This window comes from Maylandia zebra, unplaced genomic scaffold, assembly GCF_041146795.1.
Source record: "Maylandia zebra isolate NMK-2024a unplaced genomic scaffold, Mzebra_GT3a scaffold11, whole genome shotgun sequence".
Lineage (NCBI taxonomy): Eukaryota > Metazoa > Chordata > Actinopteri > Cichliformes > Cichlidae > Maylandia > Maylandia zebra.
Window position 1 is genome coordinate 445029 of NW_027490041.1, and position 72089 is coordinate 517117.

Here is a 72089-nt window from a genome sequence, read left to right on the forward strand (position 1 = left end):
ACAGCAGAAGAACACCATGTGTGCTACGTTTCCCAGGACACACTACAAACTGCACAAATACAGAGCAGCACGTGGAAGGACCTGGAGCTGCATTTACAGAGCTGCAGACAGCGTGATGTCCTGTATGGACAGGTGGAAGGAAGCAAGTCCTCAGCTGGAACACTCGTGTTTGTCCACAGACAGGAAACACAGCAGGAAACTTCCTCACAGAAGTGCAGCTCATGGATAACACACTTCCTGTCAGTCAGAATGAGGCTGCAGCCAAACACAGAAAGGTGTTTTTGTCCAGATGAGCCCAGAGAAGAAACACGAGTGTTCACAGACATCAGAAGCTCAGAGAGGTGAAACATGAGGTTGGAGTCCTCGTCAGCATCCAGAAGAGCTGCTGTGAAACCCTGAGTACTCATGACAGACTCTGATGGCACAAACACATCATGATTCAAACAGAAAGACAAACATGGAGCTCCTGATCCTCCTGCATGAGAACAAGCTGACATGAGCGCTGTGTCTGAGAGTGTCTCCCTGTCACAGTGACAATAACACAGCTGCTGCTCACAGTCATTAAACTGACCTGAGGTCAGCTGTGCTCCTTACATATGAACCATGTGACCTCACATCAGTGCTGTGGATGACTGTAGTCATAGAAGAGTAGAGCTGTAGCAGGTGGTGTGAGGAGGAGGTGGTGTATTCTAGTTAACGCAGTACTGAAACACTCCAGCAGAGGGCGCTGTTAAGTCCTTATTGTAACACAGTTACTGTGTGCAGTTAGACTTCATACATAATCTGCACTTATTTCCATCAGACATGCTGTCAGGAAATGATTGGTTTCTATTGATTCTACTTCCTGTTGACTCGTTTGATGACAGTGAAACAATCACAGCTGATTGTGTGATGATGTAAACTGTCACTGTTACATTCAGTGTGTGTGACATCATGTTAGTGCAGGCTGATAACAGCCTGGTTCTGTTAGAAACACATGAACGTGTCCATAGATCAGTGTGTGTTTAACATGAGAGCTTCAGCCCTGCTGATGTGTTAAATAAAGACATGCAGGAAAACTGATGAGACTCTGAAATAACTCTTTATATTTATAATGTAACTCTGCATCAAAAGAACAACAAAGGATCCCAGACAGGTTTCTGTGAACAAAGACCATTCTGATGTTTCTGTGTTTCTAACACTTTGACATTATTAGTAAACAGACTGCAGTGAGCAGCATTTATAAAGAGCTTCTATATAAAGATATGACAGCTGTTTGACAAGTTTATCACTCTGTGTTTGGACCTGATCAGTCCAGCTGTTTACTTGAAACATGTTCATTTACCTGTTCTGTTATATTCATGTTCTTGTCTCTGTTGAAAACACATTTTAATGTCCCTCAGATTTTTCTCCCAGATGAATAAATCTAAAAATGACACAAACTGACTGCAGCTACTTTTTGTCCTTTCTGTCAAAAACCTTCATGTGACTCATGAGAGACACGTTTCAGCTGTTTGTGACAGATCAGAGGCCAACAAGTCATTTATAACACTTTCCATCATTGTTTAAAGTTCTCAGTGTTTCTGTGTTGCTGCGTATAGGATCTCCCAGCATCATCACTGTGCTGTCCAATCATTGTGTGCGAGGTTACCCTTATAGTGCGATGTGTGTTTGCACAAAGAGAAGCATGTGTGTCAAATATAAATAAGCACAGAACAGAAACAGCTGCTGGTTTCTTCTGTTTAGAGTCAAGTTAGTGTTTTGTGTCTTTGTTTGAGGCCTGATGTCGAGCAGAGGTGTGTGTAACTGCACTGGTCTGTTATATGTGTGAAGTGTGTGCTTCTCTTCAGCATCATCTTTGTCACTGCTGATTCCTTTGTGTCATCATGTGTTGAGAAGAGAGAACAGTTATAACGGAGGAGCAAAAGGAAGCCCTGAAATCTGCATCAACAAGGAAGTGTTGGCTCACCAGTGATCCCAGCAGAGCCACTGGTTTGGCTCCAGTTGTTCTAGATTCAATGATGTTGTTGCTACAGATACATGTCAGCATCTTTATTGAATTTAATATGAAGCAGAAATGGTGTCATTAGGAGAAGAAGAGGAGAACAAGTCCGGCGAGGAGGCAGCAGCTCTTAAAGATGAAACAGCAGCTCAGCCCTGAGCTCAGAGAGCTGCACATGAAAAAGCTCCTCAAGCAGATCCTGTCAGAGGTTTGTCATCAACAGGAGGAACTGTTCACATCATAGGATGAAGATGCTGTCAGCTGGATGAAGAAGGTTATTTAATGCAAACGTTCACACTGAAGTCAAATTGTTGTCGTGTTGAACAGATTCATGTACTGATCGTCTCCAGAATGTTAGAAGAGCTTCAATGAATCATTAGAAACAACTTACAGCTGCACAGCTGTGTCAAACACATCTGTGTGTCATTGTGGGATTGTTGTGTTTCTACATGTGACACACGTCTAAAACATGCACACAATCTGAACACAAACAGGGACTCATGTGTTCCCACAGCCAGATGCTGAGAGCCATTTCCTTGTAGTCCTGTGTCTACATACATGAACCATTAGATGTTATTGGAATGATTGTCAGCTCTGATAGTTTCATGTGTGTTTAGCTGGACGCTGTTTGATCCTCGACATGTTTAAAGGTGTCCAGTCCTGAGACACTGGGGCTGGAAACAGCTGTGATGTCATTGGACTGTCACACAGACAGAAGTGCATGAAGTGAGCAGCCGAGGAGCCGCTGATGTTTTGGATTCAACAGCATTTGAAAGGTCGACACAGACACATTTGCACACAGAAAGCTGAATCTGTCATATGCCACAGTGAACTCACTGTTCAGTGTTTTTCAGGAAGCTTCTTAACTGCCTCTGCTGCCAAACAAGCAGCTGATGTCCTCGAGAAGAAGCTGAAGAAGTCTTCAACAACAAATACAGGAAGTGGACTTTCAAATACTAGATTCACTTTAGACTCACAGAGAAATGACTCAACCAGCTGTGTTTGACTCTATGAAAGGTCAGTGTGTGTCTGCACACAGACTGTTGTGTTGGACTGTTATTCAGTTGTCTGCTGAATGTTTTCAAATGTCTGCATCTCAGCTGTGATGAGGCTGGGGGTCATGGGAGGCCACCGTAGCAGCCTCTTCAACATCATGACATCATCATAAATGCTGCTGGACCGTCTGATGGGCTGACGGTGAAAAAGCCGTCGGGAAGGAAACAGAAGACGTTTCAGAGGCTGCAGCAGATTTCTTTGATTCGGGGCCTTTTTCAGCTTTATTGGACAGAGCAGTGAAGATAAGTGACAGCAAAGCAGAGAGAAAGGGGGCGTGGCCCGGGTCAAAGCCAGGCCAGCTGCTCTCCACCTCGTGGTCACCTGCTCATCCTAGTGAGCTCCACCAGCAGCCCTTTCACACACTTTACACTGTCAAACACTGTGTGTGGACCTCAGCTAACAACAGGCTGCATTTAAGTCTGGACTACATGCTTTTATATTGTTTTTATTCCATCAGCAGCTCAACATCATGAGCAGCTTTGACATAAAGACATCAAACTCAAGCTGACTTTAAACTACTTTTAATACAGGGGCTCAAAAACAACAACATCTTTATTATATATCAGGACACAAAGTCATTTCATCTCAAAGGGAAACAGCTTTATTTGGAATAACCAGCACTATCAACTGGTTTGGGATCTCCACCAGTTTCATGTCTTTGCAGCTTCTCCAACAAAGTTCCTGTAAAATCAGCATGTTTGTCTTTATTGGTTTGATAGTGATTGATTATTCAGTCCCAATCTGCTGTCATCTAAAGAACAAAATGATGTTTCTATGAGTCACAAAGCTCCAGATGTTGTCGGCTTCACAAAGAAAACAAAGAACTTAAACACAAAGTGTTTGGAGCCAAAATGTTCCCAAGCTGCTCTTTTTGAAATGGCAGAGGTACAGTGGTGTCTAACAGCACACTGTGGAAGGCAAACATGTTATTGTTGGATGAAACTTCATGAATCCTTTGTAGATTTGAGCTGTTGGAGCCTTTCTTTTCTCTTCAGGTGTACAGATGCTGAGGAGGCAGGTGAAGCAGGTGGAGCTGTTGTGATGCTGGCAGAGGGTGTGTCTTAGTAACTCTGTGAGGCAGAACTGGATCCAACATTGTGGATGTGTTGATGTTGGAGCCATTAAGAGTCTCTGGCCACACTGTAGGATTTCCCTTTGATCCACTGTGGGGGCATTTTGGAGTCTGTCAGTGAAACTCTTCATGTTTGTGTTTGACTCCAGTTTATAGAAACAGAGAAATGTGTCATGCTTTTGTTCGGCCTCCACAAATACACACATTTGTTCATTGGTTGGACTTTTTGGAAGGAGACACATTGAAAACCATGTTAATAAGATCTTGTTGTTTCCTGTGGATCCGACACAGAGAGTGGACTTCAGACAGAAAGCGTGGAAGAGATTTTAGAGGCCGTGTGTGGCAACAGGAAGTTTCTGTGTGTTTGCTGATCTTACATGTGGAAAACAACACGTGATGTTTGTGAAGTCCTACAATGATCATTGTTCTCACAGCATTTTGAGTGGGAACAGTTCAAACTGGGAGTAGTGGGAGTTATTTACTGATTGAAACAAGCTGAATGTTTCTGTGACGATGAAGATCAGCAGCTCAGCTGATCAATGAACTGACATCTATCAGTTGTTTCATGAGATGAAGTCATCAGCAGACATTTGTTCTGACTGTGTGATGAATGTCAGAACGTCAGGGCTCTGCTTTAGTCACTGCTTGATGATCATTGGCTCATTGTTGAATCCAGGGCCCAGTCTGACCTCTGACCTTTGCTGCAGGTCTTCTGTGTTATCTCCACTTTCATGTCTGATCTTCTGCTGTATCGTCCAAAATAAACATCTGGATCATTTCCAACACTTCAGCAGATCTTTAGTTTGGGCAGTGCAGCACAGAATAACACATATTGTACTATACTGCCCACTTCCTGATCTTATTGGATCTGTGTGTGAGGTTGGTGAAGGAAACACATGTTTACTGAGTGAGTCGCTGCCATTAGGAACTAGTTTTTATATCACAGCCTGGAAATCACACAGGACCATTTCTGCAAGTGAAAAGTCGTCATTGGAGGAAAATCATTGTGTAGTTTGTGCGACTGAAGACTTGTCCCAACTACATGTGCTGCTGACCCTTGACCTTTTCTTTAGGTGCACAGAGGAGTCTGTGGGAACATCCAGAACTGAGGCATCTTGTGTACAAACGTGTTCAGACCAGATGTCAAATGATGTCAGATGTCATCCGTGAATGGATGCAACTGTGGATCGTTCCAATAAAATGAGGCAGTTTTGTAAGTACAAGCCCACTACAACCCATCATCAACATTTTAAATTACATTATACATCTTCACTGATATAAAGCACCACTATTTTAACCTGATTCACTTTTTCCACCCTAACAGTTCATTCCTCAAATCAAACAAGATATTTGACCCTAAAAAAATGCATCAACAAATAATTTTGTAATAAAATATTTATTCTTCAACTTTTACAAGTGAAATCAAACAAGTGTGTTTAAGAGTGAAACCAGAGTGGAAGCTGCTCATATAGAGTCCAACCCAGGCTAAAGTAAGCTGAGTAGAGCAGCACCATCAAAGTGTCGGCTCTCTGAACACGGTGCAAGATCGCCATCTGCAGGACAAAACTAGTTTTTCTCGCCCTCCTCGTCAACATCAAGATGATGTCATCGTACAGCAACTGATTCCCTGTCCGTCTGGAACAAAGCATTTACATTAAAAAGACATTTACAGAAAATACAAACACCAACAACACATCTCATCATCACATGATATTTTATTATTTATTATATTATATATTTTTATTGTACCATCAACATCAACAAATACCAGCATATTTTCTTTGAGATTGAGTAGAGTGGACCTTTCCCTTGGTTCACTTCCTGCTCGCAGCATCAGCTGACCTCTGACTTCCTGGTTAAGGTCTCTCAGCGTTGACTGGAATATCAAATCGGACTCACACCATGTTCTTGTAATGTGGTCATGTCTGTCAGCTGTTTGAAGAGCATCTCTGGCCTAAACACAATAGGAAGAACAACAACACGACAAAAAGAAAACAACACATTTCCATATTAGATGAAGGGCACCGTAACTGGAAATGGTAACATTCATCTGATGCTGCTTTGGATTTATCTTCTGTTTTAGATCAACTTTGATCACTTCGAGCCATCTTAAGTCCGTTTGTTCTTCTCACTCACTAACGTCTCATATGATTTCAGATCCCTGCTGTTCCCCAGCTGCCCTGTAGGTGGCCTCAGTGTGTCTCACACCATTTACAGATGATTACAGGTCGTTTACAGTTCAAACAGGTCCAACATAAGAAATATGCAGAAAATATCCTGCTATAACAGCTTGGGTCAAAGTGCAGATGTTCCAGATGTTCTGAGTCTGTCTGTGTTTCATGTTAACATGTAGATGTTGGACCAAAGTGAAGCTTTTTGATGTGACAGCAGGAATGTGAAGTGTAACTCTGAGCTGTAGGAAATGAAACTAAACGGACTTTTTCTCCTTTATTTATAGGAAAGTGTAGGAGAGCAACAGATGAACAAGCGTTACTGTAACAGGAAACATCAGAGGACCTTTATGTTCATCATCATCACTGTTTCCTTGTTCTGTCACAAACACACAACACTTCCTGCTCTCTCTCTGATGGATCTGATTGGCTGTTTCATTCACAGGAGATCAGGGCGTCACACAAACAGCTTTAACTGCACAACGACACACTTTAAATCATCTGCAGACAAACCTGTGTGTTTGATTTATGAAGAAATAATAAAGACGTGTGTACAGCTGTCCATGAAGCAGCTTCTCACACAAACTCTGACACTTCAGCCACTTTAATTCCTGCAAAGCTGCGTAATAAAGAGCTGTGACTGCTATGAGCTGCTGATGATGACTGCATGAAGCTCTCAGCTGAAGCTTCTTTCATTTATTTTAATGTTAATGTCACCTTTTTAAGTCTGTGTGAGGATTTTAATGACACACATTAAAGGAGCTTCTTTGATTAGAACCAAATTCATGTTGATTTTCAGCCTGAAATGATAAAAACTTTAATAATTCTGTTTATAATCATCAACCTGGAGACTAATGAAAAGTATAATAGTGAAAAAAAAAGCCTTTATTATTTGAGTAATGCCTGAATCTGCTCAGAGACAACACAGAGGTGTTGATGACAGTTTGACATTAACTGAATTAAAAACAAAGTGCTCTTATTGTGAAAATCTGCCTCCTACTTCTTTAAATCATTTTTATGTATTTTTTAACCTCACAGTGAAACATTGAGGCATTAATCTGACACAGTTTGATCAGCAGCTGTGTTTTCACTGACGTTTCACTTTGATTTGTTCAGACTGAGCAGAGAGGATCGGTTCTCTGTGTGCGCACTGCTGAGAAACACAAGCTCATTTCTGCTGCTTCATGAAAAGTGTTATGGAGGAACAAGAAGTTCAGCCTCTAAACTCTCAGCGTGAGGACTGAGTGAAGAGTTTCAGAGCAGAGAGTTTTGGCTCACAGCTTTTAGCGTCTACACAAAGAGACGATTACGCACTTGATCTGAGAACATCTCCACCTCCTACAAACAAACTCTCCTACGAGCAGCTGTCACAACCACAACAGGCAGAAGACTGGATTTCTTCAGGTCAGATTTCATGCAGTTTGCATAAATTGTGTGTCACAGACTTTGTAGTTCACATTTGTGTGACTCGTTTAAATCTTCTCCTCCTGAAAGTGAAACTCTTACAAACACATCAGGCCACAACCTGCTGCAGGTTAATGATTGATCTGAAGGCAGCTGACCTTTGAGCAGGAACTTGTGAGTCTTTTATTGTGTTTAGCACTGCCAAGTGCTGGCCTCTGCTTCCACCATCACATTTACACTGGTAGGTTCAGCACTGCTGCCTGCTTCAGACTGAATCCAGCAGCACAAAGACACAAGTTAATAAAATCAGCATCTATTCCTTTATCACTGCTTTGTTACAGAGGAGAACAACGCTCCAGTAACGCGTAATCCCATTATTTTTTTGAAGTAACGAGTAAAGTAAGGGATTACTATTGCAAAAACAGTAATTAGATTACCGTTACTTTCCCGTAGGAACGCTGCGTTACTGCGTTACTAAAACCGTGATTTTTTTGCGAGAATGTCTCACGACAGTGACGTAAGCGAGTGCGCCGTTAGTGACAACAGCTGTGTGCAGATCAACAATGGATCACATATCGAGTGCAGAGAGAGTATGAGCGTGCAGCGTTTAAAGCGTGGAAGTACTGACCTTACTTTGAGTTTGATTCCATAAAAGTGACAAAAACATTAGTGTCCGCTGTGCGTGGGAAGAAAACTTCTTTTTACAGCGAAAAAACCCCTAAACTTCCAACAAGCACCGAGTAGCTACGACGTAATGGGAAACTCACAGAGAAACTCGCGGATTCTTCCACTGACCGCGGCACACCTGCACCAGGGTAAACCTCCGCCTGCCCCACTCCTGCTTTACAGGTGAAAATAGAGCAACAGGACCGCTGAGTCTTTGACTTTATTTATTTTCTGCTGTGTTTTACTTGCATCTATTTGAAAGACTGAGTGTAAACACACAAAATATTTTATTTTATGAGCTGGAATGTGCAGGAAATAGGTTTAAATGTTAAACTAATTTCTTCCAGTCAGAGAATGTTGCAGATAATTAAATGTTTGCTTCATGCATAAAGTTAAAAGATTAAATCTAATAAAACAAGTTTTAAAAAGAGACTTTTCCATTTGATTACATTTTGTATGATGGATTATGCAGAAAAAGTAGAATTGGGCTGAAAGATCTATCGCTTTATCACCTCTTCAGGTTGGAAATCGTGTTTTTAAAAAGTAACTAAGTAATTAATTACTTTTGAAAATAAGTAATCAGTAAAGTAACGGGATTACTTTTTTTGGGAAGTAATTAGTTACTGATTACTGTTTTCAAGTAACTTGCCCAACACTGGACAGAGTGTTGGCTTCATCACCGACACACGTCACCACATCAGGAAACAGCTGGTTCAGTGAGTATTTAAGGTTCACTGCAGACAAACTGGAGAAAAACGAATCACATGAAACATTTGTTACTGGTTTCTGACCTCGTCGTAGAGACTCACATACCTGTGTTCTGCTATCAGTGTGATCACATGTGCTGGTACAGTTTGCCAGGTTGACCCATGTAACCTCCACTATCCTGTAGACGTGGAATATGTTTCACATATGGATCGCTTCATTACCCGACTATGACTGTGTGCTTCACAGGTGCTTACTGAAGTGCTGCTTTACACAAAACCAGACAGTAAAAATAAGAACTGCAGGTCCAGACCACAGGTTTATGTGTTGATAATGATGATGTGCAGTCACTCATTGTCACAGGATACTTCCTGCAATGATGCTACAGGTCACGCAGTTCTGCAGAAGTGGAGGAAACAGATGCTTTTCCTAACAGAGACACTTTAATGACTTAAAGAATCTAACTGACACACAAACCTCAGTTTGTCTGACATTCATGAGAGTAAATGCTCCTGAATGTTCTGTTAGTTCACTGGATGATTGCTCCTGTTTACCTGACTTCAAATGTAAAGATCCCTGAGACAAACTCTCAGTTTCAGGCCACACGAGTTCAGCGGCGACACGATCGCACAACCAGCCGCGACATTAAAGGCTGACGCGCTCACTACCTTTGGTTGCAGCGCTCCACTCTCAGCTCACACGACATACACAAAAATAATGACGCTGGATGCTTCTGTGTCCTCAGAAACACCAGATCGCTGTTCACGAGAAAAGGATGGAAACGGAGTGAGACATCACTCCCGGCGGACACACAAACACTGTGCTAAGGTTTGTTTCAAAACTGAGCTCCTGGGTTGTGTAGCTGCTGAGCGAGCAGGTGGCACACAAAGACGCGCTGTCAGGAATCATTACATCGAGACTGACAGGACGTCACTGGTACATAAACACTGATCTGTGGTTTACTGACAATGTTCTCAACAACAGACGCACAACCCTGGTTTGGTCTGGTTATTTGTGTTGTACGGCTTCGTTGGTCTGACGAGCTTTTAGGGATGTCAGCAGAAGGATTTCACGTGCTGAGGTCATATTTATGAATCAACCTGAACAGCTAATACTTTACCTCTTTATTTTATAACACATATGAACACGTTATAGTAGATTTGTGCAATGTGTGTTTCACGTCTTTATGGGCGTATAGATCTGTAAACAGGCTGATGGGTGTGTGTCTGTTTATTGTAGCGGTGCAGAAATGTTAAAAATGATGACAATAACAACACTTCTCACATCAGGCTACAACACAAACCTCCTGATAGCTGCAAACAGCAAAACCCCCAACGACAGGCACACAAAGAGCGAGCAGGGACCCACCCTGACAGCATGTGAGCCTCCTACTACGACTCACTGTGGAGCAACACAACACCAGGAGACGGAGGATATGAGAGAGGATACAACTGCTGTGGGGGAGCAGCCACACACTCCACAGGAGACGACGGGGTGAGAGATGGTTCGGTGCTCCTAACATCATGTGGACGCTCGTCTGCACATAAACAAACCTCACCTAACCCCACCTCCTTTCTCTTTTTGCAGGGTGGGGTGCTCCATCCTTACACACTTTGCACCACGTGGCTCTCCATCTATTCGTTTACCTTCTTGGGTCTCTTCCTCCTCTCTCCCAGCCCGTTGAGCCGATCGCTGGGGTCCAGCCTGTAGTGGGAGTGGCTGTCCTCGCTCATCCTGTCCCCGTCCACTCCGGGTTATTCCTTTCTTCTTTCTGTCCTCTGAATCGAGCTGACCTCTCTCCTCTCTGGTCCTCGCTCTCTGAGCCGGCGGAGCATGAGAGAGAGGAGTGGTTGGGGAGAGGGAGGGGAGACGAGCGAGGGAGGGAGGGAGCACAATGGTGTTGCCATGGCAGCAGCTGCCACCAGTGTTTATGTGGAAACCAGAATAGTTGCCACACGTTGCCACACTCGCACACTCGGCAGCCACACGTTTGTGTGCGACCTGCCCGTGGCTTCCTCGTTACAGACACACCGAGAGGAAACGCTCAGACACAAGGCCGAACATGAACGAACACTCGTGTGTGGGAGGAACAGGGCACAGACTCCACGCCGTCGTTAAAGATGGCGTGTGTGCTAAACGGAGCTGTGCGCTGATCGATCAGTCAAGTGAAAAAAAGAAAGGAAGCTGTCTGGATGGAGTTTGCTGCTCCCACTAATCAAAGAGATGCATCACAGCTGGAGCTGATTGATGCACGAGCCACCGTTTGCACAATCCCACCGACTCCACGCTTGTGTTTCCTTTCTGCACCATGTTGTTAACACTGACCCCACACTGTGTTCATGATGTTACGAACTTGTATGTCCATGTGTTTGTTTGTGCAGGTGTTGTGTTTTTTTTCTATGTTAATTTAGCTGTGCCAGGGCCCTGTTCCGATTGGTGCGTGGATATACTGCCCCGGCGTGATTGGATCCAGCTGGAGGACCCGCCCATTAAAAGGAGGCTGGAGTGCTACAGCGGGAGAGGCCCTCGCGTTTCTCCTCATCACCCAGCAGTAGTCCTGTGGTAGCCGCTGGCTGCAGTATACGCTTGAAAGTTGTGGAAGTGGAGTGGGTAGGGGTGAGCTGCCGTTATTTTGATCACCCGTTTTCTCCTGTTTTGAGTTAGTTAAGGAGGTCAGACTCTGTCTTTATTTTTGGCTTTATTTTGGTGAGGTCAGGGGTGCGGGATTTGTGTAGGTTTGTTTTGTTTATTGTTTTGGCCTTGGCTCACCCTGAAGTGTTGACACTCCCGTTTTGGTTCTCTTTATTCACCTTGTAAATAAATCACTTCACATCTACGGATTTGTTGTTCGTGACTGCTTGGGTCTTGGGGGGGGAAGCGAGTGCCTCGCTCATGTTATGGCCTGGCCCTAGACGGGTCGTAACATGAATTGGGGGCTCGTCCTCTGCCTTTTCCTGTGGGTTTTTGCGTGTGTTTGGTCTGTTGGCGGTTTTCTTGGGTGTGGGGGTGGTAGGTGTGTGGAATTATGGAGTTTTCTTTGGATGATTTTGTTACTTCGCCTTCGTGGGATAGAATTGTGAAGTGCAGGAAAGCGGATTTGCTTATCATTGCTAGTTGTTATGACGTTCAAGTGTCCTATGGTGCCCGCAAAGCGGTGGTTAGGGACGCTTTGTGTGCAGAGTTGGTGGAGCGAGGCGTTCTTCCTGCCCCGAAGGCAGCTGTAGAGCAGCCTGATGGCGGGGGTGTGAAGGTGGCTCCGGAGGCTGAGCCGGGGCCGGATCCCAAAGGGCCTGTTAACGTGCTACCAGCCGAGGCGGACTCTGATGCAGCCGAGGCGGACTCTGATGCAGCCGAGGCGGACTCTGATGCTGCTGGGGCGAAGCCTGAAGCAGCTGGGTCTGGTACGGCCGGGGAACCCCTGGCGGGGCGGTCTACGGAAGATCTCCGTTTGACCCTCCGTATTAGGGAGGTGGAAGCCCGTGCTAAAGAGCTTGAGGTACAAGCAATGCACCTCCGTGTCAGAGCTTTGGAGCTGGAGCGAAAGCCCTCCACATCTGCCTCTAGTCATCCTAGTACGTCCACCGCGGTCCCGACAGGTTTTGACATCACCAAACACGTTAAACTGGTTCCCCCGTTTCGTGAGGCCGAAGTGGATTCCTATTTTAACGCTTTTGAGCGTATAGCGGCCGCGTTAAGTTGGCCGAAGGAATTTTGGCCGCTGCTGTTACAATGCAAATTGGTTGGCAAAGCCCAGGAGGTGTGTACCAGTTTATCGATTGAAGATAGCCTGGATTATGACGTCATGAAGAAGACTGTGTTGCAGGCATATGAGCTCGTCCCAGAAGCCTACCGTCAAAAATTTAGGAAGTGTGAAAAAACCGCCAATCAGACATTTGTGGAGTTTGCCCGTGAGAAAAGTCGCCTGTTTGAACGATGGTTGCAGGCCAGTAAAGCACAGGATTTTGAGGGGCTGAAAGAGCTTCTTTTGTTAGAGGAATTCAAAAAATGTTTGCCGGACCAAGTAGTTATTTATCTGAATGAGCAAAAGGTGACCTCACTTGCTAAAGCGGCAGTGATGGCTGATGAGTTCACTCTCACCCACAAAACTATATTTTCAGCCGCTGTCTCACAGAATATTAGGGTGGGACAGGAAAGGAAGATAAAGTCACCAAAGATAGGACTGAAAGATAGACAGGAGGATGGTGTTAATCGCGACTGTTTTTATTGTCGCGGACCCGGACATCTAATCGCTGCCTGTCCTGCGCTCCGGAGGAAAGAGCAGCGCAAAGGCTCTAAAAATCCAGCGGGCGTAGGTCTCATCAAAGTTGTCCCTTTGCCTAAATCGCATTCCACTCTCACCCGTGATTTGCACCATGTGGATGCAGAAATAGAGCCACGTTTTAAACCATTCATCACGAAAGGCTTTGTTTCTGTGACGGGAGAAGAGGGGGACAAAGTGCCTGTTACTATTCTTCGGGACACAGGTGCGCATCAGTCGTTTATGTTGGATAGTGTACTACCATTGTCAGATAAGACTGCTTGTGATTCGGATGTGTTGGTTTGGGGAATTAAGATGAGCGTTCTTCGGGCGCCGTTACACAAAGTCCATTTACATTCGCCCGTGAAAACGGGGCATGTCAAAGTTGCGGTGAGTTCCCAGTTGCCGATTAAAGGGGTTTCGTTTATTTTAGGAAATGACTTGGCTGGTGGGACAGTTTTTCCACCGCCTGAAGTGGTGGAAACGCCTATTTCTTCTGTCACCGAGGTTGCCGCCCCTTTGTTAAATGTGTTTCCTGTTTGTGCAATCACTCGTGCGCAATCGCGCAAATTTGATGATGTTGTGGATGTTGCTGACACGTTTATGGCGACGCTAGACGAAAGAAAATCTCCCAGCCGTGAGAGTGGCAGAATAGCAAGCGGAAATGATGTGACAAAACTGATGCCAGAGCTGGATGAGAAATTGAATAGGGATGCATTGATAACTGCTCAGCAGAATGACTCATCACTGGCTCCCTGTTTTCTATCTGCAGCTAAGAGTGCAGGAAGTGAATCACCCACTTCTTATTTTTTGCAAGATGGAGTTCTTATGAGGAGGTGGTCCTCTGACCGGTGTGGTTTGTCTGGTGCTACGCAGGTGGTGGTGCCGAAGCCACATCGAGGGCAGGTGCTTAGCTTAGCGCATGATGCCAGCATGGCTGGACATCTTGGGGTGAACAAAACATATCATCGGGTGTTGCGCAACTTCTTTTGGCCAGGGTTAAAAGCTGATGTGGTGGCATATTGCCGTACCTGTACCACATGTCAGATGGCGGGGAAACCTAACAGACCCATTCCACCTGCTCCGTTACATCCTATTCCAGTAATAGGTGAGCCGTTTGAAAAAGTAATATTGGATTGTGTGGGTCCCCTGCCAAAAACCAAATCCGGACACCAATACATACTTACAATAATGTGTTCAGCAACAAGGTTTCCGGAGGCAATTCCGCTACGCACGCTGAAAGCAAAACCGGTGATAAAGGCACTACTTAAATTTTTCTCTACTTTCGGGCTTCCGAAGGTTATTCAAACAGACCAAGGAACGAATTTTACTTCAAAAGTGTTTGCACAGGTTGTGGAGGAGTTGCACATAAAACATGTAAAATCCAGTCCATACCACCCAGAAAGTCAAGGTGCTCTGGAGAGATTCCATCAAACCCTCAAAGCTATGCTGCGCAAGTTCTGCGCGGGGTCGGATAGAGAATGGGATGAGGGTCTGCCGTTATTGTTGTTTGCAGTCAGAGAAGTCACTCAGGAATCCTTGGGATTCAGTCCGATGGATCTGGTGTTTGGACACGTGGTCCGCGGTCCCCTCCGCCTTCTGAAGGAGAAGTGGTTGTCAGAAACTTCTGAAACTCAGCATAATGTTCTGGATTATGTTAGCGGACTTCGGGAAAAGCTTCACCTTGCATGTCAGTTAGCTCGAGAGAATCTGTCCCATACGCAAGCTAAAATGAAAACTCGTTATGATAAAAAGGCTGTTCGTAGAAGTTTTCAGCCGGGAGAGAAAGTGTTGGTGTTGTTGCCTGTGGTAGGGTCCAGCTTATCAGCTCAGTTCGCTGGCCCATATGTGGTGGAACAAAAACTCAGTGACAACAACTATGTGATCCAGACCCCAGACCGCCGGAGAAAGTCTAGGGTTTGTCATATTAATCTGTTAAAATCGTTTCACTCGAGGAGTCCTTCGGGTGCGCCGTCTCCAGTGTGCGCCGCTAGTACTGTTTCTCCCTATGAACCCTCTGATGACGGGCTACTCCAGAAAAGTGAAGCGCTGGGTAGCGGCCGGTTGAAAAATTCGGAGATCTTAAATGATTTAGACACATATTTAGTCCACCTGTCTGAACCCGCTCGAGCTGACATCACTGATCTGATAGAAAAGAACTTATCACTTTTTTCTGATCACCCTCGTCAAACTGCGGTCCTGTGCCACGATATTGATGTGGAAGGACATAAACCGATTAAGCAACATGCTTACCGAGTGAACCCAGTGAAAAGGGCGATAATGCAGAAGGAAGTTGACTATCTCTTAGAACACGGTTTAGCCTTTCCGAGCGCCAGCGCATGGAGTTCGCCGTGTGTGCTAGTACCAAAATCCGACAACACTCCTCGGTTTTGTAATGATTACAGGAAAGTTAACGCTGTTACCAAACCTGATTCATTTCCTCTTCCTAGAATGGAGGATTGTATTGATAGAGTGGGATCGGCATCGTTTGTAACCAAACTTGATTTGTTAAAAGGCTACTGGCAAGTACCTTTAACTCCCCGAGCCTCTGAAATATCTGCTTTTGTCACGCCAGATCATTTTCTCCAGTATACGGTTATGCCGTTTGGGTTGCGTAATGCACCCGCTACTTTCCAGCGCCTTATGGCCAAAGTACTGGCGGGCGTGAATAACTGCGATGCCTACCTGGACGATGTTGTCATTTACTCATCCACCTGGTCTGACCACTTACAAACACTCTCTCTTGTTTTCAGCCGTTTTCAGGAGGCCTCGCTTACGTTGAACCTAGCCAAATGTGAATTTGGCAGAGCCACCATCACATATCTGGGAAAACAGGTGGGTCAGGGACAGATACTGCCGGTGACCGCGAAAATACAGGCGATCGTTGAGTTTCCAGTCCCACAAACGAGAAGGGCGCTGCGCCGATTTCTAGGAATGTGTGGTTATTACAGGGGTTTTTGTAAGAACTTTGCCACTGTTGTCGTTCCTCTCACCGATTTGATCAGTCCGGTGAAGCCTTTTGTGTGGACGCCTGTTTGTCAGACTGCTTTCGAGTCTGCGAAAGCGTTACTGTGCAGTTCCCCTGTTCTTACGGCCCCGAATTTCATGTCCCCTTTCAAGCTCGAGGTTGACGCTAGTGCGGCTGGTGTAGGAGCTGTCCTTATGCAGGAAGACCATTGCGGCGTGGATCGCCCAATTTGTTACTTTTCAAAAAAATTCAACAAACATCAGATGAACTACAGTACCATTGAAAAGGAAGCCCTTGCCTTGTTGTTAGCCCTGCAGCATTTCGAGGTGTATATCGGATCCAGCTCTATCCCTGTTCAAGTGTTCACTGACCATAACCCATTGGTATTTCTCTCCCAGATGCAAAACTCAAATCAGAGACTTATGCGTTGGTCCCTTCTTTTGCAAGACTTCAACCTGCAGATCAAGCATAAGAAAGGGACGGAAAATGTCATCGCGGACGCCCTGTCGAGAGCAATTTTGTAGTTTAGGAATTAAACAATAGGAGGATTGTTTAAATCTTATGGAAGGGGGTGTTACGAACTTGTATGTCCATGTGTTTGTTTGTGCAGGTGTTGTGTTTTTTTTCTATGTTAATTTAGCTGTGCCAGGGCCCTGTTCCGATTGGTGCGTGGATATACTGCCCCGGCGTGATTGGATCCAGCTGGAGGACCCGCCCATTAAAAGGAGGCTGGAGTGCTACAGCGGGAGAGGCCCTCGCGTTTCTCCTCATCACCCAGCAGTAGTCCTGTGGTAGCCGCTGGCTGCAGTATACGCTTGAAAGTTGTGGAAGTGGAGTGGGTAGGGGTGAGCTGCCGTTATTTTGATCACCCGTTTTCTCCTGTTTTGAGTTAGTTAAGGAGGTCAGACTCTGTCTTTATTTTTGGCTTTATTTTGGTGAGGTCAGGGGTGCGGGATTTGTGTAGGTTTGTTTTGTTTATTGTTTTGGCCTTGGCTCACCCTGAAGTGTTGACACTCCCGTTTTGGTTCTCTTTATTCACCTTGTAAATAAATCACTTCACATCTACGGATTTGTTGTTCGTGACTGCTTGGGTCTTGGGGGGGGAAGCGAGTGCCTCGCTCATGTTATGGCCTGGCCCTAGACGGGTCGTAACAATGAGCTAAAGAAATCACGATGATTTCACGGACCCACACACACACACACACACACACACACACACACACACACACACACACACACACACACACACACACACACACACACACACACACACACACACACACACACGTCCTGCATGCTAAGAAGTGAGTGAAGGATGCAGAGGTGTTGAGACGGACACTGAGGATGTGGGAGCACAGACACCGTTCAGCCTGTGTTTGTGTATCAGAATGAATCAGGCAGAAAAACATTCAAAGCAAACTGGTTGTCCTAAAGTGAATCAGGCTGCAGTCAAACTTCAGCTGATCTCTCATCAAAGCTCCCAGATCGATTCGTGCTCCAGTTTCACCATTTCAGCAACACTGTGGGAGAACGGGGTCAGCTTCCAGCAGGGGCCACGATTATGCACAGAAGGAAGACGGGACACGGCCGGTCCTTCAACCATCGTATGGATGTAAGAGCCTAACACAGGTAACACAGGTCACAGCAGCAGAGCTGGTAGCAGCTTTGTGCGCTTGTAGAAAACTCAGCGGTACTGCAGAGGTTGTGTACTTTACCAGGGAAACGTATGTATTTTGTGTGTGGTTGAAGATTTCCAGGTTGTGTGTTCTCCTGTTTTATTCAGTTTATCAGAAGTCAGCAACTAAAATGTAAAAGCAGCTAAAAAGAAAAGACAATGATAGCATTGTGTGCACAGTGTGTTACAGAGCTGTTGGTGGCAGTCCAATCCAATCCAATCTTATTTATAAAGCACTTTAAAATAGCCAGCACAGGAACAAAGTGCTGCACGGAAAATAAGTTAAAACAATAGAACAACAGAAAACAGCAAAATAAATAAATAAAACACATAAAACATCAAATGAAAACAAAACAAGATAAAACAGCATCGAATCAGCTAAAAACAACTGAAATAAAAACCAACATCTCACGTGGTGTCAAAGCTCAGGGTAAAGAGGCGGGTTTTCAAGACTTAAAAACAGGTAAAGAAGTGGCCTGTCTGATCTCCAAAGGAAGCTCGCTCCACAGTTTGCAGCTGCTACAGCAAAAGCAGGATCTCCTCTAAGTTTACGCCCAGTCCTGGGTACATGCAGGAGCAGCTGATCAGCTGGCCTGTATGAGGCTGTCGCAGCTCAGAGAGATGAGATGGGGCGAGGCCATGGAGAGCTTTAAAAGTAAATAAAAGAATTTTAAAATGAATCCTAAAAGAAATGGGCAGCCAGTGACGTGAAGCTAAAACAGGGGAAATGTGCTCAAACTTTCGAGTGCCAGTTAAAAGACGAGCTGCAGCATTTTGACTAATATATGATGCGCTGACCCCAACATGAAGGTCATCACAGTAATGCAGCCGAGTGCTGACAAAGGCCTGGATCAAAGTGCTGCCGTGAAAGAATTGGCTTTGTTTTTGCAGCTGCCTGAGCTGAAAGAAGCTAGATTTGACCACTGCCTTGATTTGACCACTGCAGGTAGAATGAAATGCCAGCATGTTGTTCACACTTCTTACCCGAGCTGTTCTCCAGCGCATCCGTGAGTGTGGCTGTGAACAGAGGAAGCACTCGAGCAGAAAGTGCTCGTGTGAATGAGTTCAGAGTAGAGCAGCTCGTTGTGGGAACAACTCGTGGCGTTCATTTAGAGAACGAATATGTTCATGGTTACTGTATCTCCTCAGCCGAGCCGCCCTTCGTGCCCCTCCCACAGCCACATGCTCCGTCAGTCTGCCTGGCAGACAGGGAGGGGGGAGTCTGGCCTAGTGCCAGGCTCTCTCAATATTTTATGAGAGGGAGGGGAGGGAGGAGGTGCAGCGGGTTGGTTGGGGGTTAAGAGACTAGCTACACTGAACTACGACGGGGAAACAATTATCCTCCCTGCTGAATTTATAAGTTTGCTCACTTACAGAGAAATGAACAGTCTCTGATTTTTACCTGAGTTTAGAAACATCGAACAAAAAACATATCAGTTATGAACAGATCTGCATGTCCCTGAATGAAGTGTGTGATCCTCTACAACCCTGGATCCCACAGACTGGCTGTGGGACTCTCAGCATATAGATGCAAAGGGCGTCAGCATGAAGCTCGGTGACTGTGGGTGCAGCAGTTCTGACCATGATGTGATCAGTCAGCCTCATGGGCGGAGGATGATCACAGGAAAGGTGCTGGATGGGCCCAAACTCACACAGGAGGAGCTGGTTAATGGTGAGAAGGCAGGTGGATGACAGTCACCACATACTGGTAACACTGGTAAAGGATTGAACTACTGCAGCACCCACGCGGTTTAGCATGTACAAGCCCGTCTGAGGTTTGACCGTCTGGATGATTGGCTGAAGGCTGAGAAATGCTGAGTGTGACACACCAACATCCCCACAGTCAAACACACAGTGGTGGCCGTGGATGGGTGCAAACAAAGCAGGGGCTGAAGAAGAAGTGGGCTAGCCAGCCTCCAGAGCCTCCTTTACTAAATCTGTGGAAGCAGCTGTAAAGAGCAGTGGGCCAAAATCCCTCCGGACATGTCGGCACTTTTTGATCAGTTCAGATTCTGGGAGATGCTCTGATATAAAACATGTATAGACCAGAAACGAACAGAAACATCCGTTATTGTCCTGATTGGGGAAATCCCGGTGCTCCAGCAGCAGAGTGACGGGCAGGAGCAAAGCCTCACACAAATAAGAAACACGAGACTTACAGTAACAATAAGAGCTGAACAACATGTAACAGCAGCAGAGTGACGGGCAGGAGCAAAGTCTCACACAAATAAGAACTACGAGACTTACAGTAACAATAAGAGCTGTACAACATGTAACAGCAGCAGAGTGACGGGCAGGAGCAAAGCCTCACACAAATAAGAAACACGAGACTTACAGTAACAATAAGAGCTGAACAACATGTAACAGCAGCAGAGTGACGGGCAGGAGCAAAGCCTCACACAAATAAGAAACACGAGACTTACAGTAACAATAAGAGCTGAACAACATGGAACAGCAGCAGAGTGACGGGCAGGAGCAAAGCCTCACACAAATAAGAACTACGAGACTTACAGTAACAATAAGAGCTGAACAACATGGAACAGCAGCAGCGATGGAAACAACCTCGTGTTTGTTGGAGCAGGGATGGTTAGAAAGAGACGACGCTGCTTTGTGCACGGACCATATTTATGAGTACGAGTAGTGAGTTTAATGATATTTCAATTATATGACAAATATCCAGTGTTGGGGAGTAACGGAGTACACGTACGAGTAACTGTATTCTGTTACAGTTACTGTTTAAACAGGTGGTATTCAGAATACAGTTACTTTGTTGAAATAAATGGATTACACTGCATGTTGGGGAGTAACAGAGTACACGTACGAGTAACTGTATTCTGTTACAGTTACTGTTTAAACAGGTGGTATTCAGAATACAGTTACTTTGTTGAAATAAATGGATTACACTGCATGTTGGGGAGTAACAGAGTACACGTACGAGTAACTGTATTCTGTTACAGTTACCGTTTAAACAGGTGGTATTCAGAATACAGTTACTTTGTTGAAATAAATGGATTACACGGCGGTACTTTCCTGTTTCATATTGTGGCGGGTCAGGACTGTTTGGGTTTGTTTGACATGTTCTGTTGTTCCAGGCGGCAGCGTTGTGGTTGCCATGGTTACAGGGTGACACGCTGCGTGTTTCCTGGGTGAGAGAGGCCTTGTTGTTGTTGTTGTGCTAAGCTAACAGGCAGAATGTAGCATCATGGGCAGTGTAGTCCGTGCTGCAGGGAGAATGGACTGCTGTACCCGTGATGTGTCTGTGAGCGAGGGAGGGAGAGAAAGGAAAAGCACGAGCTGTCACCGAGCAGAAACGGGAGCTGGAAGCATGTAAATATAATAATAACCACTGCAAGAAGAGAGCCTGACGAGCCCAGCTGTAAGTAAGCTGTTAAGACTCGACCGTACACCGTGTTCCTGTTTTCCTCCGAAAACAATAAGTTCCGTTGTCTGTGAAGGTTCTCAGTCATCCAGGTCATCGTAGTCTGAGGAGCTTGCAAAGAAAAGCGTCTGGACTTCTTTAAGTTGCTTGAAGACGTTTCACCTCTCATCCAGAAGCTTCTTCAGTTCTAAGAACAGAAGGTTTGACTCTGTTCTGCTCCTTTGACAATAAGTTCTGTTGGAGCAGCCTTTCAACGCCTCTCTGTCTCTGCTAGCAAAGTTGACCCAGACAACAAAGTAAAGCTCGTTTTCAGCTACGAACCCGACACGAACCCGACGTGTTAGCCAGAGGTCCCTTTACTACGGTTCGGAGCCGCGGACCTTCAGTAATAAATCACAGCAACAGTACATTCATGTAGTTGTAAACAGCATGATAATATATTAAGTAATCCAAAGTATTCAGAATACATTACTCTCATTGAGTAACGTTACAGAATACATTTTGGGGCATGTAATCTGTAGTCTGTAGTGGAATACATTTGAAAACAATGCAAATATCCAGCACACTGACAGCTGTGACCTTATACACATGCCCAGTGAAAGGTTGATTGAACACTGTACATCGTATATAGCTGGTCTGGGGTCAGATTCTGCCAACCAGGCAGCACTGCCTCATGACACGGGGCTGGATCAGCCATCTATTGATCCATCCCAGAGAAGATGAAGGAGACACGTGATGATGACACCACTGTGCAGTTCACATTGGAGGGCTTTATTCCATCCACTGAGTCATCAGAGCTGTGGGCCTTCTGTGAGCTCTGCTGTGTGGCTGACAAAGCTGACATTAAGTGTCCAACTTTCAGGATTTTTGCTAAGCTGTCACTCACTGTAGCTATCATCTCACACACTTGGCTACTTTTCTCTGTAAAGGTGTTTGATGACAGAGTCTTAACCCCTGCATATGAAGATAATGTGTTTGATATATCTGTTAATACCTGACACGACTTCTTTCCTTTCAAGTCTGTTTCACATCCAATTGTAGAGACAAGTGTGTCAGAGGATCGTGTGAAAGGATGTTCTGTCTTTCTTCAACATACATATCTGTGTCACGTATTTACATAAAGAGAAATCGTATCGATGTCGAGGCTGGCGAGGAGGGCCCGCCCTCACCGATCCACCGTTTATATGCAGCCTGTGTCTTTCATGTGTCTCCACCTGGATCCCTGCTGAGCCACTTCCTCCCCAGCCCTCAGAAACACTGTTGCTATAGTAATTGTATCTAAGTGAATAACCATAGCAACCACAGAGATGTTTTGGATGGCACAATGGTAGCTGCTGGTTTTAAGTGCTGGAGATCAAAGGGGCCTAACGTTGTTAGGGAAGAGGAGGGGTTTAATCAGTGTCGGGGAAAACGGAGACCAGCGGGGTCGGCAGGAGCAAGCAGGAGGCAAAGGGAGGAGCGAGGAGAACGACGGTTTTCCCTCATGGCACCAACACCCGTCCCATTTCCCTGCGGTCCAATAATTAGCTGTTTGGGGTATACTGCGACAGGAAGACGGCTCCTGCTGTCGAGCTTGCAGTGATGGTTAGTAGCTGCTCCACCCATGCTGTGTGAAACTTAATACACGGCCTCATTAAAGATGGAAATTAGCCTTTGGCTATAATCTGGCATGTTTACATTCATGTAATTTTTCTTTTTACATTTATGTTCATTAACATGCACGGTCCTAAATAAATAAATGAAATAAAATCGCTTCCTAAGGAGATTTGGTTTCAAGGTCAAATTTATTTCTATAGCACATTTCAAACAGCCGATGCTGCACAAAGTGCTTAACAATATAAAAATGGTATTAAAAGCAACAATGTAACACAATAATAACAGTAAAAAACAATAATAGGACAGTAAAAGAATTAAAACAATAACTAAACTAATTCAAATAAGACCAGAATGCTTGGGTCATAGTGTGTTAAAAGCCAGGGCATAGAAATGAGTCTTTAGTAAAGATTTAAATTTGTTTGTGCAGATCTAATATTTAAGGGGAGACTATTCCAGAGTCTGGGACCTGCCACAGAGACGGATCTATCACCACGGGATGTGAGGTCAGTCCGTGGGATGGACAGCATTAGTTTTGAGCTGGACCTCATGGTTTGTCCTGAGCATAGGCAGAGAGGGGCTCAGACAGGTAAGGAGGGGCTCGGGCGTTAATGACTTAAAAACAAAAAGTAGAAGTTTAAATTGGATCCTGTAGGAGACAGGAAGCCAGTGTAGAGAAGCTAAAACTGGGGTTATATGCTCTCTCCGTTTGGTACCAGTTAGCAGGCGAGCAGCTGCATTTTGAACCATCTGAAGACGATGGATGGAGGCCTGATCTAGACCATAACACAATGAATTGCAGTAGTCTCATCTGCAAGTAAGGAAAAGGTGAATAACACGCTCAAAGACGTTAGGAGGTATGGCTTTACCTTGGCCAGCTGTCTTAACTGAAAGAAGAAGACAAAAATATTCAGGAATTAGAAAAAAACATCAAATCACTAGAAGAAGCCTACGCGTCCCACCAAGATCAGGAAACATTGAACAAAATATGCAAAACAAAACTAGAATTAAATGAAACTATTAATAAAAAAACACAATTCCTTATACAAAGACTTCGCTTGCAGAATTTTGAACACAGTAACAAATCAGGTCGATTTCTAGCTAACCAGCTAAAAATAAATAAAGAAAAAATAACTATATGTGCTGCTAAAGATTTATCGGGGAACACAATATATGATCCTGGAAGAATAAACAACATTTTTAGGGATTTCTATGAAACTTTATACTCACCACAAATAAACCCATCTAAAAATGAAATTGATCTGTTTCTTGACAACGTAACTCTTCCAAAATTACTAGACAGTCAAGCAATGGAACTGGATTCACCACTGACGCAAAGTGAACTCCAGGAAGCCCTGATAAGTATGCACAATAATAAGGCTCCAGGTCCAGACGGCTTCCCTGCAGAATTCTACAAAGAATTCTGGACAATTTTGGCACCAGTATTCCACAGCATGTTGCAGGAAATCGAGGAAAAGGGCAGACTACCACCAAATATGAATTCTGCCAACATTAGTCTCCTGCTAAAACCAGGCAAAGACCCTTTATTTCCCTCAAGCTATCGTCCAATTTCTCTTTTAAATGTAGACCTTAAAATAATCTGCAAAGCTCTCTCAAAGAGATTAGAGAAAATGACCCCCCTCTTAATTCATCCTGACCAAACTGGTTTCATAAAAGGTCGGCACTCCTCAACAAACACTCGTAGATTACTTAATTTAATAGACTACTCATACGATAAAAACATCGAAACCATAATATTATCTCTAGATGCAGAAAAAGCATTTGACAGAGTTAATTGGAAATTTTTATTCGCAACTTTACACAAATTTGGTTTTGGAAACTCTTTCATAAACTGGATAAGAATATTATACAATTCCCCAACGGCTCGTATCAGAACAAATGACCAGACATCCCCCAGCTTCTGTCTCCTGAGGGGCACCAGGCAGGGATGCCCACTCTCCCCTTCACTTTTTGCAATTTTTATCGAACCTCTAGCAGCAGCATTTAGACAGGCTACAACAATTAAGGGCATAAAATGTAAGAACATAGAACATAAAATCAGTCTCTATGCGGATGATGTGTTGCTTTTTCTGCAAAACACACAAACCAACCTCTCTGAGGTAATTACTTTAATAAACTGGTTTTCAAGAGTTTCAGATTATTCAATTAATTGGCCAAAATCTACAGTTCTCCCCATTAACTGCTCCTTCCATAACTCTTCCTCTGCCCCACTGCAATCCGGAAATATTAAATATTTAGGTATTAATGTCTCTCCTAAGCTTTCAGACTTAACTAAACTAAACCACATCCCACTTCTAAAGAAAGTAGAAGGCGATCTGACTAGATGGAAATCTTTACCCATATCACTCATGGGAAGGGTCGCCACTATAAAAATGATGATCTTGCCAAAAATAAATTACTTATTTTTGATGATCCCTAACAAACCATCACAAGATTGGTTCAGATCTCTGGATTCATATATTTCCAAATTCCTTTGGAAAGATAAACCCCCGCGTATTAGCTTAAAAACGCTACAAAGAACCAAGGATAGAGGAGGATTAGATCTGCCTAATTTTCACCAATACTTCTTAGCCAACAGGCTTCAGTTCATCTCAGAATGGTTAAAACATACCTTCTTAGTTGAGCCCTGGCTAGATGTTGAACAGGCACTATGCAAGGATCTAGAGATTTCAGACCTACCATTTATTAGCTGAAACATCAAAAGACATGAATGCTTTAAAAGTATCAACATCAGCTTTTCTCTAACAGCATGGTGGGAGTTTCTAAAAATAACGGAGTCTTCATTAATCCCATGCAAACGTACACCTATCTGGAATAACCCTGACATATTACAAAACAATAATATGATTAATTTCCCAGAATGGAGTTGTAAAGGAATTAAATACTTAGAACATATATTAGAGGGAACAGAATTTATTCCATTTGACAGACTAGTTGAACAATATGGGATCAACAAGACAAGGTTTTTAGAATATCAACAAATTAAATCCATAGTAAAAAAGAAATTTAACCTCAGTCAAGTTGAATTACAAACACCACTAAGTGCGGCACATTTTCTTACTCTTAAATCCCCCAAATTATTATCTAAAATATACAGAACACTTTCTAAATTAGATGAATCAATATCCCTTCCTACTGCAAAGTGGGAAGCAGATTTATCAGTCAACCTAGACCAAAACTTCTGGTCTCAGATTTGCTTAAAAACTTTTAAATTAATTAAAAATCCCAGTCTTCAATTAATTCAATACAAAATATTACATAGAGTGCACTATACAGGTCATCGGATGTTCAAGATGGGCTTTACATCTTCCAACAACTGCTCACACTGTCAAGGCAATACACCAGACAATTACATCCACGCTCTTTGGTTCTGTCCACCAGTGCAAAAGTTTTGGCGCGAGATATGTGAAGACTTATCAAAGTGTCTGAAATGTAACATTCCAACTTCCCCCTTAGTGTGTTTGTTGGGCAGCTTAGCTAATGTCACTTCAGAAAAGAATATCGCCCATATGATCTTCACTGCCCTATGCATAGCCAAGAAAACAGTCCTCATGAACTGGAAAAATAAAAATAATCTTAATTCTAACCAATATAGAAATTATCTATTAGATTACATTAGTCTTGACACAGCCTCTGCCACCACATTAGATCAATTGCTCTGGGCCCCTTTTATCAGCTCCATCACCTAGTGGGGGTGGGGGGTCATAGTTTGGTCCCGCCTTCACTGTTGTGATTGGTGAGGGGGTAGGGACAGGCTTAGGGCGTCGGGGGGTTCCCGGGAGGCATCTTCCTTGGGGGGCTCAACCCGGGGTAGCGGTCACGTCCGGTTGGGGGCTCTGTTGGCTCTCAGGTGACTGTTTCCTCGCGGCTGCGTGCAGCGGGGCTAGGGGAGGGTCTGTGCTGACGGACGTGGGTTACTGACCTGGCAACCTGGCTGCCCCTGGGTGGGTCCGGGATGGGCGTGAGGTTCTGGGGGCGCTCCGTCTCTGGGCTGGGGCCCGGGCCGGGCCTCGGGGGCTTGGGTCCTGGTTGGTGTGCTGCCGGGGTTGTGGGCGGGTGGGTGCATGGGGGCCCGGCCCTGGAGCAGGGTGCCGCCGGTGCGTCGAGCCGCCTGGGGGGCTCTTCAACTGGTGGGGGGGATGGTCACATCTTGCAGGAGCTTTCTTCTCTTCAGGAACTCTCTGCAGGAGGGGGAGATGCAGGAGAGGTGGAGGAAGATCTCAGCCTGGGCGTTTACCGTCTTATGTAGTCTGGAAGATGTGTGGATGGTGGGGTGGGTGCAGTTTTCTCTGTGGTGGGGTTGGGTGGACTGTCCAGGGCTCTGTGGAGCCGGAGGGCGCTACTACACTGGGCCCCGGTCTGATGGGCCTGGGCCCCCCTTCCCTGGCGGGTCGCGGAGGGTGCGAGTGCCTACTGGGGTCAGCGGGGGAGCTGGCCCCAGGAAGGGGTTACCTGCCCCTCCCTTCCTTCCCTCCCCATCTCCAGCTGCCTCCCTCTTCCCGCTCCTCCACAACCACCCACACATGCAGGGCCTTGGAGTGGGGGTATGTCACCAGGGTGCAGAGGAGGCTACCCCCCCCCCCCCCCCTGTCCCCTTCTGGCTGCCTCTGCCTCAATTTTATCCCACAACTTAGACATTCACATTATTCACACTCTCATTACACATACATATAGGATCTTGGGGGTGGGCACAATCACGGAGTCCAAATTACCATCAGGGTGTATACCTCACCCCTGACGTCGTTGCCCACCTCTCAATTTTAAATACACTTAGTCATTGAGGGCTAGCAGGAGGGACTATGCGCTTACCTGCTGCTCCTTGGCAGGTAGCTCCATGCCCTCCTGGGTTTTAATTACACCTTAGAACACATATGCATCAACACTACAATGAGCGGGTGGAGGGAGGTTTGGAGTCTTCTCCCACTCCCATTCTCTGCGGCCTGCTGGAGCGGGAGGGCTAGTAGGAGGAGTTGGCCGTCCGACTGCGGTCTGGGGCCTCCCTGCTGCTGCAGAGTCGGGGTGGTCTGCCTCTCCCCACCGCAGGGAAAAGGGTAACACCACCTGGGTCTGGGTGCAATTCCCCCCTCCAGGGGCAAGGGTACCTAGACCCGGTTTGTAGAGTACGCTTGGGGAGTGTGATCGTGTGTACAGCGTCTCTTTATGTCTGTCTCCACGTTGGTTGAGTGTGGAGTAAGTGCATATGAGAGCATGAGGGTGGGAATGGATGTTTGTGTCTGTGGGTGCCTGTATGTCTGTGTCTATATGTCAGGTTGGGTATCAGACGCCACCTCTCTGGGGACACCTCAGGCCCTCCAAGGTTTGGAGGCCTATCTCCACCCACCACCACTTCCCCTGCCGGTGGCGGACTCCCTCAGGTGTCGGTGTGTTGGTGGTTCTTTGTGTCTGGGGGTGGGCGTCCGGGTACACACCGGCTCACTCCTTGGCGGCCGCTTGTCGGGGCCTGGGGCCTGGGGCTCGCTCGGGCCCCTTTGGAGGTGGGGTGCCCCCGGCCTCTCGGCCTGGGGCTCGGTCACTCAGGCACAGCTGGGGGCCGGCGGAGCTCACGGGCGTGTCACTGCAACTCCCCCTGACTTCTGCTCCGCGGCTGCTGGGCGAGCCCTCATCTGGGACTCTCCTCAGCTCTTACTGGAACAGTGGCGCGGCTGCCCCCCTGTTGGTCTTCCATGGTCTCTTGTGTTCTGGGGGCCTCTGGATGTCTGGAGTTTTGATCTCCTCCATACCCGCTTCACACCCTGGAGGACGGGGCTGTGGCCCCCCCACACTCCCTAGCAGATCATTACATGGAGAAACCTTTGGAATGCAAGCATGCTGATCCACACAGGTATGCACACATGGGTATTCACAGACGCAGACTAAAGCTTTCTTGGCTGCTGCCTCAAAGCACACTGTGCGCTGTCTATCTTGCGTGCTGCACAATATCGTTTATTATTTAGTAAATATTGATATCTATGACTAGCTAGTTTATTGTGATGGTGCTTTGTTTTCTCTATTATTATGTTGCTCTTTGTTGTTTGCTGTCTCCTCTGTTTGTTTTTTTTGTTTGTTTTTTTTTTTCTCCATACAGGTGACCCAGGAGTTCTCTTTTTTTTTTCTCTCTCTTCCCCCCCCCCTCTCACCGTCTCTTCTCCCCTTTGGTTTTCTTTCTTTCTCTCCCCCTCTTTCTCTCATTCATTCCCCCTGTCCTATTTATAAAAAAAATAAAAATAAAAAAAATGACAAAGGATGAACTGAAGCTCTGCCATCACGTAATGTCGCATACTGCTGTTTCTGATGTCATTTAAAAAAAAAAAAAAAAACTGAAAGAAGCAGGACTGAACACTGCACTCACCTGCTTCTTCACTTTAAAAGAACCATCAATGTAGACACCGAGCTTTTTACACGTGTTTCAAGTAGCGGTGCTTTATCAGGCCAGTACAGGTCAGCCTAATCACTGGTTTCAAACTCCCAGTAATGAAACTGGGGAACACTGGTTGTGCTCAACCTACAAAATATTTCACGTTCCTGCAATATGTGCTGAGCACGCACGACAGACATGAAGCAGACAGGATCACAGCTGATCTTCTCTCGCTCACGAGTGAGCTAGTTAATGTTGGGAGTCACAGAGGGAGCGCTACGATCAACCTTTAAATCAAAACGGTTCACCTCCGACACAAGGCGTCCAGTCGACGCAGAACCCAACGCAAGGCATCGTCTGAGGGTTCTTCCATTCATCACTGAAACAATTCTGTGTAGGTGCAGAGACACCCCAAGAATCCAGGTGTTATGTGGCAGGTTCGTGCACAAATGTTATTAATAAGTAGCTGTTATTAGAGCGACTCAAAGGATGCTGAGTGGTTGGGATGTCCCCCAGACCATCACTGAAACACCAGAGCAGCCGTGCTGACGAGGTTCCAGCAGCACGATGCTCTGCAGCCTCTTCCACATGTGCTCAGCATGCAGCGGCTCTCATCTGTGAAAAGCACAGTTCTGCTCTTTGATGGGAAATGTTAATCAGACTGCATGATGTCAGTTCACCCTGCATCCACAACAAAGAAGAAGAAGCCGTATGTAAACATAACATACAAACTGACCGAGGACAAGAGGGAACAGTGCTGCTGTCAGTCCAACGTGTCCACGTCCTCTGGACTAAGAAGGGGAGAAACCGTCCAACTGTCATAATCACAGCCACACGCCTGCATCACTGACGGTCTGCATGACTTATATGTAAAACTAATAATTTGCACCTAAAAGGATGAAAAATAAGCAACATTTTCTAAGAAATGGAAAACTTTAAACTTCAGTAAGGATGCCAGCAAAAGCAGTTACCACTGTTTATGTCACCGGACACCGGTACCCATCCCTAATTACTAATCGGTTCTCAGTAAACTTTATGCTTTATAAGTGTTTGCAGTGCTATGAGATGTAAAAAAATAAACCGAAATACACTTAAATACAAGTACTGTATTAACTATTATGTAAAATAAACTACAGAGTGCACTCTGCAAAGTGTGCTTGCAGGCAAGAGATGCAAGAATGCATGACAGAGCAATAGAATAGAATAGAATAGAATAGCTTTTATTGTCACTGTTACAAGAACAATGAAAGGCTGTTTGACATTTCTCCATGTGTGTGAAGTATTTACACAATCACAGACAAATTTACATTTACACAAGAACGATATGTACAAGTTATACATGCACCTGCAAACATACGGATACACCCATACAAACATACACGCACATGCATACATGTATGTATAAATACATGCATGCGAACATACAGACACATGTCTCCACATACACATACATACATGCCATGGCTCGCTGACTGGGAGTGCCGACCTGAGCTCCACAGGAATGAATCCAAAAATGTTACATTTGAATGTTTCAGATCATCAACAAAATGTTCATATTAGACACAGACAACACAAGTAAACACAACATGCAGGTTGTAAATGTAGCTATTTATTCTTATTAGAGTTATAATTCAGCCCATCGGAGGGTTTTCAAGTCTGAACCACCTTTTTAAGCCACAGCATCTCAGCCAGTTTGAATAGACCAAAGTCCCTCAGAGGTGAACTGGCTGATCATTGAACACATGTTGGTGACATTGATGGTCAGGGATGCAGAGCAGATGCAAAGCCACAGCAAACCACAAAGAGAAGCCCAACAAAGAACCTGCTGTCTGTATTTTTAGATTTTAAGGTTTTTTGATGAAGACAAAAACAAGGACAGCTTCCTCCAGGGAGAAGCTAGAAGCTGCCTCCTGCAGCTATAAATAGCAAGGCTTCAGGAAATCTCACTCTATGTCAGGAGTATGGAAACTGATGGGATGGCGTGCACCCTGCTTAATATTTTGGAGGACTAATTGCAGCATCTCAGTCATCAATGAGGAAGTAAAGCAGGAAGCCGATCGATGCACTGTGATCGATGATCTAGGTATAAAGTAAACTGCCTTTAATGGTAAATATTATTAATGTATATACAGACCATAAATATTTAAACAGGCACATAGTTTTGTTCTTTAAGGTTAACAAAACCATGATAACGGCGTCTACGTTACAGGACATTTCAATGTGAATAACTGGTAAGTGCTCTATTCTTAGGAAACCGTGGCCTTTCTGTCGGTTTGGATCTGCTGATGAGCCTTTGGTCTATATAAATAGACTGACTATGGCATAATCATGACTTTTGTCATCACAGAAGTGATGGGAGCATTCAGAGACTAAAAATAAAGCTGTGGAAGAGCAAATAGTGTGCACAATTCATCTGATCGCAGAGAAGCAGTGAAAAACCCACAGAAAGTAAAAGATAGACGTCCTAAAAACTGGTGCAATTCAGTATAATATCATTGCATGTTTTGTTGCAATGGAGCAAACAACAACAGTACACTACTTTGCTGGGACTAAAGTATCTCTAATATAACATGGATGCTGTAAAATGTGATTCTGACATCCTTGACGTATGCACAGGAGTACAGAAGTAAAACAGCAGGAGTGTTAGCTCTACAGAGGAAAAGACACGCCTGTTACGTCGCTTACTACCTGCTTCTTGTCACCACATCGCCCGGTAGGATGGTTTCGACTCTCTCTGTAAGTGTACATCTCACTCTAGACTCTGGCTAACCCATTCTCTCCTCCCTCCGCAGCATTCCTACCAGCCCACCTATGGCTGTGCCACATTATACTGTTCATGGTAATACTGGTTTAATGTTGGGCAACGATAAAAAAATTAAATATCTCGATAGAATATGGGTAAAGTGCGCATGCGCAGTGCCTTTGTTTTCATACCCACATGGTGGCGATAGAGAATGAGAAGGGGGAAAGCGGATCGTTGAGTGAAACACATGAACCAGAATTGGTTTGTAAAAATGCTGCAACTTCAGTGGTGTGGAACTGGTTTGGTGTTTGTCCGTCAGATACACAACAAAGCACCATTTTTTTGTAGAACATGCAAGCGGCCGTCGTTATTGCCATATTTTTTGGACTAAGGTGCTCGTAAATCTGGGAGTAATCTGGGTCCTAAACTCCGTCCTTCAGGACCCAAAGTCAAACGAACACTGCGACATCACTGAGAGTTAAAAACGGTCTAAATTCTTTCATCTTTAATAAAACGATCAGTGTTGCTGCTTTACCAGGTGTAACAATTGAGTTTAACATCCAGGCATCCATGAAAACAGAATTTATTATATTTAACGGACTTAGAAGTTAACAGGAAGTTAGCAGGAAGTTAGCGGAAGGTAGCTCACTGGTTTTGCTAGTGCCTAAGCATGATATAGCATGTTCTGACTGAGAGATTTCTGAACAAATTAAAACGTACAGCTCTGCTGTCACTTCCAACATAAATGAAGACAGAAAACTAAACAGCAGTGACGTTTGTAGGGTTACTGAAGTTGGGCTAGCTGGTATATAATGATGTGCTACGTGATCGCTAGCGACACAGCTATGTTAGCATAAACACAGTGAAGCTGGAGGACGAACACTAACACTTTTCCACTCGATAAAAGTTAACGTGAGGGTTCCTGATGGTTAGAGACAAATGCAATCGCATGGCAGGATGCTGTAAACCACAGGTGTCGAACTCCAGACCTCGAGGGCCGGTGTCCTGCAGGTTTTAAATGTGTCCTTGATCCAACACAGCTGATTCAAATGGCTAAATGACCTCCTCAACATCTCTTGAAGTTCTCCAGAGGCCTGGTAATCAACTGATCATTTGATTCAGGTGTGTTGACCCAGTGTGAGCTCTAAAACCTGCAGGACACCGGCCCTCGAGGCCTGGAGTTTGACACCCCTGCTGTAAACCATAGGTGTCAAACTCTGGCCCGTGGGCCAAATTTGGCCCGCAACCTAATTACATTTGGCCCGCGAAGCCATACCAAATTACTATTAGAGCTGGCCTACTGGTATTATACAGCTAATATATATATTGTTTAGTATTAAGCTTTGCTTGTTCCATATTCAGTTTTTCAGCAAAACGTGTTTGAGTCCATAAGAAAAGATTCATTCTTATATCTGGAGGAATAAATATATTTCAATAAATATTAACGTTAGCCCGCGACTTTGTTCCAGTTTTGAATTTTGGCCCACTGTGTATTTGAGTTTGACACCCCTGCTGTAAACGGACCAAACTTCAGTCAGGAGAACAACTGAGATAATCCATCCACAATACGAGGTTAGTCATTAATATACTGCAACAACATGGGAATAGAGCAGCTGCCAGAGAATTCAACATTAATGAATCAATGGTACAGAAGTGGAGGAAGCAAGAAGAATTAGTTTAATAAAGTTTGATTTATCTGACTGCTTTGTTTCGCTTAATGTGCCTTATAATCCCCTGCAGCTTATGGTCTGAAAAATACGTACTGCAAACGAAATCATTTGAAGAACTTGTTACATTAGCCTTGAGAATAGTTAGCTTCATAACTTGGCCTGCTCCAGGCCTCGAGGGCCGGTGTCCTGCAGGTTTTAGATCTCACCCTGGGTCTACACACCTGAATCAAATGATTAGTTCATTACCAGGTGTCTGGAGAACTTCAAGGCATGTTGAGCCATTTAAATCAGCTGGACACGTCTAACACCTGCAGGACACTCGTGGCCTGGGTTTGGACACCACTGCCATAACTGAATACTGAAAGAAACTACAAGTCACGATCAGCTTCCTCATCAAGAACATCGTGAGAAGTCAGTGCAGCTGAGCAGACTTACTCAGGAGGAGTGATAGAGAAGGACTGAAGAATGGCCACATCAATTCTCCCTGTGCGATAACACAGGTGGATCCTGCAAAACGAGTGTGTTGTCTCTAGTACAACACATAACAATTCTGGGTTTATCTCTGGACTCCATCTCTTTTACATCACTCTGTCAGAGGCCATAGCTGTGAGTGCCTTCAATCGGGCATACTGGGCATTTGCCTGGTGGGCTGACAGTGATTCTTCGTATTTATGGGTTGATGGGTTTTGTTTTGTTTGTTTGTTTTGTAACGGCATGAGCAATGAAAGGTGGTGGATTGGCCAGATGCTAGCCGATGTGTAAAAATAACTCAGTTGTTTGGTGGTGGCTATGGCAGAGCTTCCACAGCCCTGCTCACAGCATTCCTGACTCTTTTTCGCCTGCACAAAACAGTACCCTTTAGATTATACCTTCGGCTACTGGGTATGATGGCTCAGCCATCCTGGTGGTCTGGCTTGGCTGTTTAAGAGGGTTTCAGCGCTGGGTGGTTTCTTCAGGCGCTTCCTACTGTTCTTGTGAGGATTGACAATACCACCATGGGGGCTTATATTAGCCATCGGGGAGGGATGCATTCACGCTAATAGCAGCAAACATTTCCTCTCTCTGAGTGCAACACATCCCAGAGTCAGAATGGGGAATGAATCTGCGAGGCGTTGTGTTATATGGTGATTGGGCTTTGCATCCAGCCACTGTAGAACAGCTTCAGCTGGAGCTTTTAGCCACTACATAGAGCAATAATCTTCACTAAGCTTGATCTTAGAAACACGTTCCATCTGGTGGACATTGGGGAGGTGACGAATGGAAAACTGTTTTCAACACTTGGACATTTCAAGCGTGCCGGGCTGACAAATGCCTCAGTTGTTTTCCAGGCTTTAATCAATAATGTGCTCTTTGTATGTGCACCTGTTTGACCTGCAGATTTTTTCCAGAGAACAACTAGAACAGGAAGCAAGTCAGAGTTCTTCAATGACTATGAGACACTAAGTCTAGTCTTGGTCTTGGTAGCCGGGGATCCGTCCGCCATGGCCTCTGATCCTGGCTGCCACGTGGCACACATTGCATGTGACCCCTATGGCGCCTACTGCAGGTGGTGGGCCTGCATAAGAATGGGCCCATGTCCCTTTTTCGGGTTGTGCCCAGCCAGGCCCCATGGACCAGTGCCCGGCCACCAGATGTACAGCTTCTGGCACCCTCCCCGGGCCTGGCTCCAGGGCAGGGCCCTGGTAACCCTATCCCAGGCAGGGTGAACTGTTTCCTTGATCTTGCACTCATAGGGGTCTTCTGAATTAAATTGAATTGAGGAGCAGACACAGACTGTTTTATATGAGATCCTTCTCATGCACTTCAACAGTCTTATTCATCATCCAGTCTTAAATGATCCTGTTATGACCAATGACTGCTCGACTGTGTCAAAGAGCTACTTCCACAGTGTGGAGAAGCCATAATTCTGACTCCACGCCAAATAAAAGGGGGAAACCCTCCCAGGGATTGACACCTAACAGTCAAATAGTTAAAGGATTAAACTTCTCTTTCCTTTCTTTAAACAAAAAGATATTTTCAAAAAACTATTCAAAGGTCCCAAATGTCTTATTTCACTCAGGGGAGGAAGGCAGACGAGAGGCAGCTGTGTCATTATTGCGTTTGTATCCTGCTGCTACTGGGACCAGTTACAGTTCCTTTCACTAACACACACACACACACATTCTAGTTTTGATATCTTAGTGAGGACACATCCTAGCCGCTCACTGTAACCATCAATAATGGATGGTTAACGCTCAACCTAAACCTAACCATAACCTAACTGTAACCCTGACACTAGAACCACATTGTGAGTCTCAAACTCGTGAGGCACTTTTGTCCTCATAAATGACTGTTGGTCCCCACAAGTATAGTAACATTCCAATTCTTGGTCCCCACAGAGACATCTAAACAGGTACACACACACACTTTCATGTATTTTTGTCCACAGTATAAAAGCTGTTTGGGGCTGGGAGGAATTAAGTCCGTCCATGGCAACTTTCCCCGACTGCCTTCCACATTCTTTGAGTGCTTGCCTTGTCTGCTCGCTCTGGCGCTTTAATGACTTCCTTCAAATGGTACCAACACTTCTGCAACGACTGCAACATCATTTTTTCCATCTTCACAGTCCTGGAAGCATTGGACAGTATCATCCATTACATGGAAAATATTAAAACAGCTCAGCTCACAAAAGCAGGGAAACCTTGGGTGCAAACATGTGGAGACCACTAATTCATTTACTGCATGTTGCCTCTGCTCAGTGTCTGCTCAGTAGAACATGGATCTACATGTTCACTCCTGCACTGGCCAAAGCTGGTAGTGGTACTGCTTAGACTCTTTGAGTGCTAACATTGGTGCTCCAATCATTTGGTCTGGCTCTAACGGTGTGATTCAGACTGAGCAGACCTGGTGCATTTTGAATCAAAACTTCAGAGTCATTTTACTATTATTTAATAAGGAAGAACAGAGACCACGACCACGTTATATCAGTAAAGATGTTGTGTCTGCATGAGAGTAGACTGTCTCTGCAGGCAGCATCACACCCAAACAGAGCAGACAGCCTGTTCATCCTGAGCTCGCCAAGGTCACCAAAGGTCAGGCGGACAAAAACCTGCAGTCTTAACAAAGCCACAGGCAAAGACACTCTTTATTATCAACTATCTAATAAAACGCAAAACAGCCAAGAAGTGAATCTGCCATGAATTTCACAACTTTACAAGCTAAGAAATAGACACTGAGCTTTATAATGATTAAATATGTTAAATAGATATTAAATTAAATATAGATCCTGATAAATGCCTCGTTAATTTTTCATCATAGAATTACTGTTGAAACAACCCCTTATCCATGTTTGATGCCCTGCAATGGACTCACAGCCAACTGTAGAAAGCAGCCCAATCAGAGGCACTTTTTCTTTGACCCAGTTTATTCTAAGTGGAGATATTATCTGAATTTCAGGAGTGGGACCACACCTCATTCTCGCCGCCTCAGTTTATATATGCCCCCTTCACCAATACCCTCTGTTCTCATTTTCATGCCCACCTGGAGCCCAGGAGCCGCTGCCGGTCCTCTTTGAGGCCTTCCCCACATTGCAGCACCAGTACACGCTCCCTCATCCATCATCGTTCATCGTAACTGAGGATGTGGTCCCAGCTAGTGAAATTGCTAGTAAAAATGTTAATGTGATAAACTCACCAGCTATTGGCTCACTGACATCCAGTACAAGAAGGCCAGGCTTACCAAAACATACAGTTTGATTTGTGCGCTCTGCTGCTGCACACAAATACTGTCCAACACAAGGAATTCAGCCTGGATTTACACTCGTCCCAGTGTCCTATGGCAGGTCAGCTCTATCACAGGCAAGGACAGCTCTGATGCTTCAGAAGTGTTATCAAAATAAATAAATAAATAAACAAAATAGAAATAACATACTAGTTTGGATCAAAAGCCAGACTAAGTTTTAAGATGCAATTTAAAAGACTGCATGGACTCGGAGAGACGAATATAAAGAGGGAGGTTACTCCAGAGTCTGGGAGGTACGACAGCAAAGGCCCGATCACCTCTGGACTTCAGACGAGACCTCGGCTGCGTCAGGAGCATTTGATTGGAAGATCTAAGTGCCTTATTAGGGATGCACAAATGGAGGCGCTCGCGTAGATAGCTGGGAGCTAAATTGTTTAAATTTTTAAAGGTAAGCAAAAGAATTTTGAATATTGGTACGATAATCAACAGGGAGCCAACGTAGGTTGGCTAAAACTGGTGTGATGTGGGCATAATTTCTAGTTCCAGTTAAGAGACGCGCAGCTGCATTTCAAACTAACTGGAGCCGGTGAATAGAGGAAGGTGGGAGGCCCGAGTAGAGAGAATTACAGTAGTCTAATCTGGAAGTGATAAGACCATGAATGAGTTTTTTAAGGTCCTTCAAAGGGAGGTATGGCTTTGCTTTAGATATCTGACGCAGCTGGTAGAAACAGTTTTTTACCACAGAGGAGGTCGATTTCTTGAGCTGTCCAGGAAAACACCAAGGTTTCTAACAGTGAGTGAGAGATGGCTACCAAGGGACCCTAAGGCAGTTGTTCCAGCGGGGTGTGACTATCAAAAACTAAAACTTTTGTCTTTCAGTGTGAGAGACGTGACCACGTTTGTACCTCATTTAGACAGTCAAATAGGGGTTCCAGAGACGTAGAGACATCTGATGTCAAAGGGAAATAAATTTTTATGTCGTCGGCGTAGCAGTGAGAGGAAATGTTATATTTTTCAAGTATTACTCCCAAAGGCAGCATGTACAAGGAAAAAGAACTGGGCCGAGCACAGATCCTTGAGGCACACCACAGTGAATTTGTTTTTAAAAACTGAAGCTGGCCCTCCACCTCTGTCAGTGGACTGGGGTGAGCTTAGAAAGGTGAATCGGGTTGGTTCTGAGAAAGAAAAGAACTCACCAGGGCAAAGCCAAGTTTCAGTCAAGAATAAGAAGTCCAGCCCGGATGAAAGAATCAGCATACAGAGTCCTGAAGTTGGCAGCATGGTGTTCAGAAAACAGCCTGGGACTGAACACTAAGAAAACCAAAGAGGTCATTGTCAACGTCAGGAGGCACTGACTTGGCCCCCCTCTACATCAACGGGGAGCGTGTGGAGAGGGTCCACACCTCCCGGTTCCTTGGTGTCCTCATCTCTGCTGACACCTCCTGGACAGACAACATCTCAGCGGTCGTCAAGAAGGCCCAACAGCGGCTGCACTTCCTGAGAGTCCTCAGGAAGTACAAGCTGAACTCCAACCTGCTGCTGACATCACGGTATGGTACGGCAGCTGCACTAAGGCGGATAGAGGCTTCAGAGTGTGGTCAAGACAGCACAGAAGATCATCGGCTGCCCTCTCCCCTCCCTGATGGACATTTATTCCTCCCGCTGCCTCAGCAGAGCAGCAAGCATTATCCATGACAGCTCCAGTCCGGTTCTAACCTGTTCAACCTGCTTCCCTCAGGGAGGCGCTACAGGTGCATCAGCAAGGAGACCCACAGACTCGCAACAGTTTTTTCCACCCGTAACCTGAACTCACACATGATAAACACAGTTCCACCCCCCAATGTAGGACCTCTATACACAGACTACACAACTATCATCACCACTGTGCAACACTTAATTTACGTGCAGTAACCCACACTGTAATATATAGCACTATGTTTTGTTTCTATATTTGTAGATAGTGCTGCAGAACTGTGCAACTCACCCCCTTTCTTTCCCACGTCTGCACTGAACAGGAGATGCTCTGAAGCTTATTGTGCATGTGTGTAGTGACAATAAAATGCATTCTATTCTGTTTTTGTTCACATGCTAAGTTCAGCATTCAAAATCTTGGTGTAATGTTTGAGTCTTCTCTGAGTTTCAACTGTGTAAAATCTTTATCTCACTCCTAACATTTCTAAATTGTGAAACATGGTCTCCTCTGCTGAACTGGAAGAAATTATCAATGCGTTTCCGTCATTGCATTTAGATTAATGTACTGGCCTCTGTGCTGGATTAGAGAAACCACCAAGGCTCTGCACCAGTCTACAGCTGACTCTGTCAATTCTTTTAAAAAGCAGTTCAAAACCTTTTTGTTTAAACAGATTTTCTGTTGAGAAGTTTTTTAAAAATTTTAAAACTACAGGTTTATGTTATTTTGGCACTTAATGGGGTTTTTTGTGATGGTTTGTCTGTGAAAACGTCCTCACAATCACTAAAAACCAAAGAACACCACCCCCACAGTAAAGCAGTGGAAACATGGGTCACTTTTCTGCTAAGAGCACAACATGACCTCCCTGCATGGAGGGGCCAATAGACAGGACCGCGTATCGTACTGTGACGAGGAACCTTCGTCCCATGAAGATGGATGTTCAAGCATGACGATGATCCAAAACATCGTGTCGAGGTAACAAAGCAGTGGATGAAAATAAGAGTGGCCTATCGAGTCTTCCACTCATCACCTCCAGCTGGTGACGGCAGATGGCTGCCCCTCACCGAGCCTGGGGTTACTTCTTCTTCTCTGTAATGTTGTAGGGTATTTACCTTATAAATATGAAATATATAAATATGAAACATGTCAAAACAAAGCAGAGACAGCGATCAGTGATAACTGATTCTCAGTGCTGGAGATAAGGATGTACGGTAACCTTCAACTTTACACATCCTGTGGACACATACTGTTTGATCTATTGTTAGCATAAAGACGCTGACAGGTGCAGATGAATGAGCCCCTGATTTCTTCAGCCTACAGCAGACAGACTGTCAGGAGTTAGCTGCAGGACTGCAGAGCGTATGCTTGGTTTTATGTTGTGTTGTTGTTTTTAGCCTGACAGATGCCAAATGATCTGTCTGATCAAACGGGCGATTGTGGAAGAACACAAGCGCTTTGTCCTCTGGAGGCTGCTGACCTTCTCTGGCCACACAAACTGCTACACACTCACACACTGACATTAACCTGTCACTGTGGTACACCACTCTATACTTCACATATCTTGGTTGTCCTCATTTACACGACAAACACTTAAATAGACACACACAGTGACACTGTACGCCACCCCGAGAGGCCCAGTGTGGCACGCTACTGGTGTGTCACATGCTCAGAGTCCAAACAGCCTCTGTGAACCCACACTGCTGCAAATATGTCGCCAGCGCCTCCAGATTCAAATCAGTGTGTCATTGAGCAACAGAGGTTAGCAAAGGTGTCCCAGTCCAAATATGGTGTAACAGCAGGAACATGTGGGACATTCCTTTCTTATGACTTCATAAACTCAGCTACTGGGAGATTAATCCAGCGTGGTGTGGCAGCTTTGATCGTAGACCAAAAATGTGCAGTCCAAAAAGATCCCAGCGTAATCAAAACAGGCCGTCCTTTGGCGTCCACCGGGCAGTGTTTTGTAAATAATGTGTGTTTATCATTTATATGGGAATATAAAGAACTAGTTTTAGCTGTTCTACATAAACAGCATATCCCAAATATCATCAAAACAGAAAATTAGAATAAGAGCTTTCAAATCTAATTTATCGGCACAATTATTTCAATTTACTTAAATGTGCTCCGAGGGCTAACAGGCTGTTTAGATCACAGGGACATGTTACATAATGAAGTAATGAATGTCATTTCTAACTGTTTGATTTTAAAAAGTATGTTTGATAAATGTGGGACAAGGACAAGCATGTAATGGGATTAGTGGGGATACATTCATGGAGGAGAGGAGAAGTCCTAAAGCTAGCTAATGAAAGGACAGCAAACTAACACAGAGGAAGAGGTCAAGGCAGAACAACAAAGATTTCTTTGCAGGGTGAGATGAGGAAGGGAGGAGAGTAACCACTGTGATCACCCAGAAGAGAATGACTCAGGTCTGTGTCCAGTCTCCCCAAATCAGCATGACACAGCAAACTAAGCTACATAAATCTCTGAATTACCAGCTGAGCCACTAATCCAGGCGGCATGACACTCGCCAAACTGCTAGTTCTGTGATATTTTACCACCGAGCATAAAAGTGCTTACAGGAAAGGCCAGGAAAGAATAAGCCATGAATACAGAGTTTAAATCATAAGAATATTTTATAACGTTTAACATTACGCAGAAGCATTTCATATTCATGAAACGCTTTCAATTAAAAGAAAACATCGAAACAGGTAATAAGGACACACCCAACATGCTCAACACCCACTTTAGTACTTCCTACTCAGCAGTTTCAATTACTGGTTAAAGCAAATGTGTTAGAAACTTAAAGCACGTAAAGAATCTGCTCAAGTCAAACAAGACATCAGACACACATCACCAAGAAGGCAAGTTTAAAGCAGTCCTACAGAAAGGTTTCAAAACTCACTCCCACAGCTTGATTCCAAGGATGTTAGATTCCTATCGGGCCTTTTCTACTGTTAATGTTTAAGCTAAATGACAACTTTGTTTGTCCACTGTCAGCATTCGAAACAACTTCTACAGGGTTTAATGGAGCACACAGATTTGACTTTTTACAAAAGCACTCAATGAGCTGTAGTAATGAAGAATTGTATCACAGTACGTTTTGTCATATCCTGTCTAAGATGTTTTTTCTTGCATGAGCCTAAGCACTCATTTATACTCGTATCCAATACAACTGATTCCGGTTTTATGCTTCCTAAAACCCTTAAAATTCCTTGTCAATGTCTTTTAGTTTAACCAATCCTAAAGAAAATCAAGCTTTGCTGCTCTACTCTATTTCCCGTTCCCTGCAACATGTGTGTGGATGCTGAATGAGACGGGTGGAGGGATGAGCGCTACATGGTTGTGTTTGAGCAGGAGGGCCGGATGATGAATGGGCTTTTATAGACATGCTGTTCGTTTACGGAGGCTTGTAGGCGATGATCTCTTTAGTGTAATATGAAAAGGAAACAGACACATCGTGATATCACAAACACAATCCTACATTTGTGCCAACCTAATAAAATAATATGCAGTACTGTGTGAAACTCATCAAGTGGCCTGAACTAAAAGTTCTCCAGCAAGTTTAGTAGCATTGCTACTTGAGATTGTTCATGTTGCAGCCAAGAACTTCACTGATAACTGCTGCCATGGTGTAAATCAGCTGGTTGGTTCCAGCGATGGTCACACTAGGGACTGTCCACTGCAGTAAAAACTCTGCATTATCACTCCGTTACCTGCTGCAAGCACTGCCACAGTCTGATTTTCTTTCATCACTACCTGAATTGTTTGACTAAAAGGAAAAAGAAATGGCAGATGTCCTTCTCTACAGGGGAGAACTGTTGGCAAACTGTTCACCACCCCCCAACCGCCCTGTCTGTCATCACTCCACTAGCATTGCTGTTTGTAATTATATTCACTCCACTTTTACACACCTATACATAATATCCTAAAAGCCACAAATCAACTAGAACCCTGCTCTGTTTGGTAATGAACTGTGATAAAACAAATATCCCCTGCCTATGAAAAACCATAGGCTTCCCAAGGGAGTCATGAGTTCATAATGTTCATGTTTATAAACACTGAAAGCTGACATGGAGTAGGTCCCAGGCCCTGAACTCCATAAGCAAGAAAATGGATTGATGTATAAATACACACACACACATATATTAGGGGTGCAACGACAAACAAAATTCACGGTTCGGTTCAGTTCGATACTTTGGTGTCACCGTTCGATATTTTTTCAATACAAAAAAATGTTCATGCCTTTTTAATTTGTCAGTTATTAAAATTATAAATATATATTTTAACTCAAAAGTACAGTTTTTAAATTTAATGTTGCTGAAACACCAAAGTAATAAAAAAATAAATCTATCTGATGGAGGAATCGCTCATCTTTGGAAAAGAGAGTTTATTACAGAGAAATGTCTCTTTCAAAATAAAAGCTATACTATACTCTTCTTCTGGGCTATATTCTCAGCAGCATATTAAACATATCAGGTCCCCATAAGGAGAATCCTGTGCTAACGGCTGTCTAAATGACTCGGGTAAAGTTTGTAGCATGGTGCTTGTTGTTTTGTCTGCTTCCACTTGTCTTTGCACCAGGATGATGTCGGAGTAAATGTGCAGTCATATTCGTTGTGTTCCCACTAGTGCTGTCAGCGTTAATCTGAAATGACCTTAACACCACAACACGGCAAATCTCCGTTAACGAGCGACCGCGGATCGCCCCGTGCGTGGGGCTGGACGGCGTCAACACGTTAACGAGCTAACTGCGCTAACACACTAGTTCCCACCCATGTAATTGAGCATTGCATGGCACATCCAACATACTGTTTTACTTTAGTCCATGACGCGCTTACCTTCAGGGTCATACGTCACATGAAGACCAAAATAGTTCCAAAGGCCAGATCTGAATGAGGGTGGGGGAGGTTCAATTTGCCATGTTGCAAGGAGCTTAACTTCTGTCTCGCTAGCTTGCCCTGCGCTCAGTGGATCTGCACTCGACAGTGCAGCCTAGGCGGAGTAGTCGAACACAGATCCACTGAGCGCTCAACACAGACAGCATCGTCAGAAGGAAAGTTGATGAAATAAATTAAAAATATTGTATTGTTCGATACATATGTGTACTGAACCGAAAGCACTGTATCGAACGGTTCAATATCGATACGAGTATCATTGCACCCCTAATATATATACATATATATATGTGTGTGTGTGTTTCTGTGGTTCAGCATTATGATGCTGAACCACAAAAACACACACACACACACACACACACATATATATATATATATGTGTGTGTGTGTTTCTGTGGTTCAGCATTATGATGCTGAACCACATCATAATGAATAAATGGATAAATTTCCAAAATCCCGGAGCAATGCAAATTAGCCGGTGAGAGGTAAGGAGCTCTGTCATTGGTTAGACAGTCTTAGCTTTGCACCTATACCAAAGGCCATTCAGCCTCTGTGTTTACACTCTGCCTACACAGATGTTGGACATGAGACGACACAGGAAAAGGATTTTTGATGTTTTTATTGAGATTTTATTTCTTTTTTTTCTGATTTGAAGTATTTATTAATGGAATAATTATTTATTTTCAAATACTGATTTATAAATATTTATTTTATTTATTTTTTTTGCCTGTCCCGTTTGGCTCTTTTGCATCAGAATTGTTGTCTAAAGGCAAAGAAAGATGCCCAACGGATTTACTTTACCAAATTGACCATCCCAGCCTTGCCATAATGGTCCATTTGATTCACCTTTTATTGTTTATTTTATTTTCACTTACTGAATATGGGACAGACTTGACTGGGGGAAAGAAGGGGGGAAAGAAAGAGGGAAAGAGAAACAGCTGAGAAGAGGGACGGGGGAGAAGGGCAAAAAACAAAAACCAACAGAATTTTATTTTCAATTAAATTACTAGATAATAAATTACTTTTGTATTGAATAAATAAAATAACTTAAAAATGAATTTGTAAATTAATATTTTATCGCACAATTCATTGTTTAAGCAAAGAACTTTTTATTTCGATGCGCTGGATCTTCTGGTCCTCTGCACATAAGTGGATTTCCATTTAGACTTTATATAGACAACAACTCAAAGTGCTTTACAACAAGTCACATTCACCCATACGATCATCTAGTGCTGTACTTTAAACACTTTAAACACAAACACAGATACTGTGGGGAGAGGCCACAGAGGCACAGGGAGAAAACTCACACAGAAATCCAACAATTAAAGAGGAACCTTCTCGATGTAACACTACCATCCTGCAAGATGACCTGGTCCTGGGCCATCTTAATAAGCATGCTGTGCACAGTAGTTTCATATTCCTGCCAGAACAAACACCAGACAGTTTGTACACAAGGCTCAGATTCTCGCTTTGCCAGATACAGACAATAGTTTAAGATCCTAATGTCTCTGCACAGCTCTGTATGTACTGAAATATCCAACCTCAGATATTTCCTGCTCACACTCTCTGCACCGCCTTAGACAACAAGTAGTTCATGCTATACATAGCATTGACTTTTCATTCCAGCCATGTGCACTCATCAGGGCATCAGTGCTGCCGTAGTAACCACACTAACACTTCCTTGCACCTGTTGAAATGGCCTCAGTCTGATCGTGCCCTGAACAAACTCACCTTTAACATCCCACACACGGACTAAATATGTGCGTGTCAATAACACGTGACAGGAGAACATGCTGGTTGTCTGTCATGGGGCTGAATTAGAAACAGAGCAGGAACTACAGTTTGTCAGATTAAGACTGATCAGGTCCAACATCCGCTCCCAGCACTGATTTACACGTTTGGTGTCACATTGAAGGAAACGCCTACTGGCACAACCTGCATGTGTTAAACTGCTCCTGCGTGTAAACAGCGTGTCACTTACGGCTTTTTGCATCACAAGGACGCGCACTGGCGTCTCAGGGTGACTCAGATGTTTGCTGAATGAGGTGTAGACCGGACTAGGCGGGACTCATTTCACCAAAACACGAACTTTTCCACCCACCAGTGTTTATCTGTGTGCTTATTTTAAAGAATTATTCCATCGTTATCAAATACGAAGCATTACACGCACGTCGCGCCGTTTCTGCTGAGTCAGACACCAGTGCTCCCGTGTGCTGATTCTCGGGTCCATCTTAAACTGGTGTGTTTGCGAATGAACTTCGGTAAAACGTTACAACGTTACCGGGCGCGCAGAGGGTCTCGGAGGCGTGTCGTACCTGTCGGGTGGTCGCGGGCTCCTCGTTCCCGGTGGGTGAAGGTGTTTCTCCTTCAAGCGATGCTGGGGTGACCGGAGAAGAAGCCATGTCCCCCCGACATCACCTCTCACTAAGCGCCGCTCCTACTGTGACTTTCCTCGGTGTCCTCCAGCGTGCAATACGCTGCCTGGCGCGGTTTGCACGGACGGTGGACCGGTTGCGTCGCTCGTTTCCTGCGCGATCAAAGTGAGTCTTCGGCTGCACAGTGCAGCCACTGTCCCTCCTCCGGCCGGCGGACTAGTCCAGGCGAGGCGGATGACGTTGTCCCGGGTCTCGCTCCCCATACGGTAAAAAAATATATTTTAAAATACATTTTGAAATATATTTCAAAATATACAAAAAATGGCCAAAAAATATATGTGCTAAAATACATTTTAAAATATATTTATATATTTAAAATGTATTTTAGCACATATATTTTTTGGCCATTTTTTGTATATTTTGAAATATATTAATAAAATATATTTCAAAATACAATTTAAATTTATTTAAAATCATTCAAAAAAATATAAATTTAACCCTTCATATATTTCTAAGAAAACACATTCACATGTAACATCTGAAAGAAATCTTTATTTGATGTTTAAAACATACATATAGCATATCAATCAAGCAAGGAATATTCATTTTATAAGTTTATTCTCATTACATACTTAAACATTCTAAAGGAAACACACACACATATATGTGTGTGTGCATATATATATATATATACACACACACACACACACACACACACACACATACATATATATATATATATATATATATATATATATATATATATATATATATATATATATATATATATATATATATATATATATATATGTATATATATATATATATATATAAACACCCAGCACTTGCTGCAAAGGACCTGCTGATGGATGATGCAGTGCAGAGCAATGGCCTCCTCCACGCCTTCCTCTTCCAGTTTGTTTTGTGCCACCAGTCCATTTTTCCTCCCTGTCATTGATGGCGCTCCATCTGTTGTTATTCCAACAAACCTCTTCCATGGCAAACCAACATTCTCAATGGCATCACACAGCTTGTAAATATCTGCTGAGCGGTGGTCTGGCCATGCATTGGAATTACTGTGAGCAGCTCCTCCATCACTTCAAAACTGTCATCAACACCACGGACATACATTGGGAGCTGGGCAGTGTCGGTGATGTCTGTGGTCTCATCAAGAGCGACTGAGTATACACTGAAACATTTGGCTTTCTCACACAGTTGGTCATAAATGTCACTTGACAGGTCAGAAATGCGATCTGCTGCGGTGTTGGCAGAAAGGCTGATGTTGCTAAACTGACCTTTCTTTCCCGGACAGACTATATTTGCAGCCTGCAATATGCACTTTTAGACAAATGCACCTTCTGTGAATGGCTTCCCTGCTTTAGCAATCATCTCACTAACCACGTGGCTCCGACTGCTGCATTATTCTCTTTGGTTGCTTTCTTGGAGAAATCTTGCTGCCTCAGTAGATCTGTTTTAAGACTGGCAACCCGGTTCGCTCTCTCGTCTCCCTGGTATTTTGCATCCAGCTCAGCATGTCTAGTTGTGTAATGACGTTTCAAATTGTATTCCTTGTGCAGCGCAACTTTCTCTGTGCAAATAAGACAGGTCGGGGTGCCCCTGTGCTCAACAAAGAAATATTGCATTTCCCACTTTTCCTGAAATTGTCGGTGCTCATCACCAACCTTTCTCTTCACCGCAGGCTTTGAAAAAGACATGTTTGGCGCTATGTGACATTTATAATTCTACTTGGTGTCACTGTCGCATTGAAGGTTCAATCAAGCGTTTAGCCGACGGACGGGGAACGTCTCAACGCGTAGAGAACGTCATTTCTGCTTCTTTTTCTTGCAACCGTAGCACGGCGATCGGCAGATAAAAAGCCGGTAGCAGTCTCCTTTGTTTTTACGCTCGATGTTCATGTCTTTCATGACGACACGAACACCGTGGCGTTTGCAGATGGTAGAAAGTGCAGGGATAGCGAGCGCAAAAAAGGCGACTGCTCACGGCGCCGGGCTGTTGTTACAGGAGAAAGAAGCGGAAATGACACCGTGACATATAACAACTAACATCAGCTGTTTCTGATGTTAGTTGTTTTGACTGCTTTTACATTATATTGAAATATATGTAATGTTCATGTTTGCTGCAATGCAAACGGAGTGATGCAAATAAAAACATCGAGCCACAAATTACGGTGCGACCCTATAATTAGTCCGGGTTACCGGGGACTGTTGTTGCCGATGAACAGGTGTCGCTATGTGACTGCAGACTAAATTGGGCTGCATTGAGTTCATGACTTTTCTTTTATCCCGCCGCCTACGCATCACTGTGAGAGTTAATATGAGATCTCTCTCTGTGGAAAAATAACTTTAAATCCCACTGACGTGTGTATAAATCTATATACGTATAATGTCCCGCTGGGCAGCAACTTAAAAAAACAACTTTTTTTGAAGTGTTGTGAACGCAGCGCGCTGGGGCGAATGTCGGCGTTTGCCCAATAGAAAGGAGGAAGCCAGCCAGGCACAGGAAAGAAAGAAACACTCCAGGGCAACGCTGCTGGAACTTTGACTCATTGAGAAATGTTTCCCTGCTTGCATCAAGCCCGGCTGGTGTCCCCTGAGATCCATATCCCACCCTGATTGGTGGGTTAATTCAGCTCCGCCCACAACACTGTAAAGTGTCATACATTATCAAACTAACATTACATTTTCATATTAAAGTGGGGCCAAAAACTATCGTCCTGCGGGCCACAATTGGCCCGCGGGCCGCGAGTTTGAGACCCCTGGTGTAGGAGGACACCTACTCTGTGTCTGGTTAAGTATAAGAGCCCTTTGTTAGGGGGACCGCTGGACTCTTAGCACCAGCTTTGGGGTCACAGGGTCACATCTGGAACACACACACACACACACACACACACACACAGACACACACACAAACACACACACACACACACACACACACACACTATGCACAGACTGGTACTCTTTGTTCATACCTGTGTAAGACGTCATAATGAACTTGTGCATATTCATGTAAGCTCAATAAAGAGCAGTGTTACGAGGGAGCAGACGAGAGCGACTGAGGTCAAGTGAAGGAACGGCGCTGTCACAGTTCTCTCCCTCATCAATTGTCTGGTTCCAGCGGTGGGTCTGTGCTAGACGACCCATCACCAGCTTTTTCCACTGGTTACCAGTACGTGGTAGAATCCACTTCCAGATCTGGTTGTCTTTAAATCTGTGAATGGATTGGCTCCATCTTATCTCTCTTTAACAAAAGAATCCAAGTGGAGCCCTCAGGTCTGCAGATAAGCAGCTTCTGACCAGAACTAGACGTAAAAACAGAGGTGAGCTTTATCGATGGCTGCAGCCAAACTCTGGAACAGTCGCCCTTCACATCAGGTCGTCACCAACACTGGACATTTTTAAAAGCCGGTTGGAAACACATTTGTACTCTGTAGCTTTCAATCCTGACCAGTCTTTATAGTCATTACTGTGTATGTTTCCTATTTTCTCTCTACTCTGTGCAGCACTTTGGCTCAAGCTGTTTTTAAATGTGCTGATAAATAAATGTAGATTTCTTTGAATAAAACAGTGGAGCCGAGCTTTGAGCTCAGTGTGTAACAGTGTGTGTGTGAGAGCCATGTAATGTCCATGTGTGCATGCTGACTGTGCTGCTCTGACCCCCCTCCTCCTTTCAGGGTGGAGCCTGCTGGAGTCCGATGGTTGAGACCAGGTCTGAGGAAGTGTAAGTGTGTTTTTAATGGGATTCATGAAAACAAAGCAGCACACATTCAACCATCTTCATCATGTCAGGAGTCATCATCAAAGTGTCAATCAATGAACAGATGATGGATCAATAACTGCAGCTGGATTGTGTTTGTTCTCTCCATCAGATTCCTGTCAACTCACAATCGACACAAACACAGTGAACACAAAGCTCCAACTGTCTGACAACAACAGGAAGGTGACACGTGTGGAGGAGGTTCAGTCATATCCTGATCATCCAGACAGATTTGATGTTCGTCCTCAGCTGCTGTGTAGAAATGGTCTGACTGGTCGCTGTTACTGGGAGGTCGAGTGGAGAGGAAACGTTTATATATCAGTGAGTTACAGAAGCATCAGAAGGAAAGGAGGCAGTGACTGTGGGTTTGGATGGAATGATCAGTCCTGGAGTCTGGAGTGTGATGAAGATGACGCTAATCCCTTTACTTACTTAGTCTTGTCTTCCTTTTCTGTCTGTCACAATAAGAGACAAACATCCATCTCCTCCTCCTCCTCTGTCTCTAACAGAGCAGCAGTGTATGTGGACTGTCCTGCTGGCACTCTGTCCTTCTACAGAGTCTCCTCTGACACTCTGATCCACCTCCACACCTTCAACACCACATTCACTCAAACTCTTTATCCTGGGTTTGGGTTTTATGGCTTTCCTGGTGCCTCAGTGTCCCTGTGCTGAGTGGAGTGTAAAGAGTGTCTCCTGTTACAGAAACACTCTGACTGTTGAACAGATAGTTCAGTCTGTACATGTCTGTCTCTTTCACTCACAAACACGTTTTCAGATTCATGGATTCAATCAGTTGATGTTTGAAACTCTTCTAAATGATTCCTTGTAAACTTCTTCAGTCACAAACAAACAGGAAGTGATGTCACATGTGTTCCTGTCCACACAGCAGAATGAGTCTATTGCTGACAGTGATGTACAAACAGAGTGAGCATTTCTGAGGCCCAAAATAAACTGAGTAGTTCACTGAATGAACAATGGACTGTGAGCTCAGTTCCTTCATCATTAGTATGGATTATATATGTATATGTATTATATTAGTATCATATATATCAGGTGCTGCTGCTTTCAGTCATTGTGCAAATGTGCTGTTTGTAAGCTTGTAAAGCTGCAGTCAGCTGAGACTGAAGAAGTCACCTGATCAGTGAGCAAACGTTTCTGAAAACGTCCAGATGAACAGAATCAACCTTTTGGGATCAGCCAGCAATGCAGCATCATTGTTGTTCAGCTTCAGAGGTTTGCAGGAATGAACTGATGACCAGAAACAGCTGCAAAGTCCAAGAAAATACCAGCTGGAGTTCAGCTGCATTTGAAGAAGTCAAAGAAAAGTAAGGATGGCAAAGGGCGACGTTTTCTTCCAAAGAGCTGCAAACATGGTCGACGCCTCATTAGAAGAATCATCTGGACATTTGTGAGGAACTCTAACCAAGAAAGCAACGTCACACAGATCCAACAGACACACTGAAAAAATGGGAATTGGGAGGCTTTTGAATTTGCACAAATGAATTTAGTTAATGCTACACAAGTCTTTCATGTTTCTCTTATTTACATGATTAAATAAAGTACTATTTACTTGATTATAAACAATACTGAGACTACTCATTTTTCTTCCATTGATTTAAAGTGACTAAATTAGAATACTAAAACCATTTTAATCGTGTTTGACCACAACCGGAAATGATGCAATATATTCAAAGACAACAACTAAATATGGTTGGATAATAAGACCTAGTCTTATCCAATAAGACAACAACATAATTTAAGGAGCGCACAATCTGGAAGACTGTTCAGCCACATGCAACCTTTGGCACTGAGTCAGGCATACCGAGAAGGTAAGTAATTTAAATACATTTGTTTTAGTTGGGTACGTTTTCACAGAATTGTTGTAGTGCATGCTATATAAATAGTAGTCTGTAACGCATTTACATGTTGTTTTTACAGTGCTAGCTAAAGTTGGTATTAGCTTTGTGGCTAAAGCTGAAAAATAGTAACAAATTGCACATAATCGGGAGAAAGCAGCTGTTGTCGGTCAGATATGGAATTTATGCATGTGACAGAGAGCACTGACGTTTTTTGATGGCTTAGCAAGTTAAAACGTCACTGAGAGAGCGCAATAGTGTTTGTGTTACTCGTGCTAGTTATGGCTACAGTGGCTAATTAGTCTGGCTGTAACCGTCAGAGTTTAAGAAGCTGGGAGCACAGTGCCATACCTTAATTCTTGCTGAGGACACACACTCAAGTTATAATAAGGATCCTGCCACCTTAGACGTGGGTTTAAGAACCTGTGCCCATAAATGCCAAATCATTTTTCCATTTAGTCATTGTTTTAGGTGAAGTGTCACTTACTTGACTATTCTATTGGTTAAGCCCAAATAATACAGCAGATATCTACAAGGAGATAAGTTTGTTCAACAGAGTATGTCTTATTAAGTGATGTATTGTGAATTTTCCAACATTGTCCTAACAAAAATTAGGACCCTTTCCCCCGCTTTTTTTCTACTTTGTGTAGAACATATGTGAGCTGCTTCTCCAAACATTATGTATAAATGAGAGAAAGATTGGTACTTTAAAGAAACCATTGATGCTCTTCTGGACTGGAATACCTTTTTTCAATTAAAATTAATGTTTTTTGTGATGGTGGAATTTTTACCTTTATGATTACAGAAGTCAAAACATCAGATGATGATAGCTTACCATCTAAACTCCCCATCTCTTGGCAAGTCTGAATTAGAGGGCTCAGCTGTATCTGCCTTTCTAGTGGATTTGCTTAAAGAGGAGATAGCTTATTATTATTATTAGGTACATATTCCCTGACATTCTAGAGGTCAACCTTGCACAGTGTGTGACAGTAAAGGGCATAACTTATAGAAATGGAATGGCACTGGCCCAAAGGGCAGCAGGTGGATTGCCAGAATACTGAAAAACCATATCTGCATTGTACCAGTGCATATTCTACATTGTCAGAGAGCTTGGTGGCTGGTACAGAGAGCACCACAGAGCTTTTGAGCTCAGCCCAGTATCCACAAGAATATTCACTCTGTGAACTCCTTGATACTTATCCATTGGTTGGCTATGAGTGTTAGGTTAGCTGGATTACACAGATGGATTACGTGGCAGAAACACACACGGACGCAGAATAGTTGGTGATGCAAGTTTTATATATACACAAGTAAGGGGGAATATTTACAAGGGAAAGGGGCTATATACAATGATAAATAAAAATGTGCCAGCAGGAAAACACCGAGGCGATGAGATGGAGCCGAAGCATACAGGTAGGTAGCAGACGCACCGGAGCTACCTGACAACAGGGAACAAAACAGGGTTTATGGCATACCGTTGATAGCCGAACGTTAAACACAAGTGGACGGAGAGAGTTGGAGAGCTTACTTGACCACCCAAACCACAGCCGCTGCGGTGATCGCCGCCTGATGGTACGTAGCACTCCGTCGCGGATCCAGAATAGCCAACACAAAATCCTAGGTAGGCGGGCAGGCGATGGAACAGGCTAAGACAAAGAAAAGTAGGCGAAATGTGGATCCTTTAAAACATACAGCTCCACAGCGTAAAATCAACAGATGCAGCCTGTGCTAACTCGTTACCACTTGTGACAGCGATAATACTCCGACACCAGACGTCCGTGACTCTGCTCCCTAAAAGCGCTCACTGATGACGTCCGATGCGTCGCAGGTGTGTTGGAATGCCATCAAGCCCCGCCTCGCCTACCTATAACCAAAAGGAAAACAAAACCCAAACAACAACAGTACACCTACCCACCACCTCCTAACAATGAGATTGAATCAGTCCACATTGTGACTTTAAAAAGGCATATAGAATTAAAAGGTGTTCATATAAGTGTAATAGCTTCAGTAGCATGTATTTCATTAAATACATGCTACTTTTTTTTATGTCCGATCTTTATAACTTTGAGTATTGGGTATGGATAGCTTTATGAAAACTAAACTGAAACGATTCTTTCTGAATGTCTGATATGTAATTCTTTTTTTCCTACAGAGTCCTATGGTCCTAAAGACTGTTTTGGCTGACGGAACCTGTCGAAGGCTCACTCTCTAATGGAGCGCCTGAATCAACTGAGGATCTCATTGTTGAAGTCAAGAGACAGTGTTGTCTTCAGGGCAGTTTCAGACTTCAGTTTATGGATTCCTTATTTGGGAATGAGTTTCTTAACCTTACCTCAGTTTCAGAAGTAGCAGAAAAAGGGACTCTTAAAGCTATTGACATCCCAAAGCCCACCATATGGACATAAAAAAGAGTAACAGAGTTGGTGAAACTCAAGATGGAAAAGACTTTTTCATACAGAAGACATGAAGTTGTTCGTGATGCACCAATGGTGGAGGCTTTCATGGCAAGATGGCCTGCTCTATTTGATTTCCATGAGGTAAGGTTTGCCTCATACACGGTGTTCTTGTGGTATTAGCCTAAAATGGTTAAGGCACAGTTGTTATTTGACAGCCCATTTCTTCAGCATGACTGATTGTGGCCTTCTTCCAGGTATTAAACCTTTGAAGCTCATTCCTCTGTGCTCATGTTTTCAGATCAACGCTGAGTTTAAGAGAATTGCCACCATCCCCCGTCAGACAAAGTTCCTGGCTCAGCTGGCTCTCCACTTGGACAACCTGGTGAAGTTGGTCAACAGAAGAGGAGAGCTTGGACTAATACTGAAAAGAATTGTGGCATAAATGGATAATGTAAGTGATAAAGCCTCAACATTCACTTAACATGATCCTCTTTGGATGAAACTTTACAATTGTGGAAGATTTCAAATGTTTTCCCATGATAAATTCTCTCATTTTGTATTTTTACATCTGCTTGTTTTTTTAACCTTCACTTTGTCAACTTGTTATTAATTGCCAGTAAATCTATTATTAATTTGTGTGCCTTTACTTTAAAAACATTCATGTAAAGTACATTAGTAAAACTTAAATGAAGGACAAGGGCTGAATGAAGATGCTAATTACATACATTTCATTTCAGTGTGAAGATGTTGATGCTGAGTGTGTTAAGGGAGTGTGTATCTACATGGGTGAAGACCCTGGCATGCTTATCCATGAGTATGTGGTATGTACTTGTCTTTTTTTTTTTTTTTGGACTTTCCACAGTGTGTCATATTACTTACTTGGCATGAAATGACTAACATGGCTTCTTTTTTACAGGGCATGGAAGAACGTGCCATCAGTGAGACTGTTGAAGACACCACTGTTTGAATTTATCTTCTTAAAGAGCAAGCTTCAGCAGATAAACAAGAGTTGTCCTTGCAGGCATCAGGGTGGTGAAGAATTTGGATAATGTAGCATTTGCTGTGATAATGCTATTTGGACTCATGTATGCATTAAACCTTGCCTACCCTGCTGACCTTCGCTACAACTTTGATGTTTTCCAGAAGGTTTTCATGGAACTGGATGGAGCTAAACTCTCTAAAGTTCTTGCTTTAAAAAAACCATCTGTTTCATTGAGAAGTCAAAGACTGCACTTCTGTAATTCTTTGCAGTTTTTCATTTTGTGTTCAGTAACGTTATACTTGCTTATGTTTTTATTGCTTTCCCCTCATGTGACTGCAATGCAGGATGATTTTTCCTTTTGGTATCGTGTTGTAAGAATTTTTTACTGACGATTTTTAGCAATATGTTCTAAATCAACATTAATGTCCTGCTTACATGTTTAAAATGAATCTTAAAATTCATGTAGGTGTTTGGTATTAGTTGTGTAACAATGTCATTTAAGGCTCAACTTAGTTGAAATCTTGTACAGGTAAATACTTGTACAGAAGCTGAAACTGTTGTCAAATAATACACAAGTTATATTTGTGTAAATCTGTTTATTCATAAAAGCGTGTTGCTTTTTTTCAGGTAGTCTTAATTTAGTTTACATTTTCAATTGTGTAATTAATACAAATGTTATATGTAAGAGATGACAGGATCATCTATAAGCACTTTCTTTTATTTGCTGCTAAGGTCACTTTTTTGTGAAACATTTGCAAATATATTCTCAAACTAACTTTTTCTTCTAGCTATTTCTGCAGGCTATCTTTAAAAATGTGTTAACAAGTTTATATGGATGCGATTTTGGACTTGTTCATGGCAGAATTGCTGCTTTCACTGCTGTTACAGTTTAATAAAGGTGTATTGTTCAGTAGCACTCACAGTCTTTGCCTTTTTTGTCAATAATGATCAGTTAATATTTCAATTGAAAAAATTTAGTTGGATTTAAAGCCATAATTTGTCTTGCAAGAATATAATTGCAATGTGTTTACATTACATAATATCACTGCGTACCACTGGCAAATAAAAATAAGTTGGTGTTAAATATTAAAATATATTGACATTATGCAATACATTGATATTATGATAATAGATTAATTTTAGTACATCAAACATGATTTTTTAAAGTAATCTGATGTAAATAAAATACTTTGATGTGACAAGCATTAATTACTTGAGGAAAAGTGGAAAATTAAGTCAGTCATACTTATTCATATTATGTGGGACCGATGTACACAATAAAATCAAGTAAATTGAAAGAACTTTTTTTTCAGTGCAGTTTCCATGACTGCAAGTGTTGAGTGGAAAAATGCTACATTGCATTATTGCATCCTCTCACCACAGGAGGCGCTGTTGGCACCACTGATTGCTGATCAGCTGTTCTCTGATGATCTGATTGATACTGTGAATAACGGGACTCACTGAACTCTGTGACACAGTGAAGATTACAGAGTTTAACTTCACCCTTTAAGACTGACCACAGAACCAAGTCCGCCAGAGCTTTTGTTATATTTTTACATGCTGTGGAGCCATTTGTGGGAGCATTTCAAGTTGCTATACATCAATACAACTGTTATAGCCCTAATTTTAATAATATGTATGCATTAAGTCCATAGTAACTACATAAACTGCAAAAAAAGCCTCTGCTCATCCATCTCTGTGTGTATCAGGATACATTTGGTTCATAATACACAGAAAAATCAGAGTTATTACCTGTAATAAATGTGAAAGATTCCTGCAGTGATAACCAGACAGGACTGAAACACATCCAAGCTGTCACCACGGTAACAGCACCGTCCATCCACAGGTGAGGGGAGGAGCAAAAAGAGGGACTTTGACCATTTTATACTAAAAACACTCAACTAATGTTTCTAATATGAAACAAATAAGCCCACATTAATGTGAGCGTTTATTAAATAATAATAATGATGATTTCCTCCTGATCTCATTTCCACAGCAGAGAAAACTGTGGTGTATATTGAGGTGGAGGGTGTGGTCTGTGGCTCAGGTGTAGAGTGAGGGTGGGGTGCACCACAGCAGCATGCTGGGACTGCTGAGGGTGGAGGAGGGAGTGATGATGACATCAGAGCTGCAGCACAGAGACCAGTGAACACACAGTCTGTTCATCTTTGCATAGATACAATATACAGCACAATATTGAATGACAGACACGCTGTGGGAGCTTCCACAGATACACTGACGTCAGCATCCAGAGTCCTCCTGCTGCTCCCCCCTCAGAGCCCCGTGATCAGCACCAACACATTCAGTTAGATGACAGAGTCCAGCTGCAGCTAGAATCAGCTCCCCTCTGTGAACAACAGCACAGCGTCAGTGTTTCACACTCAGTGAAAGGAGGAAACAGCAGAAGAACACCATGTGTGCTACGTTTCCCAGGACACACTACAAACTGCACAAATACAGAGCAGCACGTGGAAGGACCTGGAGCTGCATTTACAGAGCTGCAGACAGCGTGATGTCCTGTATGGACAGGTGGAAGGAACCAAGTCCTCAGCTGGAACACTGGTGTTTGTCCACAGACAGGAAACACAGCAGGAAACTTCCTCACAGAAGTGCAGCTCATGGATAACACACTTCCTGTCAGTCAGAATGAGGCTGCAGCCAAACACAGAAAGGTGTTTTTGTCCAGATGAGCCCAGAGAAGAAACACGAGTGTTCACAGACATCAGAAGCTCAGAGAGGTGAAACATGAGGTTGGAGTCCTCGTCAGCATCCAGAAGAGCTGCTGTGAAACCCTGAGTACTCATGACAGACTCTGATGGCACAAACACATCATGATTCAAACAGAAAGACAAACATGGAGCTCCTGATCCTCCTGCATGAGAACAAGCTGACATGAGCGCTGTGTCTGAGAGTGTCTCCCTGTCACAGTGACAATAACACAGCTGCTGCTCACAGTCATTAAACTGACCTGAGGTCAGCTGTGCTCCTTACATATGAACCATGTGACCTCACATCAGTGCTGTGGATGACTGTAGTCATAGAAGAGTAGAGCTGTAGCAGGTGGTGTGAGGAGGAGGTGGTGTATTCTAGTTAACGCAGTACTGAAACACTCCAGCAGAGGGCGCTGTTAAGTCCTTATTGTAACACAGTTACTGTGTGCAGTTAGACTTCATACATAATCTGCACTTATTTCCATCAGACATGCTGTCAGTAAATGATTGGTTTCTATTGATTCTACTTCCTGTTGACTCGTTTGATGACAGTGAAACAATCACAGCTGATTGTGTGATGATGTAAACTGTCACTGTTACATTCAGTGTGTGTGACATAATGTTAGTGCAGGCTGATAACAGCCTGGTTCTGTTAGAAACACATGAACGTGTCCATAGATCAGTGTGTGTTTAACATGAGAGCTTCAGCCCTGCTGATGTGTTAAATAAAGACATGCAGGAAAACTGATGAGACTCTGAAATAACTCTTTATATTTATAATGTAACTCTGCATCAAAAGAACAACAAAGGATCCCAGACAGGTTTCTGTGAACAAAGACCATTCTGATGTTTCTGTGTTTCTAACACTTTGACATTATTAGTAAACAGACTGCAGTGAGCAGCATTTATAAAGAGCTTCTATATAAAGATATGACAGCTGTTTGACAAGTTTATCACTCTGTGTTTGGACCTGATCAGTCCAGCTGTTTACTTGAAACATGTTCATTTACCTGTTCTGTTATATTCATGTTCTTGTCTCTGTTGAAAACACATTTTAATGTCCCTCAGATTTTTCTCCCAGATGAATAAATCTAAAAATGACACAAACTGACTGCAGCTACTTTTTGTCCTTTCTGTCAAAAACCTTCATGTGACTCATGAGAGACACGTTTCAGCTGTTTGTGACAGATCAGAGGCCAACAAGTCATTTATAACACTTTCCATCATTGTTTAAAGTTCTCAGTGTTTCTGTGTTGCTGCGTATAGGATCTCCCAGCATCATCACTGTGCTGTCCAATCATTGTGTGCGAGGTTACCCTTATAGTGCGATGTGTGTTTGCACAAAGAGAAGCATGTGTGTCAAATATAAATAAGCACAGAACAGAAACAGCTGCTCGTTTCTTCTGTTTAGAGTCAAGTTAGTGTTTTGTGTCTTTGTTTGAGGCCTGATGTCGAGCAGAGGTGTGTGTAACTGCACTGCTCTGTTATATGTGTGAAGTGTGTGCTTCTCTTCAGCATCATCTTTGTCACTGCTGATTCCTTTGTGTCATCATGTGTTGAGAAGAGAGAACAGTTATAACGGAGGAGCAAAAGGAAGCCCTGAAATCTGCATCAACAAGGAAGTGTTGGCTCACCAGTGATCCCAGCAGAGCCACTGGTTTGGCTCCAGTTGTTCTAGATTCAATGATGTTGTTGCTACAGATACATGTCAGCATCTTTATTGAATTTAATATGAAGCAGAAATGGTGTCATTAGGAGAAGAAGAGGAGAACAAGTCCGGCGAGGAGGCAGCAGCTCTTAAAGATGAAACAGCAGCTCAGCCCTGAGCTCAGAGAGCTGCACATGAAAAAGCTCCTCAAGCAGATCCTGTCAGAGGTTTGTCATCAACAGGAGGAACTGTTCACATCATAGGATGAAGATGCTGTCAGCTGGATGAAGAAGGTTATTTAATGCAAACGTTCACACTGAAGTCAAATTGTTGTCGTGTTGAACAGATTCATGTACTGATCGTCTCCAGAATGTTAGAAGAGCTTCAATGAATCATTAGAAACAACTTACAGCTGCACAGCTGTGTCAAACACATCTGTGTGTCATTGTGGGATTGTTGTGTTTCTACATGTGACACACGTCTAAAACATGCACACAATCTGAACACAAACAGGGACTCATGTGTTCCCACAGCCAGATGCTGAGAGCCATTTCCTTGTAGTCCTGTGTCTACATACATGAACCATTAGATGTTATTGGAATGATTGTCAGCTCTGATAGTTTCATGTGTGTTTAGCTGGACGCTGTTTGATCCTCGACATGTTTAAAGGTGTCCAGTCCTGAGACACTGGGGCTGGAAACAGCTGTGATGTCATTGGACTGTCACACAGACAGAAGTGCATGAAGTGAGCAGCCGAGGAGCCGCTGATGTTTTGGATTCAACAGCATTTGAAAGGTCGACACAGACACATTTGCACACAGAAAGCTGAATCTGTCATATGCCACAGTGAACTCACTGTTCAGTGTTTTTCAGGAAGCTTCTTAACTGCCTCTGCTGCCAAACAAGCAGCTGATGTCCTTGAGAAGAAGCTGAAGAAGTCTTCAACAACAAATACAGGAAGTGGACTTTCAAATACTAGATTCACTTTAGACTCACAGAGAAATGACTCAACCAGCTGTGTTTGACTCTATGAAAGGTCAGTGTGTGTCTGCACACAGACTGTTGTGTTGGACTGTTATTCAGTTGTCTGCTGAATGTTTTCAAATGTCTGCATCTCAGCTGTGATGAGGCTGGGGGTCATGGGAGGCCACCGTAGCAGCCTCTTCAACATCATGACATCATCATAAATGCTGCTGGACTGTCTGATGGGCTGACGGTGAAAAAGCCGTCGGGAAGGAAACAGAAGACGTTTCAGAGGCTGCAGCAGATTTCTTTGATTCGGGGCCTTTTTCAGCTTTATTGGACAGAGCAGTGAAGATAAGTGACAGCAAAGCAGAGAGAAAGGGGGCGTGGCCCGGGTCAAAGCCAGGCCAGCTGCTCTCCACCTCGTGGTCACCTGCTCATCCTAGTGAGCTCCACCAGCAGCCCTTTCACACACTTTACACTGTCAAACACTGTGTGTGGACCTCAGCTAACAACAGGCTACATTTAAGTCTGGACTACATGCTTTTATATTGTTTTTATTCCATCAGCAGCTCAACATCATGAGCAGCTTTGACATAAAGACATCAAACTCAAGCTGACTTTAAACTACTTTTAATACAGGGGCTCAAAAACAACAACATCTTTATTATATATCAGGACACAAAGTCATTTCATCTCAAAGGGAAACAGCTTTATTTGGAATAACCAGCACTATCAACTGGTTTGGGATCTCCACCAGTTTCATGTCTTTGCAGCTTCTCCAACAAAGTTCCTGTAAAATCAGCATGTTTGTCTTTATTGGTTTGATAGTGATTGATTATTCAGTCCCAATCTGCTGTCATCTAAAGAACAAAATGATGTTTCTATGAGTCACAAAGCTCCAGATGTTGTCGGCTTCACAAAGAAAACAAAGAACTTAAACACAAAGTGTTTGGAGCCAAAATGTTCCCAAGCTGCTCTTTTTGAAATGGCAGAGGTACAGTGGTGTCTAACAGCACACTGTGGAAGGCAAACATGTTATTGTTGGATGAAACTTCATGAATCCTTTGTAGATTTGAGCTGTTGGAGCCTTTCTTTTCTCTTCAGGTGTACAGATGCTGAGGAGGCAGGTGAAGCAGGTGGAGCTGTTGTGATGCTGGCAGAGGGTGTGTCTTAGTAACTCTGTGAGGCAGAACTGGATCCAACATTGTGGATGTGTTGATGTTGGAGCCATTAAGAGTCTCTGGCCACACTGTAGGATTTCCCTTTGATCCACTGTGGGGGCATTTTGGAGTCTGTCAGTGAAACTCTTCATGTTTGTGTTTGACTCCAGTTTATAGAAACAGAGGAATGTGTCATGCTTTTGTTCGGCCTCCACAAATACACACATTTGTTCATTGGTTGGACTTTTTGGAAGGAGACACATTGAAAACCATGTTAATAAGATCTTGTTGTTTCCTGTGGATCCGACACAGAGAGTGGACTTCAGACAGAAAGCGTGGAAGAGATTTTAGAGGCCGTGTGTGGCAACAGGAAGTTTCTGTGTGTTTGCTGATCTTACATGTGGAAAACAACACGTGATGTTTGTGAAGTTCTACAATGATCATTGTTCTCACAGCATTTTGAGTGGGAACAGTTCAAACTGGGAGTAGTGGGAGTTATTTACTGATTGAAACAAGCTGAATGTTTCTGTGACGATGAAGATCAGCAGCTCAGCTGATCAATGAACTGACATCTATCAGTCGTTTCATGAGATGAAGTCATCAGCAGACATTTGTTCTGACTGTGTGATGAATGTCAGAAGGTCAGGGCTCTGCTTTAGTCACTGCTTGATGATCATTGGCTCATTGTTGAATCCAGGGCCCAGTCTGACCTCTGACCTTTGCTGCAGGTCTTCTGTGTTATCTCCACTTTCATGTCTGATCTTCTACTTGTAGTCCTGTGTCTACATATACAGTGGCTTTCAAAAGTATTCGGCCCCCTTGAACTTTCCCACATTTTGTCACATTACAGCCACAAACATGAATCAATGTTATTGGACTTCCAGGTGAAAGACCAACACAAAGTGGTGCACACGTGAGAAGTGGAACGAAAATCATACATGATTCCAAACATTTTTTACAAATAAATAACTGCAAAGTGGGGTGTGCGTAATTATTCAGCCCCTGAGTCAATACTTTGTAGAACCAGCTTTTGCTGCAGTTCCAGCTGCCAGTCTTTTAGGGTCTGTCTCTGCCAGCTTTGCACATCTACAGACTGAAATCTTTGCCCATTCTTCTTTGCAAAACAGCTCCAGCTCAGTCAGATTAGATGGACAGCGTTTGTGAACAGCAGAAATTGAAATTGAAATTGCAGTGAAGTCAGCTAGAAACTTACAGTGACGTGGACATCATGCAAAGACTGCCAGACTCTGTAATACTGCAAATGATCAGTGACTCAGGTTATCACTAAACTTTAAACGGCACCTCTGTGTCTCTGTGTGCTGAACATCTAGGATTGAGTCAGGCTGCATCAGCTGAAGCTGTTATTTGTATATATCAGTATTTTTTTATTCAGGTGTGGGGAAAATACGTAAGACTGCAGTGAAGCGATGCACCAGATGAATCCCTGGCCAAAGGTATCGTACTCAAATCAGACTACTGATCCAGCCACATCAGCCTTTTGTGAGGTCTGTTTAAAGTAGACTAAAAGTGAACTGCAGGTTCCTGAGAGGTGGACTGTGAGCACAGAAACACATGTTCATACATACAGCTGCAGCAAACTTACATTAATTTTAAATAGATTTGTTACTCTGATGTCTGTCTCTGTGTTAGTCCTCTGACAGACTGGTGACCTGTCCAGGTGTGCTCTACCTACTACTGGGACAGGTTCCAGCCTCTGTAATAGAAATGTTCTGTTATTCTCATTTAAAGTGTTTAAGTGCTTATGCATATGCTTAGTTGTGACACTGTTACTGTTCAGTGAAAGTTGCTAAAACTAGATGAACTTACTTCAGCAGTTTGAGAAAACAACTCCCTTTACAGGTGCTGATAAGGCCAAGGGCACAAAACAGCACAACCATTGATGCGTTAGGTTTCATAGCGAGACACGTGAAGTGTGGTAGGATCAGTTTGTAACTTCCTCCCTCTTCCTTGGAAGGCGTAAAGGAGGAGGAGCACGACCTCTGTGGCAGCGCTGACATGACTGAACTGTGATGTTTGATGTGTGTTGGCGCAGTAATAAATAGCTTGATCACAGCTCTTTCTGTGTTGCAGACTTTATTTAAAAAATTCCACGAACCCCCCCCACTGTGAACCTGAATTGAATATTCAGAAGACATTTGTTTAAATAGTTCTACAAATCTGAGCTGTTGGTGTGTCCTTGGATTGTGTGGTAATAATATTAGAGCCTGCAATCTTTCTTACTGGATCTCTACTATGAGTCATGTTACCTGAGATTAGTTCTATGTTTACCTGTCAGCCTGGACGAATGTGCTGTGTGAAGAATGTAAATGACATCAGATCTGAACTGCTTACATCTAAGGAGCCTGTTCATATTTAATTGTAATATGAACCAATGATTTTCTGATTGATTGCTGATATATACAGTGGGGCAAAAAAGTATTTAGTCAGCCACCGATTGTCATCATTTTAGGTGGGGGAACTTGCACAGAGGTCAGTAATTTGCACCAGAGGTACACGTCAACTGTGAGAGACAGAATGTGAAAAAAAAAAAATCCATGAATCCACATGGTAGGATTTGTAAAGAATTTATTGGTAAATCAGGGTGGAAAATAAGTATTTGGTCAATAACATAAATACAACTCAATACTTTGTAACATAACCTTTGTTGGCAATAACAGAGGTCAAACATTTACTATAGGTCTTTACCAGGTTTGCACACACAGTAGCTGGTATTTTGGCCCATTCCTCCATGCAGATCTTCTCGAGAGCAGTGATGTTTTGGGGCTGTCGCCGAGCAACACGGACTTTCAACTCCGGCCACAGATTTTCTATGGGGTTGAGGTCTGGAGACTGGCTAGGCCACTCCAGGACTTTCAAATGCTTCTTACGGAGCCACTCCTTTGTTGCCCGGGCGGTGTGTTTTGGATCATTGTCATGTTGGAAGACCCAGCCGCGTTTCATCTTCAAAGTTCTCACTGATGGAAGGAGGTTTTGGCTCAAAATCTCACGATACATGGCCCCATTCATTCTGTCCTTAACACGGATCAGTCGTCCTGTCCCCTTGGCAGAAAAACAGCCCCATAGCATGATGTTTCCACCCCCATGCTTCACAGTAGGTATGGTGTTCTTGGGATGCAACTCAGTATTCTTCTTCCTCCGAACACGACGAGTTGAGTTTATACCAAAAAGTTCTACTTTGGTTTCATCTGACCACATGACATTCTCCCAATCCTGTGCTGTATCATCCATGTGCTCTCTGGCAAACTTCAGACGGGCCTGGACATGCACTGGCTTCAGCAGCGGAACACGTCTGGCACTGCGGGATTTGATTCCCTGCCGTTGTAGTGTGTTACTGATGGTGACCTTTGTTACTTTGGTCCCAGCTCTCTGCAGGTCATTCACCAGGTCCCCCCGTGTGGTTCTGGGATCTTTGCTCACCGTTCTCATGATCATTTTGACCCCACGGGATGAGATCTTGCGTGGAGCCCCAGATCGTGGGAGATTATCAGTGGTCTTGTATGTCTTCCATTTTCTGATGATTGCTCCCACAGTTGATTTTTTCACACCAAGCTGCTTGCCTATTGTAGATTCACTCTTCCCAGTCTGGTGCAGGTCTACAATACTTTTCCTGGTGTCCTTCGAGAGCTCTTTGGTCTTGGCCATGGCGGAGTTTGGAGTCTGACTGTTTGAGGCTGTGGACAGGTGTCTTTTATACAGATGATGAGTTCAAACAGGTGCCATTCATACAGGTAACGAGTGGGGGACAGAAAAGCTTCTTACAGAAGATGTTACAGGTCTGTGAGAGCCAGAGATTTTCCATGTTTGAGGTGACCAAATACTTATTTTCCACCCTGATTTACGGATAAATTCTTTACAAATCCTACCATGTGGATTCATGGATTTTTTTTTCACATTCTGTCTCTCACAGTTGAAGTGTACCTCTGGTGCAAATTACTGACCTCTGTCATCATTTTAGGTGGGGGAACTTGCACAATCGGTGGCTGACTAAATACTTTTTTGCCCCACTGTATGTATGTGTGTGTATATATAAAAAAAATATATATATATATATATATATATTTTTTTTTTTACATACATAGTTTTTTGTTGCCTTATGGTTCCAAGCGCTGTCACCAATCTTTGCATTTTGTTATTATCTCATGACACTTGTTTAATCAGCTACCATCTCTCCTGTGGACTTTTTAATGTCTACAGTCTCAGACCAACACAGCCCTGCCCTTCCCATATTAGATTCTTGATGAATGTGTGTTGTTGTTATTCAGCCTGGTTCAATGTGCCCCTTTTTAACTTTGAGCACCCGCCCCTTTAAACCTCTCTGCACAGCCCTGCACTGAACTCACTATCTTCTCCCTCTAACAGCCTCCACATGTTCTCACTGTAATTTCCCCTCATGAATGAATTTATGCTGCACTAATGTGAATGTTTGCAGGGAAATCAAACGCATTTCACACGCAGTACTCGAGCTGACTTACCTTTGTTTGAATGACGACTTGTACGCGCTGACTCCACAGATAAGGTACGAAAATATATCAGGCTACGTCTTCAGGGTTTCTACTCCACGGCCGTATTTCATACGGGTCCACATTTCCACTGCACGCTATTTTCTGCAAGTACCGCCGCTTCGCCTCTGGACGCAATCGGTCTCTATACAGTCCGTTCTCTTTTGAGCTGCTTTTAAGCATCTTGTAATCGTCGTTCCAACACAGTGTGTTTGTTTTGATTCGTAGACCTCGAAAATGGTGCCGCGCTCCCACAATGCATTGCGGCGTGACGTCAACTCCAAAGCCCTATAGAACATGTTCTTTTTCATTGTCAAAATTATCAGGAATAAAGAAGAAAACTGATTCAAAACCTGTGGAACCTGCCAAAAAACAAGTTTTACTGCAAAGGATTTCTAGATGTGAAGGTTTTGTGGCTTTTTTCAGTTTCTAAAACAAACTCATTTGTACAGAAGGATATGAGGATGTATATGTCCGGTGGTGGGTTTTTTTCTTCTTGATTTAATGTATTCATTTATCTCTTCACTTAATCTTTCTTTATGTTTTTTTTTTTTTGATTTGGCATGAGCGATTTCCGGTCCTCACTCCAAGCCAGTTGGTGGCGGTAATGCACCACATGTTCTATCACAGCTGCGTCCGAGAGGACAGGAAACGTCTGTATGCGTCTGCAAACCAGGTAACTACACTCAGCTGAGCCTCTCTGCTAGTCGTTATTAGTTGGAGGGTTTTGCGTCACTTTCTCTCGGCTTGATAAAGGGCTGTATAGAAATCTCTGGTACGTAACACGTAACGTCATTTTTAGGGAGCGTCGCAGAGAAGTGAGGCTGTTTCTTTGTTTTTGTCGAGTTTTGATTGAAGACATGTTTCCAGTCCGTTTTTTACTCGTTTGTTTTTTCATTAATAACTTTACATTATCACAGAGAACAAGAAGGCGCTTTGTTTGTCACATTCACCTTATGTCTGTGAAGGTTCTCAGTCATCCAGGTCATCGTAGTCAAAGGAGCTTGCAAAGAAAAGCGTCTGGACTTCTTTAAGTTACTTGAAGACGTTTCACCTCTCATCCGAGAAGCTTCTTCAGTTCTAAGGTCAAATGGTGGAGAGTCCCAGATATAAGCCTAGTGGGAGTTTCCCCCCACAGAGGGACAAAAGGACCCCTGATGATCCTCTAATCACCTGAGCCAAGGTGTGAAACTGGGTGTGGGTCCCAATCAGCCAGAGTTTCGGGTGAGTTCATTGTGAAACCTGGCCCCACCTTATCATGCGAATTCCTGAGGTCAGATGGCCCAGGATGTGAGTGGGCGTTAAGGCGTCTGGGAAGGATCTCAAAACTGGATTATAGATGGCAGAGAGTTGGTGTCGTAAACCCCGCCTCTGTTCAAAGATGGTCGCTCACAGTGGACATAGATGCTTCTTTCACTCCTCTTTCAAACCATCTGTCCTCTCTGTCCAAAATGTGAACATTGGCATCCTCAAAGAGTGTCCTTTATCCTTAAGATGCAGATGGACTGCTGAGTCTTGTCCTGTGGAGGTGGCTCTTCTATGTTGTGCCATGCGCTTGTGAAGTGGCAGCCACTTGGCAGCCACAGTGATAAATGGCTGAGATGGCTGCAGCTGTACGTGTGAGGTACCTACATATTTCAAGATGAATTTGCAGAGATGTCATGTTTGGTGCTTACAGACATCACACTGCATTTTGTGATTTCGTAGCTATTGTGATATTTTGGAGCTTCCCATGATCACCGTGACAGTCATTCATTTTAACATAACCTTTCTATTCCTTTCAGGGATCCTCATTTTTTTGGTGAGGAAGATCAGCAGCTGTGTCGACAGGCAACAGGTAACGGCATGCTTTTCTGTTAGTACTGTAGACCTTGGTCTGGTGCTCTTTTTTAGTTTAACACAGTATTTTCATTTGCCGAAGTGTAAAAAGCTTGTTCCAGGAGAAACAAACTTTAGTGAGTTCTGCAAAATGATTCCCACCATTGCACACTCTGTCAGCCTCCAGTGTGCCCTTTTTTTGTCCTTTAACTGAAGAAAGTCGGTAGTCAGAACATATGAGATAAGTGAGATCCTCATTTTGCCTGCTTATTTCAAGATACAACATTTTCACAAACTGCTGTAGGATAACCTTGCTATTTGTCTTTTCCAACACTTCTACATTCACCCATATTTCCTTGTCTGCTTCTTTCCAGGTGAAAAGTACCTGAAATGGGTGAAAGATTTTGTTTCCAAAAACAAAAGCATGTGCGTTCACCTGAAGAAGCCAAGTGGTGCTGACCTGTGGATAGAAGAGCTTGAGAACACCAAATACAACGGGGATGATGATGAAGTTAACGCCTGGGGAAAATTCTACCTTCCCGAGATTGTAAAAATGCAGGTTATTGGTGTGGTAAAGGGCACCTCATGTCCATGTGACGAGCTTGTGCTGATGACGTGTGAGGACAAAAAGCTGTACGGCTATGACGGAGAGGAGCTGCATCTGGTGGCTTCCAGTTTCCTGGAACTATGTGACAAAACGATAGAGTATCCAGCATCCAAGCGCTACTACAATGGAGAGGCCTTCAAAGATATGGTGAGAAGTTAGACTGCTAAGAATAAGACTGGGGATGCCTAGTGTTAGAGATCAATCACCTGAGCTTTTCTTTGTATTGTTGTGTGTTCTGTTTAGACTGAGGAGGACTGGAAAAAAGTTAAGATGAGTGATGTGGGGAGGAAACTGCAGGAAGAACATAAAAAGCTGGTAAATGAAACCCAGTCAGCGTTCGTAAGCCTAATATCATAGGTGGGTATTGGAGCTGAGTATCATCACTGATTTCTAGAACCTGTTCAATTCCAATTCACAAGGTCCCAATTAGATTCCATTTAATTCTTACTCAGAGAGTCAGAAACATTATAATTCTGATCATTTATCAGTACTGACACTTGTGAAACTTCATCAGAGGTGTGAGCATCACAGCAGATGCTTTTGTGTCAAAGTAACTGAGGATAAAACACAAAACCATGAAGCAGATTTTCCTGGCCTAGCTTTTTACAGTAGATAACCTTAAAAATATTATTCTGCAGTAGAACAAAAGCAGACGAGAACCACGACTCAACAAATGTACATTGGCTGATGCTGCTGAAGTGATTCAGAGGTTTTAATAAGAGGTTTTAATAGAGACACAGCAGAGCATTTTGCAGTTTCACTTAATTTGAAAAAAATAAATAAAATTTGGTATTGAACAGCAGAAATGAGGCTGTCTTGTCGGAAGTCATTAAAAAAAATGGCTGTAAGCAACGGTAGACTGCTTCATAACAAGCAAGCGAATAATGCCAAAAACAGAGATTTGAGATGGGAAACGGTGTTCTTAAAGTACACTGAGAGAGGCAGAGAGCTGTGCTGTGTTGTTTTTCTGTGTGTGTTTTAATGGTGGTGGAAGCAAACCAGCAAAAGTAAGAGGGAATTCATGACAATGTTTATGTCAAGCGAAATGTGTCTTCTTTTGCTGCTGGTTTGGTTAGAGAGAGACAAAACGTGCAGCTTCAGGATCTGAGCAGCTTTCAGCACCAACGGCATCACAGCTCAGACTTGGATTCAGGATTAAGCCCTTTATGTTTGACTGTAGTGATTGTAGCTCTGTCCTTGTTATTAATCGCTTTAGTCAAACACAGCTATTGTTTGCTGGGATGTGTATATCCTTGACAGTTTGTATCTCAGAGTTATCAAAGACACTGTGGATAATCATCAAGAGATTGTTGTTCTCTTAATAATGACCTATTTGATTGTTTGTTTTTTCTTCTTCTTACAGATTCTGGTATTTGGCCAAAAGAGAGCTTCACAATTCTTGGCTTCACCTGTGGTAGAAAAATGACTAAAGTTATGCAACACTCTCTAAAATTAAAGCTATGCAACGCTTTAACATGAATGGCGAAGGAGTGCATCTCTTTCACTGTCTCTTCCTGTCCTCTTCTCAGTCTTTGTTGTGGCACCTCTGCTATGTGTTATAGAAAGCACTTGGAATCATGTTCAATACAAAAACACCAAACTCGTGGGATTGCCCTAGCAAGCAGTTGGTAAAAACTAATTAAAACTGATATATATCAGCTTCACTTTCTAGCTGCAAAAGCACGTTTCTGCAAAAGCATGCAGTTTCCTGTCAGCACTTTTTGGCACAGAGTGTACTCAGAGTTAGGCCTTTCTTATATAAAGCAATATAATCAGCATATAAACATTTAAGATGATAAATTTAAAGCTCAACAGTAACTGCTATAAATATTATAACTACACATGTAGTGCTTTTGCTTAAGTAAATTATAGTTGGGATCATAATAAGAAAACATGTGTTTTTATTTTCTGTGTACCCTGGGTACAGACCAGTATAAATATGGGATTCTTCCCAATAAATGCTGTCTGATAATGCTTCATATTGCATTAAACACTAGATATGTAAGCAAACAAACAAAAACCCATAGAAGCCAGTTTTAATTATTAAATGTGACAATTACATGGAGATGGAAAGTAAACATGCTTATACACGTCTCTGTGATTACAGAAAATCCACACAGATGCTGTCAGAGCAGAGAATCTTTGATTTATCAGAATGATGAATGCAAATGATTTCATGAAATCTCACTCTTGTTCTGGGTTGTAAAATTCACCTGTCCAGTTAAACCGAATCCTTTGCAACACAGTTCTAAGAACCCTACCAACCTCATCCTCAGCTCTCTGCCTGTTATCCTTTTCAGCTGAGTATTCATCCACATGTGTTTCAACTTCTCTCTCATTTTCAAGCAAATTGCTCAGGCTCTCAGCTTCAGCACAGTTACCATATGGCCACTCTCTGAGGTCTTCTGTGTTCAAGCCAAACAAATTCTTACATGATCTGCAAGGCTTCATTCTGGCACCATCACGGAGACAAAAAGCCTCACACCTGATATTTCCAGGTACTTCAGTTGTTCCATCAAAGTAATCTTTCTGGACTGTGTTTGGATAATAGGTCATCACCGCACCAGATACATATTTATGCCATTTGCTAAGACAGGAGGCAGCAATCATAATTTTCCCAGCGTTAGGACCTTTGGTGGACATGGAGACTCCGCAGTACCTTTCTGATTTGTTGGTTTGGGATTTTTGAGAAATGCAGATGGTGGACGAGACGAAAGCTGTTTTTTTATTATTCTCTTCTAAGTCCAAGTCTGTGAGGAGATCTTGCAGACTCTGCTTTATTTGCTCTTCATTCTCTGAGTTATTTTGCAGGACGATCTGAAAACAGTTACAGATCTGGTCAAAGTGTTGCACCTGATTATATAGTTGTTTTTCATAGAAAGTTGATCAACATGTTTGTTTCGCTGCTTGACTTGTTTAACTATGCAGGACCATTGGATGCTTTTGGTTTAGACATTTTAAGATAGGGGGTGAAACAAGTCACAAAAATCTATTTAATTTTAAATCAATAAGCAAAAATCCATCTTTGTTCTCACTAATTTATAATTAAATTTGCTAATTGACCTTTTTTTTTCTATTTTGCTATGCCGGGCTGTCAAAACACGCTGAATTTAGAGTCTTTGAGCTTAACAGATCCAGCAGCTACACAGTGACAGCATCATATACGCCTTGAAGACTGTAAGCATCTCCAATAATGAGTCTGTTAGACATTATTTAGAACTAACAAATTCTGAAGCAAGTCTCCAGCTCTCCTG

At 43.4% G+C, this 72089-nt stretch overlaps 1 protein-coding gene and 2 long non-coding RNA genes across 5 annotated transcripts; 1 reads left to right on the plus strand and 2 right to left on the minus strand.

The window, feature by feature from the left end:
- Positions 1–5336: 5336 nt before the first annotated feature.
- On the minus strand, positions 5337–46647 carry LOC143415982 (uncharacterized). 3 transcript variants are annotated; one of them, XM_076881349.1, is made up of 3 exons: positions 10702–11390; positions 5878–6063; positions 5337–5744 (listed from the first exon to the last, which is right to left on the minus strand). In XM_076881349.1, exons 1-3 carry the CDS (start codon positions 10786–10788, stop codon positions 5715–5717), a joined length of 303 nt encoding a protein of 100 aa, XP_076737464.1. In that variant the 5' UTR covers positions 10789–11390; the 3' UTR covers positions 5337–5714. The 3 variants fall into 3 exon arrangements, 1 of the variants encoding a protein (XP_076737464.1); XR_013096408.1 differs by lacking the exon at positions 10702–11390 and adding an exon at positions 43966–44093 and having other exon boundaries at positions 5338–5744; XR_013096407.1 differs by lacking the exon at positions 10702–11390 and adding an exon at positions 46338–46647 and having other exon boundaries at positions 5341–5744.
- A 6736-nt stretch (positions 46648–53383) lies between these two features.
- On the minus strand, positions 53384–53909 carry LOC143415914 (uncharacterized). The gene is made up of 3 exons (XR_013096342.1): positions 53768–53909; positions 53556–53673; positions 53384–53466 (listed from the first exon to the last, which is right to left on the minus strand). It is a non-coding gene; the product is annotated as an uncharacterized LOC143415914 (long non-coding RNA).
- Positions 53910–54764: 855 nt separating this feature from the next.
- On the plus strand, positions 54765–55456 carry LOC143416021 (uncharacterized). Its single transcript, XR_013096445.1, has 3 exons — positions 54765–54874; positions 55161–55244; positions 55340–55456. It is a non-coding gene; the product is annotated as an uncharacterized LOC143416021 (long non-coding RNA).
- Positions 55457–72089: the final 16633 nt, after the last annotated feature.

Excerpts from the sequence above, each read along its gene's own strand:
- LOC143415982 (XM_076881349.1), bottom strand. The coding sequence starts at position 10,788 with ATGAGCGAGGACAGCCACTCCCACTACAGGCTGGACCCCAGCGATCGG. Across the intron at positions 6,064-10,701 it reads GGAGGAAGAGACCCAAGAAG|GCCAGAGATGCTCTTCAAAC; the intron begins GTAAACGAATAG and ends TATTGTGTTTAG. Across the intron at positions 5,745-5,877 it reads ATCTCAAAGAAAATATGCTG|ACGGACAGGGAATCAGTTGC; the intron begins GTATTTGTTGAT and ends GCTTTGTTCCAG.